This window comes from Cherax quadricarinatus, chromosome 33 (assembly GCF_038502225.1).
Source record: "Cherax quadricarinatus isolate ZL_2023a chromosome 33, ASM3850222v1, whole genome shotgun sequence".
Taxonomy (NCBI): Eukaryota; Metazoa; Arthropoda; class Malacostraca; order Decapoda; family Parastacidae; genus Cherax; species Cherax quadricarinatus.
This window is the reverse complement of record NC_091324.1, coordinates 23,196,349-23,268,437: the sequence shown is the minus strand read 5'-3', so window position 1 is coordinate 23,268,437 and position 72,089 is coordinate 23,196,349. Positions and strand designations below refer to the sequence as shown.

At 40.3% G+C, this 72,089-nt stretch overlaps 4 protein-coding genes across 6 annotated transcripts in view; 2 read left to right on the top strand and 2 right to left on the bottom strand.

Annotated features, from left to right (window-relative positions):
• Positions 1–4,434, bottom strand: part of Capr (caprin family member) — a 48,422-nt gene extending 43,988 nt beyond the window's left edge. For both annotated transcript variants that reach the window (XM_070090917.1, XM_070090918.1), the window contains exon 1: positions 4,260–4,434. In XM_070090917.1, the coding sequence (XP_069947018.1) occupies positions 4,260–4,373 (114 nt within the window). In that variant the 5' untranslated portion in view covers positions 4,374–4,434. The remainder of the gene's footprint in view (positions 1–4,259) is intronic.
• A 12,248-nt stretch (positions 4,435–16,682) lies between these two features.
• Positions 16,683–38,441, top strand: LOC128693981 (ankyrin repeat, SAM and basic leucine zipper domain-containing protein 1). 2 transcript variants are annotated; one of them, XM_053783938.2, is made up of 11 exons: positions 16,683–17,133; positions 19,319–19,376; positions 20,251–20,386; positions 22,005–22,178; positions 22,371–22,493; positions 27,039–27,258; positions 33,784–33,925; positions 34,698–34,883; positions 36,443–36,606; positions 37,165–37,390; positions 37,511–38,441. In XM_053783938.2, exons 1-11 carry the CDS (start codon positions 16,994–16,996, stop codon positions 37,709–37,711), a joined length of 1,770 nt encoding a protein of 589 aa, XP_053639913.1. In that variant the 5' UTR covers positions 16,683–16,993; the 3' UTR covers positions 37,712–38,441. The 2 variants fall into 2 exon arrangements, with proteins under 2 accessions (XP_053639913.1, XP_053639915.1); XM_053783940.2 differs by lacking the exon at positions 20,251–20,386 and having other exon boundaries at positions 16,994–17,133; positions 19,319–19,465.
• Positions 38,442–42,101: 3,660 nt separating this feature from the next.
• On the bottom strand, positions 42,102–47,982 carry LOC128693982 (uncharacterized). Its single transcript, XM_053783941.2, has 3 exons — positions 47,455–47,982; positions 45,692–45,793; positions 42,102–44,219 (listed from the first exon to the last, which is right to left on the bottom strand). Exons 1-3 carry the CDS (start codon positions 47,654–47,656, stop codon positions 43,675–43,677), a joined length of 849 nt encoding a protein of 282 aa, XP_053639916.1. The 5' UTR covers positions 47,657–47,982; the 3' UTR covers positions 42,102–43,674.
• Positions 47,983–69,624: 21,642 nt separating this feature from the next.
• Brr2 (U5 small nuclear ribonucleoprotein l(3)72Ab) overlaps positions 69,625–72,089 on the top strand; it is a 9,572-nt gene continuing 7,107 nt past the window's right edge. The window contains exon 1 of the mRNA XM_053783937.2: positions 69,625–69,742. Within this exon, the coding sequence (XP_053639912.1) occupies positions 69,698–69,742 (45 nt within the window). The 5' untranslated portion in view covers positions 69,625–69,697. The remainder of the gene's footprint in view (positions 69,743–72,089) is intronic.

The following is a 72,089-nucleotide window of genomic DNA, read 5'->3' as shown; positions in this document are numbered from 1 at the left end:
AACGGATTAATCTAATTTACATTAATCCTTATGGGAACAAATTTGTTCGGTATCAGCACTCGAACAGCCTTCTGGAACGAATTAAGTTCATAACCCAAGGTACCACTGTAGTTTGAAATTTATCTCAAAAGGGAAATGTGTGATTTTTGCCGATGCTCCAAAGGACAAGTAGGGACCCCCTGCAATCCCCAGTCTATTTTGTGGCTTTTAATGGGTTGGACTCAATTACTGGGACACTGTAAACTATGAGCAATCTTTCCTGGTTATATTTCATGTGGTTATATTTTAGTTTGCGTAATTAACCTAAAAAGACTTAGGTGAATTATGTACTTTATTCCTGGGTCCTACTGCAACATGACTGAGAACTATATCATCCAAAATTGACTTTGGATGTTCATCCAAACTTAATGTAACCCAACTTTACCTAACGTAACCCATCCAAATCTAATATACAACATAATGATAATCTCATTACTTCTGGGGGGAAAAAACATGATCTGGATTGAGAAAGTGATAAAAGAGTGAATGGTAGTTACTGGGTGGTGTGTGCCAGTAAGTCATCCATGCCAAGTTGGCAGTTCACTGCATTAATTTCCACATCATCAGTGCATTTCCCAAGTTGTGGATAAGGATTTGTTGTTGCTAGCATGTACTGCTGATGGGGTTCTGTCCCAGGAATAAAGTACATAACCAAAAAAATAATTCTGAGAAATCTTGAAAACACACTTACGGGCAATACTCTATTTTCTCCAGATCATAAATATGGACAAATGTGCTGGAAAATATAGAGAAGGATGATCCCACATATCAAAAACCTTGGTTATTACTGACAAATCCCCTTGCCCTAATTCAGCACTACTTACCTTTGAAGAGTTTTGAGAGTTTAACTACTCTCAGAGCCTGGCCATGGGCCAGGCTCATCCAGTTATTGCCTGATCAACCAGACTGTTGCTGCTGGAGGCCTGCTGCCCCACATATCCATCACAGCCTGGTTGATCTGGCACCTTATGTAGATACTTGTCCAGTTTCCTCTTGAAGGCTTCTACACTTGTTGCAGCCATGTTTCTGATATTTTCTGGTAAGATGTTGAATAGTCTGGGACCCTGGATGTTGATACAGTGTTCTCTTATTGTCCCGACCGCACCCCTGCTCCTCACCGAGTTTATTTTACACTTCCTCCCATATCTCTCACTCCAGTATGTTGTTATGGTGTATATTATCATTTCTCTCTCTCTCTCCTCCGCTCCAATGAGTACGTGTTCAAGACTTGAAGGCATTCCCAGTAATTTAGGTGCTTTACTGGCTGAATGCGAGCCATAAACGATCTCTGTATTTGTTCCAGCTCTGATATTTCTCCTGCTTTGAAAGAGGCCATCAGCACTGAGCAATATTCTATACGAGGGAGCACTAGCGATTCGAAGTGTCACCATCGGCATTATTTCCCTTATTTTGATAGTTCTCAATACCCACCCTGTCATCTTCCTGGCTGTTGTGATCTTTGTCTTGCTATGTTCCTTAAAAGAAAGGTCAGATGACGTAATTATTCCCAGGTTTTTTATATGTTCCTTTCGTTCTATCTGGTGACCCTCTTGAGTTTTGTGTATAGTGTTCCTTTTGAGTTCTTCATTCTTTTCATATCTAAGCAGCTGGAATTTATCCCCACTGAATGTCCTGCTGTTCTCCACTGCCACTGGAAAACCCTGCTTATGTCTTCCTGTAATTTTTCAGTGTCCTCTACCATACTGACTTTCATGCTTATTTTAGTGTCATCTGCAAATGATGATACAAAAGTGTTATGGATGTTTAGATCTATGTCTGCCATAAGGATGAAAAACAGCAGAGGCACCAGGACAGTGCCTTGGAGCACTGAGCTTTTGACCTCGCTGATGCTGGATCTTGCTCTGTTTACTACTGGTGTTCCATGTGATGGGAACCCGAAAATCCTTCTGCCTACCTTCCCCGTAATGTCCATGGCCCTCATTTTGTGAGCTATCACTCCATGATCGCATTTGTCAAACGCCTTTATAAAATCTGTGTAAATCACATCTGCATTTTTGTCTTCTTCCAATACTTCTGTAATTCTGTCATAATGGTTCAGCAGCTGTGACAGGCATGATTGTCCTGCTCTAAAACCATGCTGGTTTGGGTTATGCTGGTTGTGCTGGTCCATGAAATTTGTAATCTGCTGTCTCATCACTCTTTCGAAGATTTTTATTATTTGAGAAGTTTGGGCTGCTGGTCTGTAATTTTTAGCTAGTGCTCTACTACCTCCCTTATGCAAAGGAGCTATGTCTGCACTCTTTAAGGCCTCTGGTATTTCACCTAATTGAAGTCACCCAAACTAATGTGGTTGTGCAGGAAACAAGCATATCTGTTATGGAAATTGTTATTTATGGGCACAAGCAATAATAAAATGAATAAATAATAATAATGTAAATTGGCAATGGTTGGTCACTGGTCACAGCCTCACCACCAGCACCCACAAGGTCCATCCCACTATCTTTCATCACAACCTAACATAGAATAAACAGTAACAGAGGAAGTGATGAAAGACACCGGTTGGTAGCATGAGCCATTGTTGGTGGCAAGGCAGTGACCAAGCTGCCCACCACCATCATGTCGTTAAAGGTATGATTATTATTGCATTATTATGGCTATGTTGATAACAACAACATCCATGACAGAAAACCATGTTGCCTGCATAATCACATCAATTTGGGATGATTTCACTGAAGAAATAGTGTTGAACTGGGACAAGAAAATTTTGTCCACATTGCCCAAAACCTTTCCTATGAAGACAGACTGAAAGCACTGAATACTCACTCTGGAAAGATGTAGAATTTGGGGATACGACAGAAGTGTATAAATGGAAAACAGGAAAAAAAAAAAAAACATAAATAAGGTGCTGAACACTAGGCAAGTTTTGACTGAGAAAGAATATTAGGGAAGTATTAGTGTGGCAAGAGTTGTAGATGAGTGGAACAAACTTCCTAATATCATCACTTATGCAAGAGCATTTTGTCATTTTAAATATAAGTTGTCCAGGCACAGGAGTGGGTGTGGTTGGGTGGGAACTGGACTTATTTAACACTGGCCACATGGCCTACTGCAGTGCTCCACTATTATATATATATATATGCGCTTACAAGAAGTGTATAATGTAGATTTAACCCTGGAAAACCCAAGCAAGCCATTGGAGTCACTTTATTATTATTACAATCATGGGGGGAGCATTAAACCCGTAGGATTATACAGCGCCTGGGGGGGATGGAAGGTATTCAGGCTCAATTCAGGGAACCAGAGCACAGATCCAATTCCCTAGATTAAGAGCCCCTCACCAACATCAAGGAACCTCCCTTGAGGGGTGGAGTCACTTAAAAGATAGGAACAAAAATTTAGCCACAACAGGCCTGTTGGCCCATTTTTCCCTAAAAGGTGGTTCCTTTATGCCAATGAAGGACTCCTGACCCAAGGAAATGAACGTGTTCCCCCATTCTTTAACTAGAATGACTCCCATTCCTCCCCAGGCAGTGTATGCCCAGTTTTATGCTCTCATGAATGTAATTATATTGGCCTATTTATGACAACTCTTGACCTAACCCGGATTATCCATTAGTAATTTAATCAATGAACTCAAATTAATATTCACGAAAAAGGCGCCAAAGCCGTATGGGTTATTCAACACTACAAAACCGATACTAAAACAAAACTCCGAGATTTTAGTTGGTAACTCCATTAAGGCAACAGTATGACACATGTCACTTAATAAAACAATATGAAATAGCTCGAGTCAGGTATTACAAGCATTACGCACAAAATGCAGTGGTTACAAAAATTGTAAAAAGTACTTTTATGAATTTTCACAAGTTATTCAATAAGTAAGGAGCATGACGAGAGAACAGAGCAGCGTGATATATGAGAGAAGCGAGACTTTATGGACATAAAGAAGAGTAGAGAGAGAGAGATAGAGATGAGCAAGTGAAGTCCCGTGACTGCACACTACCACTCCTCGCTCCATGCTGTCTCCACCCCGACCAAAATAAACACATTCCACTGTCATTGCGCAATATTTCATCACAGGGAGAGCGGTTGGGACTCGGGAAGTAAGGCCTGATATCCAGCTGCAGCCACTTGACAGGTGTTTTCGAGCGGGAAACACGCACATGGCAGCGTTTCAAGTTTTAACATGGCCGTCGCTTTGTTCCCAACACCACCCTCCAACCCACCTCCATCTTCATCCCTACGCCCTTACTACTCACCTTCCGCTTCTCTAGATTTCGAATCTTTTTCTCTACGAGGCTCATTACTTTCTGGAAGGGGTCAAGGGTCTCTTGAGACCCTTGTTTTTCCAATTTCACGGAGGCAGAAGGCATTCTTCACAGGGCAACTTTTCTGGTGATCTTTCTCTTACGCACTGCACCCCTGTGCCCTCCGCCATTACTGGAACCATGTTGCCATTCGTCTCGTTTACTTAACTCTCCGAGAAAACCCAATATCATTATCATTAGAGTTCCTCTTAATATTTGCTAAATATTTCACATTTATCCCGTTTTCGTTAAATCTCTTATTTTGATGGCATTAAGACTCATTTCTTATTTTAAAATAGTTTGGCCTTGCTTGATAAAGCTCGCTGGCGGCGGTATACTCAAAACCCGGTTTATCATTATGTCACTAGCAAACTTTAATCCTATATTTGATAAACTGGCTTTTTATTAGTACTGCTACCGTTTCCTCACAATAATCTTTCATTAAAAGTCCAAAAAATATCAAAAAAATTCGTAAATAGGATATTTACTTAGACTAACACACTGGGTCAATGAAAATGTCTAATAACCGTTCACAATGTCGTGTAGTGGAGAATAAATCATTGCAATGAGTCCCTAGAAAGTTAATAAACAACGATAAGAACATAATGATAAAGGGGTACCGCAGTAGGTACTTTATGTAACTTCTGTTGACGAGTATACACCGAGAGCAGCAGTGTATATACACCTGGAGGGCTGTATATCTCACCTAAGGTCTACTTCAAACTTCCCATATTAGGAAATAAAGTATCCTTGATTGGTAGTGTACTGATAACAGACTTAATGACACTCTTGTAGTTGATAAGGTTTAATCCTAATAAAAAGAAAGTAGGACTACTAGTCCATGTTGAGGTCTTACTGCCACCCACCCATTCCAGCTGTTCCCACTCATAAGATAAGATAAGATTTCGTTCGGATTTTTAACCCCGGAGGGTTAGCCACCCAGGATAACCCAAGAAAGTCAGTGCGTCATCGAGGACTGTCTAACTTATTTCCATTGGGGTCCTTAATCTTGTCCCCCAGGATGCGACCCACACCAGTCGACTAACACCCAGGTACCTATTTGCTGCTAGGTGAACAGGACAACAGGTGTAAGGAAACGTGTCGAAATGTTTCCACTAGCCGGGAATCGAACCCGGGCCCTCCGTGTGTGAAGCGGGAGCTTTAGCTACCAGGCCACCAGGTCCAATTCCTTAGATCAAGACCCCCCTCACCAACATCAAGGAACCTTCCTTGAGGGGAATTCATGCAATAATAATTCTAAATATTATTTTTTCCCTTTTTTTATTAACATATTAGTCCATCTTCCCCACTCATTACACTGAATGACCCAAATGAGTTTTTTGTTTCACATTAATAATAAAACTGGGTCGGATTTAGGTATGGGCCTTCACCAAAAGGGCTCGACCACTAAAGGTAAACAAAAAAAATCCCCATAAATAGGCGTAAAATGTTACCAAAATATACAATACTCATGCTGATTATATGCAGTTAAAAATATCTAAAATAATATTAGATTAATGGTCCCAACCTTTTTACAGCTGGGTCACAGTTTACAACACTTTCAGAATCATAAGTCAAAGTTCAAAGTTGCCACCTGAGAAAAGGTGATCAGAACTTTCAGAAACATCCTAGTGAGCACTGAGTTTACCTGGAGTTTACCTGGAGAGAGTTCCGGGGGTCAACGCCCCCGCGGCCCGGTCTGTGACCAGGCCTCCTGGTGGATCAGAGCCTGATCAACCAGGCTGTTGCTGCTGGCTGCACGCAAACCAACGTACGAGCCACGGCCCGGCTGGTCAGGAACCGACTTTAGGTGATTGTCCAGTGCCAGCTTGAAGACTGCCAGGGGTCTGTTGGTAATCCCCCTTATGTATGCTGGGAGGCAGTTGAACAGTCTCGGGCCCCTGACACTTATTGTATGGTCTCTTAACGTGCTAGTGACACCCCTGCTTTTCATTGGGGGGATGTTGCATCGTCTGCCAAGTCTTTTGCTTTCGTAGCGAGTGATTTTCGTGTGCAAGTTCGGTACTAGTCCCTCTAGGATTTTCCAGGTGTATATAATCATGTATCTCTCCCGCCTGCGTTACAGGGAATGCAGGTTCAGGAACCTCAAGCGCTCCCAGTAATTGAGGTGTTTTATCTCCGTTATGCGCGCCGTGAAGGTTCTCTGTACATTTTCTAGGTCAGCAATTTCACCTGCCTTGAAACGTGCTGTTAGTGTGCAGCAATATTCCAGCCTAGATAGAACAAGTGACCTGAAGAGTGTCATCATGGGCTTGGCCTCCCTAGTTTTGAAGGTTCTCATTATCCATCCTGTCATTTTTCTAGCAGATGCGATTGATACAATGTTATGGAGTCAGGAATCGCGGGAAGAACTAAAAGCCATAAATGAAATCGAAAGAAACCCAAAGTATTTCTTCTCCTATGCCAAATCAAAGTCGAGAACAACATCCAGTATTGGGCCCCTACTTAAACAAGATGGGTCCTACACAGATGACAGCAAGGAAATGAGTGAGCTACTCAAGTCCCAATATGACTCAGTTTTTAGCAAGCCGCTAACCAGACTGAGAGTCGAAGATCAAAATGAATTTTTTATGAGAGAGCCACAAAATTTGGTTAACACAAGCCTATCCGATGTTATCCTGACGCCAAATGACTTCGAACAGGCGATAACTGACATGCCCATGCACTCTGCCCCAGGGCCAGACTCATGGAACTCCGTGTTCATCAAGAACTGCAAGAAGCCCCTATCACGAGCCTTTTCCATCCTATGGAGAGGGAGCATGGACACGGGGGTCGTCCCACAGTTACTAAAAACAACAGACATAGCCCCACTCCACAAAGGGGGCAGTAAAGCAACAGCAAAGAACTACAGACCTATAGCACTAACATCCCATATCATAAAAATCTTTGAAAGGGTCCTAAGAAGCAAGATCACCACCCATCTAGAAACCCATCAGTTACACAACCCAGGGCAACATGGGTTTAGAACAGGTCGCTCCTGTCTGTCTCAACTATTGGATCACTACGACAAGGTCCTAAATGCACTAGAAGATAAAAAGAATGCAGATGTAATATATACAGACTTTGCAAAAGCCTTCGACAAGTGTGACCATGGTGTAATAGCGCACAAAATGCGTGCTAAAGGAATAACAGGAAAAGTCGGTCGATGGATCTATAATTTCCTCACTAACAGAACACAGAGAGTAGTCGTCAACAGAGTAAAGTCCGAGGCAGCTACGGTGAAAAGCTCTGTTCCACAAGGCACAGTACTCGCTCCCATCTTGTTCCTCATCCTCATATCCGACATAGACAAGGATGTCAGCCACAGCACCGTGTCTTCCTTTGCAGATGACACCCGAATCTGCATGACAGTGTCTTCCATTGCAGACACTGCAAGGCTCCAGGCGGACATCAACCGAATCTTTCAGTGGGCTGCAGAAAACAATATGAAGTTCAACGATGAGAAATTTCAATTACTCAGATATGGTAAACACGAGGAAACTAAATCTTCATCAGAGTACAAAACAAATTCTGGCCACAAAATAGAGCGAAACACCAACGTCAAAGACCTGGGAGTGATCATGTCGGAGGATCTCACCTTCAAGGACCATAACATTGTATCAATCGCATCTGCTAGAAAAATGACAGGATGGATAATGAGAACCTTCAAAATTAGGGAGGCCAAGCCCATGATGACACTCTTCAGGTCATTTGTTCTATCTAGGCTGGAATATTGCTGCACACTAACAGCACCTTTCAAGGCAGGTGAAATTGCTGACCTAGAAAATGTACAGAGAACCTTCACGGCGCGCATAACGGAGATAAAACACCTCAATTACTGGGAGCGCTTGAGGTTCCTGAACCTGTATTCCCTGGAACGCAGGCGGGAGAGATACATGATTATATACACCTGGAAAATCCTAGAGGGACTAGTACCGAACTTGCACACGAAAATCACTCACTACGAAAGCAAAAGACTTGGCAGACGATGCAACATCCCCCCAATGAAAAGCAGGGGTGTCACTAGCACGTTAAGAGACCATACAATAAGTGTCAGGGGCCCGAGACTGTTCAACTGCCTCCCAGCACACATAAGGGGGATTACCAACAGACCCCTGGCAGTCTTCAAGCTGGCACTGGACAAGCACCTAAAGTCGGTTCCTGACCAGCCAGGCTGTGGCTCGTACGTTGGTTTGCGTGCAGCCAGCAGCAACAGCCTGGTTGATCAGGCTCTGATCCACCAGGAGGCCTGGTCACAGACGGGCCGCTGGGGCGTTGACCCCCGGAACTCTCTCCAGGTAAACTCCAGGTAATGGTCCTTGAAGGTGAGATCTTCCGACATGATCACTCCCAGGTCTTTGACGTTGGTGTTTCGCTCTAGTTTGTGGCCAGAATTTGTTTTGTACTCTGATGAAGATTTAATTTCCTCGTGTTTACCATATCTGAGTAATTGAAATTTCTCATCGTTGAACTTCATATTGTTTTCTGCAGCCCACTCAAAGATTCGGTTGATGTCCGCCTGGAGCCTTGCAGTGTCTGCAATGGAAGACACTGTCATGCAGATTCGGGTGTCATCTGCAAAGGAAGACACGGTGCTGTGGCTAACATCCTTGTCTATGTCGGATATGAGGATGAGGAACAAGATGGGAGCGAGTACTGTGCCTTGTGGAACAGAGCTTTTCACCGTAGCTGCCTCGGACTTTACTCTGTTGACGACTACTCTCTGTGTTCTGTTAGTGAGGAAATTATAGATCCATCGACCGACTTTTCCTGTTATTCCTTTAGCACGCATTTTGTGCCCTATTACGCCATGGTCACACTTGTCGAAGGCTTTTGCAAAGTCTGCATATATTACATCTGCATTCTTTTTATCTTCTAGTGCATTTAGGACCTTGTCGTAGTGATCCAATAGTTGAGACAGACAGGAGCGACCTGTTCTAAACCCATGTTGCCCTGGGTTGTGTAACTGATGGGTTTCTAGATGGGTGGTGATCTTGCTTCTTAGGACCCTTTCAAAGATTTTTATGATGTGGGATGTTAGTGCTATCGGTCTGTAGTTCTTTGCTGTTGCTTTACTGCCCCCTTTGTGGAGTGGGGCTATGTCTGTTGTTTTTAGTAACTGGGACGACCCCCGTGTCCATGTTCCCTCTCCATAGGATGGAAAAGGCTCGTGATAGGGGCTTCTTGCAGTTCTTGATGAACACGGAGTTCCATGAGTCTGGCCCTGGGGCAGAGTGCATGGGCATGTCATTTATCGCTTGTTCGAAGTAATTTGGCGTCAGGATAACATCGGATAGGCTTGTGTTAACCAAATTTTGTGGCTCTCTCATAAAAAATTCATTTTGATCTTCGACTCTCAGTCTGGTTAGCGGCTTGCTAAAAACTGAATCATATTGGGGGATTACCAACAGACCCCTGGCAGTCTTCAAGCTGGCACTGGACAAGCACCTAAAGTCAGTTCCTGATCAGCCGGGCTGTGGCTCGTACGTTGGTTTGCGTGCAGCCAGCAGCAACAGCCTGGTTGATCAGGCGCTGATCCACCAGGAGGCCTGGTCACAGACCGGGCCGCGGGGGCGTTGACCCCCGAAACTCTCTCCAGGTAAACTCCAGGTATTGGGACTTGAGTAGCTCACTCATTTCCTTGCTGTCATCTGTGTAGGACCCATCTTGTTTAAGTAGGGGCCCAATACTGGATGTTGTTCTCGACTTTGATTTGGCATAGGAGAAGAAATACTTTGGGTTTCTTTCGATTTCATTTATGGCTTTTAGTTCTTCCCGCGATTCCTGACTCCTATAAGATTCCTTTATCTTGAGTTCGATGCTTGCTATTTCTCTGACCAGTGTCTCCCTACGCATTTCAGATATATTGACCTCTTTTAGCCGCTCTGTTATTCTTTTCCGTCGCCTGTAAAGGGAGTGCCTGTCTCTTTCTATTTTACATCTACTCCTCCTTTTTCTTAGAGGAATAAGCCTTGTGCATACATCGAGTGCCACCAAGTTAATCTGTTCTAGGCATACGTTGGGGTCTGTGTTGCTTAGTATATCTTCCCAGCTTATATCGGTTAGGACTTGGTTTACTTGGTCCCACTTTATGTTTTTGTTATTGAAGTTGAATTTGGTGAATGCTCCCTCGTGACTAGTCTCATTAAGTCGGTCTGGGGCTCCACGCATACATGTCTGAACCTCAATTATGTTGTGATCTAAGTATATTGGTTTTGATATGGTGACATTTCTTATCAGATCATCATTGTTAGTGAAGATGAGGTCTAGTGTATTCTCCAGTCTAGTAGGCTCTATTATTTGCTGGTTTAAATTGAATTTTGTGCAGAGATTTAAAAGCGCGTGTGAGTGTGAGTTTTCATCAGAGTTGCCTCTGAGTCTATCCCTTCCATCATGTCATTCACATATACCAAAAATAGCACTGGTCCTAGGACCGACCCCTGTGGGACCCCGCTCGTCACATTATTATTATTATTATTATTATTATTATTATTATTATTATTATTATAATCAAGGGCGAAGCACTAAACCCGTAGGATTATACAGCGCCTGTGGGGGATGTGGAAGGTATTCAGGTTTAATTCGGGGAACTGGAGCACAGATCCAATTCCCTAGATCAAGAGCCCTTCACCAGCATCAAGGAACATTCCTTCAGGGACCCACTCGTCACAGATGTTTACTGTGATACCTCATCCCGTACTATGACTCGTTGTTGCCTCCCTGTCAGGTATTCTCTTATCCATTGCAGTGCCCTTCCTGTTATACGCGCCTGATCCTCTAGTTTCTGCACTAGTCTCTTGTGAGGAGCTTTGTCGAAGGCTTTCTTGCAGTCCAAGAAAATGCAATCAACCCACCCCTCTCTCTCGTGTCTTACTTCTGTAACTTTGCCATAAAACTTAAGAAGGTTTGTGACACAGGATTTGCCTTCCATGAATCCGTGCTGGTTGTAGTTTACAATCTTGTTCCGTTCCAGGTGCTCTACCACTCTCCTCCTGATAATCTTCTCCATGATTTTGCATACTATACACGTCAGTGACACTGGTCTGTAATTTAGTGCCTCTTTTCTGTCTCATTTTTTTAAAATGGGAACTACATTTGCGGTCTTCCATACCTCAGGTAGTTGCCCAGTTTCAAGGGATGTGTTGATTATTATTTTATTTATTATTACACTGGCCGATTCCCACCAAGGCAGGGTGGCCCGAAAAAGAAAAACTTTCACCATCATTCACTCCATCACTGTCTTGCCAGAAGGGTGCTTTACACTACAGTTTCCAAACTGCAACATTAACACCCCTCCTTCAGAGTGCAGGCACTGTACTTCCCATCTCCAGGACTCAAGTCCGGCCTGCCGGTTTCCCTGAACCCCTTCATAAATGTTACTTTGCTCACACTCCAACAGCACGTCAAGTATTAAAAACCATTTGTCTCCATTCACTCCTATCAAACACGCTCACGCATGCCTGCTGGAAGTCCAAACCCCTCGCACACAAAACCTCCTTTACCCCCTCTCTCCAACCTTTCCTAGGCCGACCCCTACCCCGCCTTCCTTCCACTACAGACTGATACACTCTTGATGTCATTCTGTTTCGCTCCATTCTCTCTACATGTCCGAACCACCTCAACAACCCTTCCTCAGCCCTCTGGACAACAGTTTTGGTAATCCCACACCTCCTCCTAACTTCCAAACTACGAAATCTCTGCATTATATTCACACCACACATTGCCCTCAGACATGACATCTCCACTGCCTCCAGCCTTCTCGCTGCAACATTCATCACCCATGCTTCACACCCATATAAGAGCGTTGGTAAAACTATACTCTCATACATTCCCCTCTTTGCCTCCAAGGACAAAGTTCTTTGTCTCCACAGACTCCTAAGTGCACCACTCACTCTTTTCCCCTCATCAATTCTATGATTCACCTCATCTTTCATAGACCCATCCGCTGACACGTCCACTCCCAAATATCTGAATACATTCACCTCCTCCATACTCTCTCCCTCCAATCTGATATTCAATCTTTCATCACCTAATCTTTTTGTTATCCTCATAACCTTACTCTTTCCTGTATTCACCTTTAATTTTCTTCTTTTGCACACCCTACCAAATTCATCCACCAATCTCTGCAACTTCTCTTCAGAATCTCCCAAGAGCACAGTGTCATCAGCAAAGAGCAGCTGTGACAACTCCCACTTTGTGTGTGATTCTTTATCTTTTAACTCCATGCCTCTTGCCAAGACCCTCGCATTTACTTCTCTTACAACCCCATCTATAAATATATTAAACAACCACGGTGACATCACACATCCTTGTCTAAGGCCTACTTTTACTGGGAAATAATTTCCCTCTTTCCTACATACTCGAACTTGAGCCTCACTATCCTCGTAAAAACTCTTCACTGCTTTCAGTAACCTACCTCCTACACCATACACTTGCAATATCTGCCACATTGCCCCCCTATCCACCCTGTCATACGCCTTTTCCAAATCCATAAATGCCACAAAGACCTCTTTAGCCTTATCTAAATACTGTTCACTTACATGTTTCACTGTAAACACTTGGTCCACACACCCCCTACCTTTCCTAAAGCCTCCTTGTTCATCTGCTATCCTATTCTCCGTCTTACTCTTAATTCTTTCAATAATAACTCTACCATACACTTTACCAGGTATACTCAGCAGCCTTATCCCCCTATAATTTTTGCACTCTCTTTTATTACCTGGAGTTTACCTGGAGAGAGTTCCGGGGGTCAACGCCCCAGCGGCCCGGTCTGTGACCAGGCCTCCTGGTGGATCAGAGCCTGATCAACCAGACTGTTGCTGCTGGCTGCACGCAAACCAACGTACGAGCCACAGCCCGGCTGATCAGGAACCGACTTTAGGTGCTTGTCCAGTGCCAGCTTGAAGACTGCCAGGGGTCTGTTGGTAATCCCCCTTATGTGTGCTGGGAGGCAGTTGAACAGTCTCGGGCCCCTGACACTTATTGTATGGTCTCTTAACGTGCTAGTGACACCCCTGCTTTTCATTGGGAGGATGGTGCATCGTCTGCCAAGTCTTTTGCTTTCGAAGTGAGTGATTTTCGTGTGCAAGTTCGGTACTAGTCCCTCTAGGATTTTCCAGGTGTATATAATCATGTATCTCTCTCGCCTGCGTTCCAGGGAATACAGGTTTAGGAACCTCAAGCGCTCCCAGTAATTGAGGTGTTTTATCTCCGTTATGCGCGCCGTGAAAGTTCTCTGTACATTTTCTAGGTCGGCAATTTCACCTGCCTTGAAAGGTGCTGTTAGTGTGCAGCAATATTCCAGCCTAGATAGAACAAGTGACCTGAAGAGTGTCATCATGGGCTTGGCATCCCTAGTTTTGAAGGTTCTCATTATCCATCCTGTCATTTTTCTAGCAGATGCAATTGATACAATGTTATGGTCCTTGAAGGTGAGATCTTCCGACATGATCACTCCCAGGTCTTTGACGTTGGTGTTTCGCTCTATTTTGTGGCCAGAATTTGTTTTGTACTCTGATGAAGATTTAATTTCCTCATGTTTACCATATCTGAGTAATTGAAATTTCTCATCGTTGAACTTCATATTGTTTTCTGCAGCCCACTGAAAGATTTGGTTGATGTCCGCCTGGAGCCTTGCAGTGTCTGCAATGGAAGACACTGTCATGCAGATTCGGGTGTTATCTGCAAAGGAAGACACGGTGCTGTGGCTGACATCCTTGTCTATGTCGGATATGAGGATGAGGAACAAGATGGGAGCGAGTACTGTGCCTTGTGGAACAGAGCTTTTCACCGTAGCTGCCTCGGACTTTACTCTGTTGACGACTACTCTCTGTGTTCTGTTAGTGAGGAAATTATAGATCCATTGACCGACTTTTCCTGTTATTCCTTTAGCATGCATTTTGTGCGCTATTACGCCATGGTCACACTTGTCGAAGGCTTTTGCAAAGTCTGTATATATTACATCTGCATTCTTTTTGTCTTCTAGTGCATTTAGGACCTTGTCGTATTGATCCAATAGTTGAGACAGACAGGAGCGACCTGTTCTAAACCCATATTGCCCTGGGTTGTGTAACTGATGGGTTTCTAGATGGGTGGTGATCTTGCTTCTTAGGACCCTTTCAAAGATTTTTATGATATGGGATGTTAGTGCTATTGGTCTGTAGTTCTTTGCTGTTGCTTTACTGCCCCCTTTGTGGAGTGGGGCTATGTCTGTTTTTAGTAACTTTGGGACGACCCCTGTGTCCATGTTCCCTCTCCATAGGATGGAAAAGGCTCGTGATAGGGGCTTCTTGCAGTTCTTGATGAATACAGAGTTCCATGAGTCTGGCCCTGGGGCCTTTATACAAAGGAACTATGCATGCTCTCTGCCAATCCCTAGGTACCTTACCCTCTTCCATACATTTATTAAATAATTGCACCAACCACTCCAAAACTATATCCCCACCTGCTTTTAACATTTCTATCTTTATCCCATCAATCCCGGCTGCCTTACCCCCTTTCATTTTACCTACTGCCTCACGAACTTCCCCCACACTCACAACTGGCTCTTCCTCACTCCTACAAGATGTTATTCCTCCTTGTCCTATACACGAAATCACAGCTTCCCTATCTTCATCAACATTTAACAATTCCTCAAAATATTCCCTCCATCTTCCCAATTAAGTAAGTAAGTAAGTAAATTTATTCAGGTATACACAATACAGTTACATAGAATTATCATACATAGCAGCATCTTGTTCCTCATCCTCATATCCGACATAGACAAGGATGTCAGCCACAGCACCGTGTCTTCCTTTGCAGATGACACCCGAATCTGCATGACAGTGTCTTCCATTGCAGACACTGCAAGGCTCCAGGCGGACATCAACCAAATCTTTCAGTGGGCTGCAGAAAACAATATGAAGTTCAACGATGAGAAATTTCAATTACTCAGATATGGTAAACATGAGGAAATTAAATCTTCATCAGAGTACAAAACAAATTCTGGCCACAAAATAGAGCGAAACACCAACGTCAAAGACCTGGGAGTGATTATGTCGGAGGATCTCACCTTCAAGGACCATAACATTGTATCAATCGCATCTGCTAGAAAAATGACAGGATGGATAATGAGAACCTTCAAAACTAGGGAGGCCAAGCCCATGATGACACTCTTCAGGTCACTTGTTCTATCTAGGCTGGAATATTGCTGCACTCTAACAGCACCTTTCAAGGCAGGTGAAATTGCCGACCTAGGAAATGTACAGAGAACTTTCACGGCGCGCATAACGGAGATAAAACACCTCAATTACTGGGAGCGCTTGAGGTTTCTAAACCTGTATTCCCTGGAACGCAGGAGGGAGAGATACATGATTATATACACCTGGAAAATCCTAGAGGGACTAGTACCGAACTTGCACACGAAAATCACTCACTACGAAAGCAAAAGACTTGGCAGACGATGCACCATCCCCCCAATGAAAAGCAGGGGTGTCACTAGCACGTTAAGAGACCATACAATAAGTGTCAGGGGCCCGAGACTGTTCAACTGCCTCCCAGCACACATAAGGGGGATTACCAACAGACCCCTGGCAGTCTTCAAGCTGGCACTGGACAAGCACCTAAAGTCAGTTCCTGATCAGCCGGGCTGTGGCTCGTACGTTGGTTTGCGTGCAGCCAGCAGCAACAGCCTGGTTGATCAGGCGCTGATCCACCAGGAGGCCTGGTCACAGACCGGGCCGCGGGGGCATTGACCCCCGAAACTCTCTCCAGGTAAACTCCAGGTAATATGTGTAGAGAACCTAGGATAACCCAAAAAAGTCAGACAGAGTGACTTATTTCCATTGGGGTCCTTTTACCTTATTATTATAATATAAAGGTTATACCTCTAACTCTCCATTTAATAACTCTCCTCTCCTATTTTTAACTGACAAATCCATTTGTTCTCTAGGCTTTCTTAACTTGTTAATCTCACTCCAAAACTTTTTCTTATTTTCAACAAAATTTGTTGATAACATCTCACCCACTCTCTCATTTGCTCTCTTTTACATTGTGGTTAATGGCACACACAGTATATCTGCTCCCTCCCTGAGAACCCACGGGGAGATGTTGTCCGGTTCAATTGCCTTGTAGGTATCAAGGTCACTTAGCAGCTTCTTCACCTCCTCCTCAGTTGTGTGCATATCATCCAGCACTTGTTGGTCTATTCCCTGTTGGTGTACCCTTCTGTCCTTTCTTCCCAGAGTCCTTCCTGTCTCCGCTGTGAATACTTCCTTAAATCTCGTGTTGAGCTCCTCGCATACCTCTTGATCGTTTCTTGTGAGTTCCCCACTTTCTTTCCTCAGCCTGATCAACTGGTCATTGACTGTTGTCTTTCTCCTAATGTGGCTATACAGCAGTTTCGGGTCAGACTTGACTTTCGATGCTGTCATTGTCGTACTGTCGCTGGGCCTCCCTCCTTATCTGTGCGAGAGCGTTGCCAAGGACGAAATGATATGCACGATTACCCTGAATCATCTTCAGGATACATTAAGTTTGCTTAAAGGTGTCTTCTCCCGAAGACTATACCGTGTAGTGGAGATAACTGAATAACAGACTTGAAAAATTGAGAGGCAGTGTGTGACGCGAGACGTGACGTCAAGACACAAACATAGAGTGGGGCACTGGGCACGAGGACACAGTTTGGCTGAAGCCCAAGAATAATCAAGATGATGCCAGCAGGATTTAGTGACACGTCTGACGAGGATGAGGATGAGCTGGAGCTGCACAGTGCTGTGACGGGGAGGTACTTCAGGCTCAGAGGCAGGTCACTGGAGGAGAGAATCGACATGACACCCACCTTGTATAAGTAAGTGGACCATGTACTCATCCGCAGTGCCAAGTGTTAAACTTTAAACAGCGTCAAAACGAAATAGTAATATACTAATAACATTAAAGCAATATGTAAGTTACTTCGACTTTTTTGAGTTAGGATAGAAAATTTGCACTTGTGTTACTTAGCATGATAATTGTACTTTTGTACCCGTATACCAAAATAAACTTAATTTTGCATAACAGTTTAACCCAATTTAACCTAACGCAGCCGGTTAGCTTGTGGCATCACTGCCAGAGTTTGGTGCCTACTTTTTGAATTTCAAGGACGATTCCACGAGGCTGGTGAAGGGCTCTTGATCCAAGGAATAAGAGTTACTATCATTCCTCTAATGTGTGATTAACTCTCATTCCCCAAGCACTGTATGAGCCTTAGTCGTTTAGCTTCTTCATGTTCTTTTTTTAACTTTAACAAAACAGTAAAATATGTGGATGAAGACACTTGTCTCTTGTTCTGGACATATCTTAAAAGAAACTTTGGCTAGGTTTATGACTGCTACTCAGCGGAACTCGGGCATTAGTTTACATTTTACAATACATACAACCTGTATACATCATGGAATAAGTGTTTCATGTGTAACTTGTTACTTTTGTGAGATGGCACAGTATTTAGTCATGGACACTTAGTATTAAGTCATGTCGCTCGCCTGGCTGAATGTAAAGACGTGAATACGGATAGCAGAGTAAGGTTAAGTTACATTAGCTCATTTTTAAGTTGGGTTAGGTGGATTTTGTTAGGTTGCTTTTTTTACCATTTGCTCAACAAAATATCTCGACTAAAACGATATTGTATAATTCAAACTAAATTTATGGCAAAAATCCATTGAGTAGCAGTTTTCAAGTTATACCACAATTTGCCAAAAGTGACTTCTTCATTCCTAATATAGAGTAATATAAAAGTCTTGTAAAGTGGCTTGAGACAGACAACATGTATCAAGGGTAGTGGTGAGTCAGGTGGCAATAGATTAGTATCACATGACAGCCAGTACTAATTTGGGTAATAATCCGTTGGCTAAGACTCTGGAAACACTGAAACATATGGATTTTTGCAGGATTGTTACCTGGAGTTTACCTGGAGAGAGTTCCAGGGGTCAACGCCCCCGCGGCCCGGTCTGTGACCAGGCCTCCTGGTGGATCAGAGCCTGATCAACCAGGCTGTTGCTGCTGGCTGCACGCAAACCAACGTACGAGCCACAGCCCGGCTGATCAGGAACTGACTTTAGGTGCTTGTCCAGTGCCAGCTTGAAGACTGCCAGGGGTCTGTTGGTAATCCCCCTTATGTGTGCTGGGAGGCAGTTGAACAGTCTCGGGCCCCTTACACTTATTGTATGGTCTCTTAACGTGCTAGTGACACCCCTGCTTTTCATTGGGGGGATGCTGCATCGTCTGCCAAGTCTTTTGCTTTCGTAGTGAGTGATTTTCGTGTGCAAGTTCGGTACTAGTCCCTCTAGGATTTTCCAGGTGTATATAATCATGTATCTCTCCCTCCTGCGTTCCAGGGAATACAGGTTTAGGACCCTCAAGCGCTCCCAGTAATTGAGGTGTTTTATCTCCGTTATGTGCGCCGTGAAAGTTCTCTGTACATTTTCTAGGTCGGCAATTTCACCTGCCTTGAAAGGTGCTGTTAGTGTGCAGCAATATTCCAGCCTAGATAGTTAGTGGTGGCAATTGAAGCAGCTTCCATGCATTTCCTTCTTTGTTGGCCACTCACAGATGACTGGTTGGGTTCTTTCCATTTCATCAGGTGCTTATCATCATCATCAATGGTGGCTCGTCCATAGGAGCTACAGAGCTGCAGTCCCCCCAGATGCTCACTGCCAGTTGTATGACTTCAACCTTACCCTAAAATAATTTGCAACTGACAAATTATTACAGGAAAAATCTGTTGTATGTTGTTTTCAATGTATTTATAAGCGAATTTTTATTTTTTGTTGAAACGAGATAAAAAATTATTAAAAATAGAAGTTTGATGCAGTACGACAGTATCAAGGTATTACTGGTGTTACAAGCCGCCACTGATCATCATCATGTTGCATACAGGTAATACGGTGAGCTACAGCTGCTAGATTTGCTGTCTTTTACTTAATTAGGTTGGTACTGTATCATGTAAATTAGGTTTTAATTAAGTTCTTTTAGTAAAATCTGTATTCTTTAATTTGCAGGCATGGTGAATTGCCAGAGACTCCAGACTCTAGTTGCCATAATGGAGACTTATCTCAGGTGTGGTCACAGAGATTTTGCTGTTGCAGTATTGTATTATCACTATAAAAAATTTAAATTAACGAAGTGGCAACTAGGACTAAATCACGGTACAGTATAGTCAGCGTATAGTTTCAAAATCATTATTGGGTTTGACATTTTTCAGACTCCCTTTTAAATAACCTTTTTACACCTTCAACTGTTATATGTACTGATATTCCTACCCATAACCTTTAAAGGGAGTGCCTATTGATTTTTTTTTGTCTTTTTAGATATTTATATCTGTAATGCTGCATGTTCTGAAGCAGTGTATTTGGAATAATGATGCTTGACTGTGTATGTACAGTTGAGCACTGTACTGTGCTGCTGTCTCATTAGAATACACGAAATGCACCGTTACAATGCTACACTTATTCATTATATGAAGTAAAAGTTGGTTTTGACTACACCACCCTGACTTTTAGACCTCTGAATGTTCAAGTTTATTTGTTGAATGCTCATATACAGCAGTTAGTTCAATTTTGCAACTGCCAAATTTGCCATTACTATATTGCAATCATACTTTATTATGTCTCATTTAACCCTTAAACTGTCCGAACAGATCTACGTTCACATGTGTAGTGCTCCAAAAGTAGATCTATGTTTTTTAACATATTTTCAAACAGTATAACAAAAAAAATGTAGATCAAAGCTTTTTTGCACGTTTTCAAATGTAAAAAAAGAAAGAGAAGCTCTACATTTTTTTTACATACTTTCAAATGTTGAAAAAAACGTAGATCTACGTTTGGACAGTTTAAGGGTTAACAGATTAATATTGCCTGTTAGATGGCGTGTACAGAGTTCGAGAGGATGGAAAAACATGAATGAACATAACTTGTGGCTAATTTTTTTTTAGCATAATGGGTCACTTACCTTATCAAATGGAAGTGATGTCAGAAGTTTCAGTAATGGGGAATTACAAGAAAAGTCAGGGAATGCAGTGCATGCACCAGCTAACAGCCCTTCTAGATATTACGGTGGATATAAGAAATGTAAGTATCTCAGGAAAATGATAAAACATTGATAAGCACTTGGTTTTAAAATTTAGAATTGCTACTGAAATATTGTCCATAGTAAATGGTTGGAAATAAAGCAATTTGAGGATTGTTCAACACTTCTGTATACTGCAGTTATCTTAATTAAATGCACTGCAACAGTTTCATAAACTTGCATCAGATTTTACATCATAAATGATGTGACACTGGGCTACAGACTGCCATACATAATAATTTTATATACTTCAATATTTTTTCACTTTGCTTCTTACAGTACCTATTTGATTATGGGCATAAATCTCTTATGACGTAAATCTCTTTTCTTTCAGCTTAGTTTTGTCTTCACTTGTTTTAACCCTTAAATGGTCCAAACGTATATATACGTTTTTTTCAACATCTGAAAGTATGTAAAAAAATGTAGGTCTTTTTTGTTTTACATTTGAAAATGTGTAAAAAAACTTTTATCTACATTTTTTTTTTTGTTATATTTGAAAATATGTAAAAAAAAAGTAGATCTACTTTTGTAGCACTACGAATTTGAACGTCAATCTCATTGGACTGTTTAAGGGTTAATGGCTTCCTTTTTTTTATATGCATTAGTTATAATACTGTACTGTAATTATTCTTTCTTTCAACACACCGGCCGTATCCCACCGAGGCGGGGTGGCCCAAAAGAAAAAACCAAAGTTTCTCCTTTCAAATTTAGTAATATATACAGGAGAAGGGGTTACTAGCCCCTTACTCCCGGCATTTTAGTCGCCTCTTACAACACGCATGGCCTACGGAGGAAGAATTCTGTTCCACTTCCCCATGGAGATAAGAGGAAATAAACAAGAACAGGAACTAGAAAGAAAATAGAAGAAAACCCAGAGGGGTATGTATATATACGCTTGTACATGTATGTGTAGTGTGACCTGAGTGTAAGTAGAAGTAGCAAGACGTACCTGAAATTTTGCATGTTCATGAGACAGAAAAAAGGACACCAGCAATCCTACCATCATGTAAAACAATTACAGGCTTTCGTTTTACACTCACTTGGCAGGACGGTAGCACCTCCCTGGGCGGTTGCTGTCTACCAACCTACTACCTATAACTGTAATTCTTATGCCCACAATAATTTATTTAATAATTTTTTGCTCATAGTCAATATATTAAACATATACACAACACACTGTCATTGGACTTATAGTGTGAGTAATGTTCAAGTTAATCACCCAAGTTAAATACTGGATTTGTGACCCTGTGGACATGGCCTGTTTGTATCTCTCTATTTGCAATCTTTTATATTCAGTGTATAGGAAAACCATAATCAGTTCAGTCTGTTGTGTAAATTTTCAGCAGACTGCTGGGTACAGTTATTCCCTGGAACTTATATAATTTATTTTTTAAGACACTGGCCATCTCCCACCGAGATAGTAACCTGAAGAAAGAAGAAACATTATAATTTTTTTTTTTTTACATTCAGTAATTAATCCAGGAGAAGAGGTTACTAGCCCCTTGCATAATATTTATGTATAATACGGTATTTCGATGAGGCCAATTGTGGAAATATTTCAGAAAGTTTTAACTACAAAATGAGCATTCATTAGCAATTTGTGTATTTTATTCTGAACAGCATCCAGTTCAACACTGTTGTGCAGCTCTCATAAAAATTATAGTCCAGCATCTTGCGGGGGAAGATCATGGAGGCAAGTGCAAATGTACGAGGGTTACTCACTCCCCTTTGATGAATTCCGTATGGCGGCAATGCATGGGAATTTACCTGTGGTAAAATCTTTAGTTAAACAAGGTAATACACTGTAGCATGCCAATATATCAATATACAGTACATACACTGTACATGTACTGTACTGTATGCTTTAAATTCTTGTGTGAAACTTCACCCTCAGAATTTGAAATAAAGAATTCTTAAGTCATATCTGTTAATACTACTATATTAAATTTTATATCCAGTACTGCTATCATTTTTCTACGTTTTCAGGCATTGCTATTGATCAGATTCTAAAGTCTGGCTGGACTTGCTTGATGTATGTTTGCTCTTGTGGCAAACCTAAGGTGGCTGAGTTTCTGCTGCAACAAAATGCAGACCCTAATCTCCATAAAGGTAAGTTGTTACATTAGTATTCTCAGTTACATGATGGGTATTTGTATTTCACAATTGAGGTGGTTAGCAAAAAAACTGAATACAATATGTAATGAGGTAATGAACCACTAAGCTGTATTACTTGAGACTGGTGGGTATATCCATCCACTTTTCTAGCAAAAGTTGATGGATATACCCCACTTAATTGGAAAGAGTTTATCAAATTATGCAATGAAAGTGGGTTCATCTCTTAACAAAGTACAGTGGACCCCCGGTTCGCAATATTAATCCGTTCCTGAGAGCTCATCGTAAACCAAAATTATCGGAAAGCGAATCAATTTTCCCCATAAGAAATAATGGAAATCAAATTAATCCGTGCAAGACACCCAAAAGTATGAAAAAAAAACTTTTACCACATGAAATATTAAGTTTAATGCAATAGAATAATTACAATAACAACAATGACAGAATAATAACAATAGAATAATTGACACTTACCTTTAACCCTTTGAGGGTCCGTCCCGTAGATCTATGGCTTTACGTTCAGGGTCCAAACTGTAGATCTACGTTATGAGCTCAGCTCACTCTGATAAACTGTGAGTGGTACATTTGGGCCTAGATATGAGAGAATACATCTATGTGGTATGTGTGCACCACATAAAACAGATCCTGCAGCACGCTGTGTATAATGAGAGAAAAAAAATGAAATCATGATTTTTCGATTAAAACAGCGACTTTGCAGTGTTTTTTCGTAGGTTTTTTTATAGTTCTATTTGCGATTTCTTGGTCTCATTTGATAGAATGGAAGACATATTACAGAAATAGAGATGATTTTGATTGGTTTTCGCACTGGAAATGGCTTGAAACTGAGCTCAAAGTAGCAGAAATGTTCAATTTTTGCCGATATTCAAGAGTAAACAAATGACCTCACACGTCTAATACACGCCAGCTGGTGGGTCTAATATGCATTCACAAATATGGTGATGATATTTATACAATTATTACAGTATTGCATAACAGTAAATCTTCTATTTTTTGGTGTGAATAAAAATTCATTATGTGAATAAAAAATCAAAATGGAATTTATTTGTAAAGCCTCAAAACGTAACTAATGAACAGAGGAAATGTTAGTTTAGTTCCAGGAATACCTACATTGTTTATTCTGGACCCTATTTTGAAATTGGAATATTTTGAACTTTGTGTTAAATTGGCCAAATTAACAATTTCTGATCACTTTAATTTGTAGTTGAAACAGTTGACTTGGCGATTTCTTGTGCTCAATCGATAGAATAGAAGTAATACTAGTGAAATAGCTATGAATTTGGTTGACTGGAATAATGTAATTGGCCTAAAATGGGAGTCAAAGTCGGCAAAATCGCCGATTCGTAAATATCGCTGACACATCAAAATTCGCGAGAGCATAATTTCGTCAATTTTCCATCAAATTTCGTACTTTTTGTTTTATTACCTTCACAAAAAGATTCTCTACCATTTCATAAGAAAAAATAACAAAATTTTTTTTTTTAAATTCTTGGACACTGGGGCACCACTTCAGATTTGGGCCTTGGACCCTGAAGGGGTTAATGAAGATCTGGTGATGATTGATGAGATGGGAGGAGGGGAGTGTGTTGAACCTATTGTTTAGAAGGGGAATCCCCCTCCATTAGGACTTGAGGTAGCTTTTCCTCCTGAGTAATGTAGGTCCTGCTTGGCAATTTCTTCCAAAACAGGCCTGTTTTGTCACAATTAAACACTTGTTCAGGTTTCAATCCTTCAGCCTCTATGTACTCCTTGAATTCATGCACATATTTTTCAGCAACTTTTTGGTCTGAACTGGCAGCTATCTGTTTTTCGTTTATCCACACCAATAACAGTCTCTCAACATCTTTGAGTACTTGTGATCTCAGTTTCGAAAACATAGTTGCACCTTTGGCAAGAGCAGCTTCCTTGATTGCCGTTTTCTTGCCCACAATAGTAGCGATGGTTGATTGGGATTTTGTGTACAACCTGGCCAGCTCGGAGACATGCACTCCACTTTCATACTTAGCAATGATCTCTTTCTTCATATCCATAGTAATTCTCACCCTTTTTGCTGTAGGGTTGGCACTAGAAGCTTTCTTGGGGCCCATGGTGACTTATTTTGCAGGTGCAATCACTAAAAAGGCTGTGATAATATGAAATGTTCCGATTGTATGCTTGGAAGCGACCGTGGTGGCTGGCTGGCTTGTAAACACTGGCCAGAAGTGGACGCATCTCAGACGGAATGAATAGTGTTGGTCAAGTTTTTTAGCGCTAGCCGAGGCAAAATTTTTGCGTTAAAATGTATCGCTAATCTGATTTATCGTTAATCGATGCCATCGTTGGTCGAGGGTCCACTGTAGTAGAGATGGTTGATTGGGGTTTACTATACAACCTGACCAGCTCTGATACACACACTAACCTTTCATACTTTGCAATTATCTCTTTCTTCATTTCAATAGTCATTAGCACCCTTGGTCTTGAAGGGTTGGCACTAGAAGCTTTCTTGGGGCCCATGGTGACTTATTTTGCAGAAACAAGCACCAAAAACAGTGATAATGTGGATAATATGGAATGTACCGAATGTATCCTTAGATGCGCGCACACTGGCTGGCTTGTAAACACTGGACACGTCTCGTACGAATCGTATCGCATACCGGGTTTTGTAACGGGAACCGAGGCAAATTTTTGGCGATATAATGCATCGGTTACCAGATTTATCAGATACCGATAGCATCGCGAACCGGGGGTCCACTGTAATAGCCAACCTCTGTAAGGAGCATCTCGAAAGTGAGCTTTTTCTCAAACAAGTCCCGGAACATCAACTATATGCAATACATTGACAACATCCTTATTACACCACGGCATCCTTATTGAATGCACCACTAATTTTACACCTGCATAATTCTGTAAGTTTTCAATAAAATTTTGTTTTTTTGGCATCATTATTTTCAGAAAAAGATTCTCTACCATTTCAAAAGATTTTTTTTTAATGTGAACACTTAGAGCAATATTAATTTTTGGGGTCTGGACAGTGAAAGGCTTAATATGGATAGAAAGCATTCTAATAAATAACTATTGACAGTTTAAATTTTAATTATTTAGGAATAGACATTCAGTGGTGAGAATAAGTGCATGAGTATGAAAACTGATTGTAATCTTTGTAAATTTACATCAAATTGAGACATTTTTAACTATTTTTGAAATGGTTGGCAGATTGGGGACTCTGAATTTTCTGGCACTTGTATTTTTTTTTCTCTTGTCTCTTTTATTTGCTTAGATTCTTCTCAGGTTGAGGTGAACACATGGGATATCAAAAATTTTTTTTTTTTTTTTTTTTTTTGCATTGTCTATGCATTCTGTTGCAGCTGGCCAAGAAAAGCTTTAGGATGCATTAATATATGTACTAATTTTTTTTTTTTTAACACTTCGACCATTTCCCACCGAGGCAAGGTGACCCAAAAAGAAAGAAAAAACCCCAAAAGACAGAAAAAACTTTCATCATTCAACACTTTCACCATCACTCATACATAATCACTGTCTTTTGCAGAGGCACTCAGATACAACAGTTTAGATGTCCCTCCAAACTGCCAATATCCCAAACCCCTCCTTTAAAGTGCAGGCATTGTACTTCCCATTTCCAGGACTCAAGTCCGGCTAACCAGTTTCCCTGAATCCCTTCACAAAATATTACCCTGCTCACACTTCAACAGCTCGTCAGGTCCCAAAAACTATTCGTCTCCATTCACTCCTATGTAACACGCTCATGCACACTTGCTGGAAGTCCAAGCCCCTCGCCCACAAAGCTTCCTTTAACCCCCTCCCTCCCAACCTTTTCGGGGACAACCCCTACCCCACCTTCCTTCCCCTATAGATTTATACACTCTCCATGTCACTCTACTTTGATCCATTGTCTCTAAATGACCAAATTACCTCAACAGCCCCTCTTCAGCCCTCTAACTAATACTTTTAGTAACTGCACACCTCCTCCTAATTTCCACACTACAAATTCTCTGCATAATAGTTACACCTGTATATATGTATAGTATGCACAGAAATAAACATAGAAGATTTGTATGTGGAGTAAATTAAAATTAATGTTTGAATGATGTAGTCTTGTATATGTTCAGCATGTTCTTTACATATTATGGTCAGACCTCCAGATTTACATAATTCACCTAGCTAATGTTTGTACTGAAAGGTCTCCCATGAAGAATTTAGAATACTGTATTTGCATTTTTTTTTTTGTGCCCATTGTGTTCTGGGTTGGTGCCTGACCCTTCAGTTGAAAGCTTAGTATAGATTTTATTTCAAAATGTGCTCACTGAGTTTTCTCGCATCCAAATCTGTCATTCATATGAATATCTCTATTAATGAGCATAAACCAGTAAGACCTTAAATCAATAATAAGTTCTAACCAGTAAGAGTCTAAATTTAAAAAGAAAAAAAATTCTAAGAATAGAATTCACTGGTAAACTTTATTGATATTCCCATTTTTTTTTTTTTTTTTTTTTTTTTAAGTTTCTTAAACTACTGTTTCTTTCTCAGAGTTGTTCACTGCTCTCATGGCAGCATGTGCTTCAAGTCGTGAATCTGAACCAGACCTTCTGGACTGTGTGAAATTATTGCTCAGTTATGGTGCTAAAGTGGATGCAGCAGAGCGGCATCGCATGACTGCCCTCATGTTTGCCAGTAAAGAAGGGCGTGCAACAATTGTTGAGGCACTCATTGATGCAAAAGCTGATATCAACAAGCAAGATAACAAAGGGTATGCTGCTCAGTGCACTCGAGTAATTATGTATTTCTTCTTTCTTTCTTTCAGCACACCGGCCATATCCCACCAAGGCAGGGTGGCCCAAAAAGAAAAACGAAAGTTTCTCTTTTAAATTTAGTAATTTATACGGGAGAAGGGGTTTACTAGTCCCTTGCTCCCGGCATTTTAGTCACCTCTTACAACACGCATGGCTTATGGAGGAAGAACTCTGTTCCACTTCCCCATGGAGATAAGAGAAAATAAACAAGAACAAGAACTAGAAAGAGAATAGAAGAATACCCAGAGGGGTGTGTATATACATGCTTGTACATGTATGTGTAGTGTGACCTAAGTGCAAGTAGAAGTAGCAAGACATACCTGAAATCTTGCATGTTTATGAGACAGACAAAAGACACCAGCAATCCTACCATCATGTAAAACAATTACAGGTTTTCGTTGTACACTCACTTGGCAGGACGGTAGTACCTCCCTGGGCGGTTGCTGTTTACCAACCTACTACCTAGGAATTATGTATTTGTTCAACATTATTCTTAGTTGAAAATAGAGGTGAGAGAGTCTGCTATTCCTCAGTTTCCTATTTATCACTTTTGTTCCGAAAAGAATCCTGTAGATTCCTCCATTTATTTATATTTTTTTGACCCAGATTTCTCAAATAAGGCATCTTTTGTGACTCCTTGCTCTTAATCATTTTTCTCATTATTACATAATCCCACTTTTCATAAATGTAGACAATGCAGTAAATGAGAAGCATCATGTGTGGTACTGTACACAATCTCAGTGGTTCTGAAGCTTCTCATTGCTAATGTTCAGCATTACAATGAGCAAGATTGCAGTAATTTAGGGGAGTACAATCTAGTTCTTATTTAACATTCGGTTTATAGTTTGCCACTTCTCTTTTCAAGGCCCTAATAACAGAACATAACCCCAGCAGATTGTACGAGAACAGTGTACACTATGTAGAGCAGCAATTATTTGGTTTGGTTAAACATGTAACTATGAGAGACTTAGCTTTCTTGAAGAGAGAACTTGATAAGGTCCTCAAGTCAGTTTCTGCTCACCCAGGCTGTAGCACATATATGGACTATGTGCAGTAGCACTGACAGCCTGGTTGATCAGGCCATTCATTGTGAGGCCTAGTCTAGGACAGTTTCATGGGGGGTGTTGGCCCCAGAAAGCTTACCCAGGCAATGATACATGGCAGTAATACAGATTAAATTTCAAGACTTGAAGTTGTGAATTATTTCAACAAATTTATTGTCTCTCTCTTCTTATCTGTTTACAGAAAACTACTGTACAGCACTCAGAATACAGGATTCATATATGCTAAGTTTTTCTTTTTTTTTTCCTCAACAAGTCAGCCGTCTCCCACCGAGGCAGGGTGACCCAAAAAGAAAGAAAATCCCGAAAAGAAAATGCTTTCATCATCATTCAACACTTTCACCTCGCTCATACATAATCACTGTTTTTGCAGAGGCGTCCAGATACAAGAGTTTAGAAGCATATATAAAGATATATAACATATCCCTCCAAACTACCAATATCCCAAACCCTTCACACCCCAAGAGCTCGTCAGGTCCCAATAACCATTCATCTCCATTCACTCTTATCTAACACGCTCACACATGCTTGCTGGAAGTCCAAGCCCCTCACCCACAAACCTCCTTTACCCCCTCCCTCCGTTACCTCCCCCCCTCCCCGGCCTTCCTTCCCCTACAGATTTATACGCTCTCCATGTCATTCTACTTTGATCCATTCTCTCTAAATGACCAAACCACCTCAACAACGACCAAATCTACTCAACAAACCCTCTTCAGCCCTCTGACTAATACTTTTATTAGCTCCACACTTTCTCCTAATTTCCACACTCCAAATTTTCTGCATAATATTTACACCACACATTGCCCCTAAGCAAAACATCTCCACTGCCTCTAACCACTTCCTTGCTGCAGCATTTACAACCCAAGCTTCATGCCCATATAAGAGTGTTGGTACCACTATACTTTCATACATTCCCTTCTTTGCCTTCATAGATAACATTTTTTGTCTCCACATATACCACATATACATATACTTCTGTCTCATAAACACGCTAGATAACAGGGATATCTTGTTACTCCTACTTACACTTTGGTCACACTTCACAGACACGCACATGCATATATATATACATACGTCTAGGTTTTTTCTCTTTTTTCTAAATAGCTCTTGTTCTTCTTTATTTCTTCTATTGTCCATGGGGAAGTGGAAAAGAATCTTGCCTCCGTAAGCCATGCGTGTCGTATGAGGCGACTAAAATGCCGGGAGCAATGGGCTAGTAACCCCTTCTCCTGTAGACATTTACTAAAAAAGAGAAGAAGAAAAACTTTATAAAACTGGGATGCTTGAAGGTGCATGGATGTAGTGTGGATGACAAGAAACAGATGATTGCTGATGTTATGAATGAAAAGAAGTTGGATGTCCTGGCCCTAAGCGAAACAAAGCTGAAGGGGGTAGGGGAGTTTCGGTGGGGGGAAATAAATGGGATTAAATCTGGAGTATCTGAGAGAGTTAGAGCAAAGGAAGGGGTAGCAGTAATGTTGAAGGATCAGTTATGGAAGGAGAAAAGAGAATATGAATGTGTAAATTCAAGAATTATGTGGATTAAAGTAAAGGTTGGATTCGAAAAGTGGGTCATAATAAGCGTGTATGCACCTGGAGAAGAGAGGAATGTAGAGGAGAGAGAGAGATTTTGGGAGAAGTTAAGTGAATGTATAGGAGCCTTTGAACCAAGTGAGAGAGTAATTGTGGTAGGGGACCTGAATGCTAAAGTAGGATAAACTTTTAGAGAGGGTGTGGTAGGTAAGTCTGGAGTGCCAGGTGTAAATGATAATGGGAGCCCTTTGATTGAACTTTGTATAGAAAAGGGTTTAGTTATAGGTAATACATATTTTAAGAAAAAGAGGATAAATAAGTATACAAGATATGATGTAGGGCAAAATGACAGTAGTCTGTTGGATTATGTATTGGTAGATAAAAGACTGTTGAGTAGACTTCAGGATGTACATGTTTATAGAGGGGCCACAGATATATCAGATCACTTTCTAGTTGTAGCTACACTGAGAATAAAAGGTAGATGGGATACAAGGAGAAGAGAAGCATCAGGGAAGAGAGAGGTGAAGGTTTATAAACTAAAAGAGGAGGCAGTTAGGGTAAGATATAAACAGCTATTGGAGGTTTGATGGACTAATGAGAGCATAGGCAATGGGGTCGAAGAGGTATGGGGTAGGTTTAAAAATGTAGTGTTAGAGTGTTCAGCAGAAGTTTGTGGTTACAGGAAAGTGGGTGCGGGAGGGAAGAGGAGCGATTGGTGGAATGATAATGTAAAGAGAGTAGTAAGGGAGAAAAAGTTAGCATATGAGAAGTTTTTACAAAGTAGAAGTGATGCAAGGAGGGAAGAGTATATGGAGAAAAAGAGAGAGGTTAAGAGAGTGGTGAAGCAATGTAAAAAGAGAGCAAATGAGAGAGTGGGTGAGATGTTATCAACAAATTTTGTTGAAAATAAGAAAGTTTTGGAGCGAGATTAACAAGTTAAGGAAGCCTAGAGAACAAATGGATTTGTCAGTTAAAAATAGGAGAGGAGAGTTATTAAATGGAGAGTTAGAGGTATTGGGAAGATGGAGGGAATATTTTGAGGAATTGTTAAATGTTGATGAAGATAGGGAAGCTGTGATTTCGTGTATAGGGCAAGGAGGAATATCATCTTGTGGGAGTGAGGAAGAGCCAGTTGTGAGTGTGGGGGAAGTTCGTGAGGCAGTAGGTAAAATGAAAGGGGGTAAGGCAGCCGGGATTGATGGGATAAAGATAGAAATGTTAAAAGCAGGTGGGGATATAGTTTTGGAGTGGTTGGTGCAATTATTTAATAAATGTATGGAAGAGGGTAAGGTACCTAGGGATTGGCAGAGAGCATGCATAGTTCCTTTGTATAAAGGCAAAGGGGACAAAAGAGAGTGCAAAAACTATAGGGGGATAAGTCTGTTGAGTATACCTGGTAAAGTGTATGGTAGAGTTATTATTGAAAGGATTAAGAGTAAGACGGAGAATAGGATAGCAGATGAACAAGGAGGCTTTAGGAAAGGTAGGGGGTGTGTGGACCAGGTGTTTACAGTGAAACATATAAGTGAACAGTATTTAGATAAGGCTAAAGAGGTCTTTGTGGCATTTATGGATTTGGAAAAGGCGTATGACAGGGTGGATAGGGGGGCAATGTGGCAGATGTTGCAGGTGTATGGTGTAGGAGGTAGGTTACTGAAAGCAGTGAAGAGTTTTTACGAGGATAGTGAGGCTCAAGTTAGAGTATGTAGGAAAGAGGGAAATTATTTCCCAGTAAAAGTAGGCCTTAGACAAGGATGTGTGATGTCACCGTGGTTGTTTAATATATTTATAGATGGGGTTGTAAGAGAAGTAAATGCGAGGGTCTTGGCAAGAGGCGTGGAGTTAAAAGATAAAGAATCACACATAAAGTGGGAGTTGTCACAGTTGCTCTTTGCTGATGACACTGTGCTCTTGGGAGATTCTGAAGAGAAGTTGCAGAGATTGGTGGATGAATTTGGTAGGGTATGCAAAAGAAGAAAATTAAAAGTGAATACAGGAAAGAGTAAGGTTATGAGGATAACAAAAAGATTAGGTGATGAAAGATTGGATATCAGATTGGAGGGAGAGAGTATGGAGGAGGTGAATGTACGTATTCAGATATTTGGGAGTGGATGTGTCAGCGGATGGGTCAAGATGAGGTGAATAATAGAATTGATGAGGGGAAAAGGGTGAGTGGTGCACTTAGGAGTCTGTGGAGACAAAGAACTTTGTCCTTGGAGGCAGAGAGGGGAATGTATGAGAGTATAGTTTTACCAACGCTCTTATATGGGTGTGAAGCGTGGGTGATGAATGTTGCAGCGAGGAGAAGGCTGGAGGCAGTGGAGATGTCATGTCTGAGGGCAATGTGTGGTGTGAATATAATGCAGAGAATTCATAGTTTGGAAGTTAGGAGGAGGTGCGGGATTACCAAAACTGTTGTCCAGAGGGCTGAGGAAGGGTTGTTGAGGTGGTTCGGACATGTAGAGAGAATGGAGCGAAACAGAATGACTTCAAGAGTGTATCAGTCTGTAGTGGAAGGAAGGCGGGGTAGGGGTCAGCCTAGGAAAGGTTGGTGGGAGGGGGTAAAGGAGGTTTTGTGTGTGAGGGGCTTTGACTTCCTGCGGGCATGCGTGAGCGTGTTTGATAGGAATGAATGGAGACAAATGGTTTTTAATATTTGACGTGCTGTTGGAGTGTGAGCAAAGTAACATTTATGAAGGGATTCAGAGAAACCGGCAGGCCGGACTGGAGTCCTGGAGATGGGAAGTACAGTGCCTGCACTCTGAAGGAGGGGTGTTAATGTTGCAGTTTAAAAACTGTAGTGTAAAGCACCCTTCTGGCAAGACAGTGATGGAGTGAATGATGGTGAAAGTTTTTCTTTTTCGGGCCACCCTGCCTTGGTGGGAATCGGCCAGTGTGATAATAAAAAAAAATAATAATAAAATATACCTCAACGCACCATTCGCCTTTTTTCCTTCATCAATTTTATGGTTAACCTCATCCTTCATAAACCCATCTGCTGACACATCAACTCCCAACTTCTAAAAACATTCACTTCTTCCATACTCCCTCTCTCCAATGTGATATCCAATTTTTCTTTATCCAAATCATTTGATACCCTCATCACCTTACTCTTATCTATGTTCACTTTCAACTTTCTACCTTTACATACCCTCCCAAACTCGTCCACTAACCTTTGTAACTTTTCTTTAGAATCTCCCATAAGCACAGTATCATTAGCAAAAAGTAACTGTCAACTCCCATTTTGTATTTGATTCCCCATAATTTAATCCCACCCCTCTCCCCAACACCCTAGCATTTACTTCTTTTACAATCCCATCTATAAATATATTAAACAACCATGGTGACATTACACATCCCTGTCTAAGACCTACTTTTACCAGGAAGTAATCTCCCTCTCTTCTACATACCCTAACCTGAGCCTCACTATCCTCATAAAAACTCTTTACAGCATTTAGTAACTTACTACCTATTCCATATATGTACTTGCAACATCTGCCACATTGCTCCTCTATCCACTCTATCATATGCCTTTTCTAAATCCATAAATGCAATAAAAACTTCCCTACCTTTATCTAAATACTGTTCGCATATATGCTTCAATGTAAACACTTGATCTCCACATCCCCTACCCACTGTAAAGCCTCCTTGCTCATCTGCAATCCTACTCTCTCTTACCTCTAATTCAGATACAGTATTAAAATATTCTCTATCCTGTATGTGGAAAACAAAGTTATCACTGTACTGTATAACTTTCCCTTTACTACATTACACTTTCTTATAGTTTAGCAAAGTTCCAGGTGGGTATAGAAAATGACTGTGTAAATCTATTCATTTCACCAAATAAATAAAAATATTGAACACTTAGATTTAAATCTTCTACATTAGGTGGACTGCTCTCTGCTGGGCAGCAACAAGAGGTCATGGGAAAGTTGTACGGATCTTGCTGCAGCACTCGGCTGATCCATTAAAAATGAACACTCATGGCCAAAGAGCAGCAGATATTGCACTTACAGCAGGCTACCCTGAGGTGAGAATTTGTTCAGGTAGGATTATAGATCAGGAAATGTGTTGCTTATCATTGCTGACATCGCAGAGTTCTTAAATTAATTTTTTGTTCAATATACTCTACTATAGGACTTTAATGGCAAATATAATACTCTACTTCTTACTTTTTGTCTGGAGATGGAGATGGTTTAGATTACTATACATACGTTCCGCTTTTCATATTTAATAAAAGGGAATAATTACTGTATAAATATGCTGGAGCTCCTGGCTGTTGGCTTGTCTAGGTCTCAGACTATGATGTTACTGTGTCAGACATCCCTACATAATTTCAGCATTTTTAACAACTACCTGTACATGTAATCTCTCAATAGAATACTAGTTTTCTCGCCTTTAACATTACTTGATAGTACCTTCCATTTTCTATTCTACATTATCGTTCTTTCTTCATAAGCTGGAACATATACTTTACTGAAAATGGCCAGCTTAATTGCATTCCTGTCCTTTCAGCTTAAAAGCAAATTGTTTGTATAGGAAACACTAGTAAAAAAAAAAAAAAAAAGACAGTTGCTGCACAAATGTTTGCACTTCAAATTAGCTGATGTGAAACTAATTGGTTCCTTAGTGTCCCTTTTGAAGGCGCAGATGTTTATATCTTAGGGTGTATGTAAGATGGTGACTTGTATTATTTTTAATGACTCATTGCGTTTCACTCCTTTAATAGATCTTGTCTCAAGAGTGACAACTTTCACCATTAGTCTCGTATTTTTTTTATTATTTGTCTTGTTGCTTTCTAGATTGCAGACATTCTGGACCGTGTGGCTGCTGGAGGTGCCAATGTACCACTCATGGAAAATGATGCTGAAAAACTTTTGGTTAAGCACTCCTTAGATAACAAGACAGCCCATGAATTTGGAGAGCTCGAGATGGTGTTGACAGGGCTGTATTTATCACACTTGATCCCTGTGTTTAAGCAGCACCAAGTAAGCACTTCAAGGATTTTTTCTACTGCTTGACTTCTATTTATCATGTACTAAAAACTTTTATTGCAAGAGGGAGCATGTGGGATAAGAATATAATGTTTAAATGTCAAATAAAACCTACATGTATATGAAAAGGGTTTGTTTAGTTTTTTCTTTTAACACGTTGGCTGTCTCCCACCAAGATATGGTGACCCGAAAAATAAACACTTTCTCCATCATTCACACTATTACTGTCTTGCCAGAGGCATGCAGATGTGACAGTTCAGATGTCCCTCCAAACAGCAAATATCCCAAACCCCCTCCTTGAGAGTGCAGGAACTGTACTTCCCACCTCCAGGACTCGAGACCAGCTAACCAGTTTCCCTGAATCCCTTCACAAAATATTACCTTCTTTACACTCCAACAGCTCATCAGGTTGAAAAAAACATTTGTCTTCACTCCTGTCTAACACTCTTGTACATGCCTGCTGTAGGCCCCTTGCACACAAAACCTCGCTTGCCTCCTCCATCCTTTCCTGTGACAACCCCCCTACCCTGCCTTCCCTCCATCCCCTCCACTACAGATTTATACACCCTCCAAGTCATCCTATTTTGCTCCACCCTATCTAAATAACCACACCACCTCAACAACCCCTTCTAAGTCTTCTGGATAATACCTTTAGTAACTCCACACCTCCTAGTCTCCAAACTACAAATTATCTGCATAATATTTGCACCACAAATTTCCCTCAGACACAACATCTCTACAGCCTCCAACCTCCTCCTCAATGCAACATTCACAACCCATGCTTCACACCCATATAAGAGTGTTGATGCCACTGTACACTCATTCCTCTCCTTGCCTTCCTGGATAACATTCTTTGTCTCCACAAATCCTACCTAGTTTTTCATATACCCATCTGACAATGCATCCAATCCCAAATACCTGAACACATTCACTTCCTTTATATTCCCCCCCTCCAGTCTGATATCCAATTTTTCATTACCTGACTCATTTGATACTCTCATCACCTTACTCTTATCTATGTTCACTTTCAACTTTGTTCCTTTACACACCCTCCCAAACTCATTCACTAACCTTTGCATCTTATCTTCAGAATCTCTCAAAAGCAAAGTGTCATCAGCAAAAAGTAACTGCCAACTCCCATTTTGTATTGGAATCTACATATTTTAATCCCACCCCTCTCCCCAACACCCTAGCATTTACTATTTTTTACAACCTCATCTATAAATATGTTAAAGAATGATGGTGACATCATTAGTCCCTGTCTAAGGCTTGCTTTTACTGGAAAGTAATCACCCTCTCTCCTACACACCCCTAATTGGAACCTCATTATCCTCATAAAAACTCTTAATAGCACTATGCTTTCTATCAAATCATCTGGAGCTAATTTTCTGGACTAATTAAAGTTTGACTGTCATGCTTTTTTCTTAGTTCTTTATTAAAATACCCATTTATATATATAACAATTTTTTCTATATAACTGGCATTTCATATACTAAGAAATTAACAAATTCTGCTCTTAAGTTTCTGCTTCATATTATTTCTTATATTTAAAGGTGTCATTTGAGTTGTTTCTACGCTTATCAGAGAAAGACCTTGAAAACATGAATGTAACTGCTGTAGGAGAGCGAAAGAAGATTTTACTTTCAATTAAAGAAATACACAAAAAAGAGTGGCAAACTTCAAGTCTGCCAAATGTGGCAGCGAATGCAAATATTACGTAAGTTAAATCAGTTACATCTACATAAGATTGGTGTTTTCGAGTCTACTTTGTAACTACATGTATCTTTATTTTATTTTTTTCAGCACAGTGTGTTAGTCTGTTTTTTATATTGGCATTTTAAAATTATAGAATAACTTGACAGTTGCACCATGTTTCCAAGACTAATTTAGCTGTGATATCTGTGTGCACACTACAGATTCAACAACAATGTTTACATGTTAGATACCAAAAGCTAATTTTCCTGGCTGCATGTGGCTAAGACAGGCACACAAAGTACGAGTTGTGACAGAGAAATACATATATATATACCACAAGGAATAAATATGAAAATTTTTCAAAGTACATATTACATGGATAATTAATTCTTAGCAAGGAAAATGCAATTTACAAAGATTTATTTGGTTTTTATGAAGTTGTCTGGGGGTATATAAGGATGTCATATATGGACCTAATATAGTACAAGTATAACAGCGGGTTACCATCACCTTCGTTAATTATGTGTAGCGTTTTCTAGAGACTTCAGTAAATTGAATAATATGTAGTTTTATGTTATAGGGTTCCAGAGGCTGCTGCTTTAATAGCCAATATCAACAAGCATATTCGCTACATCCATGCATCAGTAGGGTATCTGCGAGACCAAATTCAGGGTAATCCTAGGCTTTTGCAGTTAGGCCTGGATGTTCATTCTGTTTCCTCTCTGTCATCACAGTGTGGGGACTCAATGAAATTTATACAGGGTCTTCAAGAGGAACTAAGGTTCTTTAAAAGTCACCTTGATAAGGTAAGATCTTTGAGAATGTTACAACTTCTGTGTTTGCTGTATTTACTTGCCAAGAATAATGTTGCAGCAGATACAATAAGAGTAGTGTTTACTTATAACACCAAATGTGTGATTTTACAGGTAAGTGGAAATGCCGAGTACAGCACAGCAGATCTCATTACAGATTGCAGAGATAATGGTAGAATGTGGCAGCGACGAATTTTGGCCTCCTTAGTGACCACAACAGCAGTTGCCACCATCCTGTGGTACTCCAGACCCCAGATATTTGCAAGTATATTCAGCATCAAGGCACCACAGAATACAGTCATACTTGATATATAATGTTTTTAATAGAGCGTGTAGTAATTTTTCCAAGTCTCGGAAAATTAACTACTGGCTAGTGTGGGGGCAGTGGTCTTTTTGAAGGTAATAGTGCATACACATTCACTGAAAGGTATGAATCTGATACGAAGTAGTAGTTGTCACAGCTGCTTTTCGTTGATGACATTTCTCTGGTAAATTTTGGTGAGAATTTGCAAGGTTTGGTGAATGAGTTTGGGGAGTGTGTGTATAAGTATGGTGTTTACAGTAAAAATGGAATGAACTTCAAAATATCTATATTAATAATGAAAAATATTCAATGTAATAAAGGTTGTATAAGATTTAAAGAACAAAGTCATACTCAGTACTGTATGGGAAATATCTATAATTTTAATCTAAAATATGCCTTCATGTAATGATAAAGTTGGCTAACTGTACTTTGTCTTGATGGAAAAAGACTAGTGCCAAAAAAGTTTTGCCTGCACATGTAACTTCAATAGAATACAGGCAAATAAAATACATTACAATAGTAGTACTGTAGTACTAGTATTTTTTTTTTTTGTTTTTGTTTTTTGTTGTTTGTCATTTGTTACCTTTGCAATCATTCTGTCCACCTTCAGCAAAGGTTGATGGATTGATCATGTCAAAACTGTTATTAATGTCTGCAGTGTTTCATTTGCCTATATTGGACTGATGAAGACTGTTGTGCAAACAAATCATTTTAGCGATAAAGATATCCAAGTGTTGCTCATACACGTGTCTTATTCATCAACCTGTTGGTATTGTATTTCATCAATAATATGGTGCTTTGTCTTGTATAATAATTGAACATTTTTGGTGCACTTCATTTTTTTTTTTTTTGTTGCAGTGTACTCTAGCATTTAAATGAACAAGAAAATAAAACTTAAATTCAATCCTTAAACATGGAATGAAATTTTGTGATAACTTTTAAGTTATCTCATCCTCTCAGTGCAGTAATACCTACTAGAAACATTTAATGCTGTATAGATTCTATAGTATTTTTAAAGTATTTTTTCTTTATTACTATTATTTTTGGGCTAAATTATTTAAAAAAAAATTGTGTAGGCATATTTAAAAAACTGCATATCCAGTTTAATATTTCTTTATAGTATGTACTTGGAATTGAGTGTGATACAAGTTATACAGTAGGTGCCATAAATATGCAGGCAAATAAGTACGTCTGTAACAGACTATTTGCCTGACATTCAAGAAGTGCCAGGGCAACCTTTGCATGGAAAATAATGCCAAAGATATAAAGAATTTACTAATTGTAGTTTTCCACACATTAATGACTAGCCCAGAAATTTGCAGGACTCTAATCCAATGGTGAACATTTGCAAACTTATTAAGCATACGCTTCATGGTATGGATGTGTCCTCTAACCCTAAAATTTTGAGTGCAGTTAATTAAGTATAAGAGGGTATTTACTTTTCTATCCTCCATACATTAGCCTTATCAGTGCCTAGGAGATTTAAGGAGTGCATCCAGAAGGGTAATTCTATGAAATACTAGTTTAGGTGAGGAACATGTGCATATCTTTTTTTTTTTTTTTCAACAAACTGGCTGTATCCCACCAAGGCAGGGTGGCCCAAAAAGAAAAGCGAAAGTTTCTCTTTTTAAATTTAGTAATTTATACAGGAGAAGAGGTTACTAGCCCCTTGCTCCCCATGTGCATATACAGTGGACCCTCGACTAACGCTATTAATCCGTTCCTGAGAACTCATCGTTAGTCAAAATAATCGTTAGTCAAGTTAATTTTCCCCATAAGAAATAATGGAAATCAAATTAATCCGTGCAAGACACCCAAAAGTATTGAAAAAAAAATTTTAACACATGAAATATTAATTTTAATACACACAAACTGAAGAAGACATGCACAGTTACATGACACTTACCTTTATTGAAGATCTGGTGGTGATTGATGGGATGGGAAGAGGGGAGTGTGTTGATGGTCTTAGTGTTAGAAGGGGAATCCCCTTCCATTAGGACTTGAGGTGGCAAGTCCTTTTTCGGGGTTACTTCCCTTCTTTTAATGCCACTAGGACCAGCTTGAGAGTCACTGGACCTCTGTCGCACAACATATCTGCCCATAGAGGCCTGTACCTCCCGTTCCTTTATGACATTCCTAACGTGTTTCACAACATTGTCAGTGTCACCATTAAACACTTGTTCAGGTTTCAGTCCTTCACTGTCTATGTACTCCTTGAATTCCTGCACATATTTTTCAGCTGCTCTTTGGTCCAAACTGGCAGCCTCACCATGCCTTATCACACTATGTATGCCACTACGATTCTTAAATCTCTCAAACCAACCTTTGCTGGCCTTAAATTCATTCACATCACCATTAGTTGCTGGCATTTTTCTAATTAAATTGTCATGCAACTTCCTAGCCTTTTCACATATGATCGCTTGAGAGATGCTATCTCCTGCTATCTGTTTTTCGTTTATCCATACCAATAACAGTCTCTCAACATCTTCTATCACTTGTGATCTCAGTTTCGAAAACATAGTTGCACCTTTGGCAAGAACAGCTTCCTTGATTGCCGTTTTCTTGGCCACAATAGTAGCGATGGTTGATTGGGGTTTTGTGTACAGCCTGGCCAGCTCAGAGACATGCACTCCACTTTCATACTTAGCAATGATCTCTTTCTTCATATCCATAGTAATTCTCACCCTTTTTGCTGTAGGGTTGGCACTAGAAGCTTTCTTGGGGCCCATGGTGACTTATTTTGCAGGTGCAATCACTAAAAAGGCTGTGATAATATGAAATGTTCCGATTGTATGCTTGGAAGCGACCGCGGTGGCTGGCTGGCTTGTAAACACTGGCCAGAAGTGGACGCGTCTCAGACGGAAGGAATAGTGTTGGTCGAGTTTTTTAGCGCTAATCGAGGCAAAATTTTTGCGATAAAATGTATCGCTAGTCAGATTTATCGTTAATCGATGCCATCGCTGGTCGAGGGTCCACTGTATTAGTATTATATACTGTACAGTATTTCAAGTAATAGTTTATGGTGAGCAGTCTTGTTTTCTGTGTGATCTGTTTGTGTATGTGCATTTATGACATTACTGTAGATCAGGTAAGCTAAACTTCTTATTACATAGATTTTGTATATATAGACTATGAAGCTTTAAATGATATAAAAAAGCTGGGTTAGTTTTATTTTGACAATATATCAAAACTGCTGTATAAAGAAGTTTATAAAGAAAACCTTCCTATTTTTATTTGTCAAAGATATTCTAAATGTTTTCATATGTTGACTGTAAGAGGCCTTTAGGTATGAGGTGCTTTCCAAAGGTTCCTAGACTGCTGCAAAAAAAATATATGTAGGCTTGCCTAATTACCTACTTGAAGTTGTCTCCCTTGAAGTACTCCCCTTTGGAGTACACTGATCCCAGTGCCTCTGCCACTTCTTGAACTTTTCTTTCATAGAGGCAAATCCTGCGATTCTGCTTGAATTTCCTCCATGTCATGAAAATATTGAGCCTTTTGAGTGCCATTTCTATTTTTGGGAAGGGAGAGAGTCGCAGGGGGCTAGATCTGGGGAGTAGGAAGGATGGTGGATCACTGCCATGTTTTTGGCCTGAAAACGATGATCTTTTTGATTGCGAGTCAGTAAGGCTTAAATTTTGCAGGCACTCGCCTTATGTTCAGATTTTCAGTCATGTTCAAATTTTCACTTGCAATGTCCTGGATACTTTGATGATGATCTTCATGAATAGCCTTCCTCACTTTTTCAGTGTTGGTGTTTGCTTTTTATGTTGATGGATGACCAGAGCACTCATCATTCTTGGCTGAAGTTTGCCCTGCTTTGAACCGAGAAAAACCATTCAAAACATTGTGTCTAACCCATTGCTTTGTTGTCAAATGCTTGGTGAAGCATTTTGAGAGTTTCATGCACACATTCTTTTTTTTAAAGATTCCATACTGTTTTACAAAATATTGCAGTAACACAATGACATAAAAAATTCCCGTCAAATCTCAACAGAATGACTGATTGCACTGAAACCTGCCATGCTACTTCTCAAACAAGTGTACGGCACATCATGATCTACACTGCTGCCATATTTCACCCAGGAAATGTGGAAATTTGAGTTCAGGAACTTTTTGACAGCACCTTGTACTGTGTGTGAACATGAGTTTGAGGAGTGAAGTTATGGCAGGTTCACGTATTACAAGGTGAAATGGTGTATGATAGTTACTAGAAGGGCGAGTATTAGGTGTAGCTACTGCTATGTCACGAGTCACATGGTAATAGTTACCAGGTATTCCATAAGGCCTCTGAGACATTTGGTTTTCATACTTAAAGTTTGTATGGTATTGCCATGGTTACAGAGAGGCCTGCTGAAAGAAAGAAACATTTTTCAAGTGGAAATCAGAAACAAAAATCAGTGAAGCTTGAATCACTGATAATTTACTGAAGATGGTGTGATTTTATTGCAATACAGGAAGAATTTCAAAAGTCAGCCTCAGTAATCATAAGAATATACAGCTAATACTAGGTTAAATGATGCACATGTGAATATTATTGCAGTAATGTGCTTGATCAAAGAAAGTTATAGACTGTAAGTAACAATTACAAATTATAAAGACTAGTGATATTGGTCTCTGTTAATGTCATTCAAGATGACCTTTCATGTTGGATTTGGAAATGTCCTCGCTGCACCAAATTAAATATTGTTTAGCCCTTAAACTGACCAAACAAATTTACGTTCACATGTGTAATGCTCCAAAAGTAGATCTACGTTTTTTACATATTTTCAAATATAACAAAAAAAAAAAAAGAGTTTTTTACACGTTTTCAAATGTAAAAAAAAAAAAAAAATCTACGTTTTTTACATACTTTCAAATGTTGAAAAAATGTAGATCTATGTTTGGACAGTTTAAAGGTTAAAGGGTTTTTCATTCAGCATAAGTTTGGAATAGCTCCTACTCTACAAGAGCTAGTTGTATTTACTGCTTTGCCTAGAAAGTTTGCCAGAAACTTTTAATGTTCTCAGAAATGTTGTAGTCAAAAATGTTTCCAACATAAACATATTAAGATAATGAGTGTCTATGAAGCTTTACAGGCACTTGCCAATATTGGTATGTGCCATCTTTCCCCAGGTGCTGCATGACTCCTACAGGTTTAGTACTTTCCCATGACTAATGGACTGGCTTGTTTTAGCTCTTTCTTGACTGCAAAGGTGCATACCATATATACAGTGGTTGCCCTGATATCTGGTAAGATACTGAGGTATGGCATAACTCTTTTCTTTTGTTATACAAAAATTTGTGAACATGGAATAGGGAAAGTTGTACCCTAGATCTCCAAAAATAGTTCCCCTATACCCTCCTCATCCCTTCTGCCCTCTTTCACTTTTTTTTTTTTTTTTTTTTTTTTTTTTTTTACTGCCCACTCTTTTGAACAGACCTTTTGTTTTTGGTACTGGTGTTTAAAATTATTTTTAATCAGTACACCATTTCTTTTCTCTTCCTTTAATATTTTTGTTTCTGCTCTTGAAGCACTTACGGTTTCCCTTATTTTTTGGCACATTTCCTCACCAGCACTGATGTATAGCTTACAAGATAAATTGCAAAAGTAGTTTTACAGCATTTTGTCAAGAAATACAAACTAAGTGATCTTTAACTAAAGAAGCGGAGGTAGGTAAGCTCAATGTATCCCATCTTCATAATTCAGTCTATCATAATTTTTAAAGCTTCAAATAGTGGCAGCACTTACTACCCTCTTTTAAGACATTTTATTGATCAACTTCTGCAAAGAAGCAAAAAAATATAATAGTATTTTGGTAGATATTTTTTCAGTTATGGACTTTTATGCTAGTTGGAGTTAGGTAGCAGGAAATGGTTCATCAATTATTGATGCTTATGCAGTATGCATTAGTGAATAGACTTAGCCAAACATTAGACTATCAAGTTTAACTTCAAATTATAGACTTCAGCATCCTGATTCTGCTTATTCTTATTACTGGACCAGACAGCATGTTACTGCAGAGTATCTATAGTCAGTAATTCTGTTTAAAGAACTATTATCAAATGTCCAGTTTAATTTGGTTATTATGTATTGATTTTGACAAGCCAACCAGTTGTACCAGCTTGTGGTGTTTGTGCCTGTGAGAGTTAAGTTTGGGCGTGGTGCTTGACCAAGAGGTACAGATACACAAGTACTTGTGATGTTTTTAGGGCTCAGCATATTTGCACAGTACATCCTCTGGTCAGTCTTTTCAGGGTCACTTGTGTGGAGAGAACCTATACCCACCATGGCTTGGCCAGTCCCACATGTCTCGCCACCACTCACGATAGTGCTTTTCACTGCTGCTGGTGGATTGGAGACAGGCATTGAGTACATAGTAAAGGACAAAAAGTTGATGAAGGTATTATTATCTTCAGTGAAGCCCAGAATATTTGCTCCACTCACTCCCAGACTCATAGACACCATCACAGGACCTTGTGTTACTGGTGGTTTGGTGGTAGTAGTTGCAGTGCTTGTCAAATTCTTGTACAGTGATTCTAGATAAGGAAAGAAACAACATTATGTCTATAAGCATATTGTTGAATAACCCATATGGGTTTAGCACTTTTCTATACATAATAATAATAATAATGATGTGGCTCTTTTGTGTATAGACAATAATACATAACTGATAATATTACTGCCACCAGTACTACTACTACTACTACTAATAATAATATCATCAAGGCAAATGGCCCAGCTATAAATTACATAAAAATTTAACTGCATAATCAAGATGTAGAATTAATAGCTACAGTATATGATAGACTAAGTCTCTGCAAGGGGAGAGAGAGCCTTGATAAATATTATACACAAATGTTGTATTATTTTTTTATTAACACATCGGCCATTTCCCACCAAGGCAGGGTGGCCCAAAAAAGAAAAATTTTCATCATTCACTCCATCGCTGTCATGCCAGAGGCAGGCTTACACTACAGTTATAAAATTGCAACATTAGCACCCCTCCTTCAGAGTGCAGACACTGTACTTCCCATCTCCCAGAATCAAGTCCGGCCTGTTGGTTTCCCTGAATCCCTTCATAAATGTTACCCTGTTCACACTCCAACAGCACGTCAAGTCCTAAAAACTATTCGTCTCCAGTTGCTTCTATCTAACACACACTTGCTGGAAGTCCAAGCCCCTCCCACACAAAACCTCCTTTACCCCCGCCCTCCAACCTTTCCTAGGCCGACCCCTACCCTGCCTTTCCTCCACTACAGATTTATACACTCTCAGAGTCATCCTATTTTTGTTCCATCCTCTCTGCATGTCCAAACCATCTCAATAACCCCTCCTCAGCCCTCTGGATAATAGTTTTGGTAATCCCGCACCTCCCCCTAATCTCCAAACTATGGATTTTCTGCAGTATATGCACACCACACATTGCCCTCAGACATGACATCTACACTACCTCCAGCCTTCTCCTTGTTGCAACATTTACCACCCATGACTCACACCCATACAATGCTTGCATTCCAAGAGGATAAATTTGAGTTAGACCTTGGTTTACGTAAGTGGTTTCTTACATGGAAAAGCCCATAGTTATACAAAACATTTTTGGCACAAAACTTGACATTAAATAATAGTTAGAGTATATGAATGCTAAGTTTAACCCTTAGGCTGTGGATGATAAAATTTATTGCCAATTGGGAAAATGACATAAATTTATGCCAAAATTCTAGGGCTTCCAGAATGGTTTCGCTTCCTGGTTAGGACTACACCGGAGAAAACATGTCTGCATCATAGTAGACAGTAACACTCATGGTGTGAAAAAGGAATTGTTACACAATTTAGGGAAGGGGAGTTACAAAATAAACATTAGCAGTTATAAATGATTTCCATAATATCTGTCCACATGCAGTAGACGGACAGGCATTGTTATGGAGAACATCGGCACTCGCAACAAGAACAGCCAAATGACCAATAAGTACTCAGTGCAAGCATATGTCAAAGACAATTAAAGGCTCACGTGTGATGTAACAGGAGTAGTTTGGGTTCATGTCGGGTTCTGACACAATGTTTACTGACTCGCAGCTGTTTGCAGAGGATGAGAACCCATTACATAATGGATCTGTTGGGGTAAATGGCAGTTATAATAGAAATGTATAATGGCATCAGCGGTGAAGGTGCAAGTGATTGAGGTTACAATGGTGGGTGGTGGGTAAGGATATGATGGTTATTTATGGTGGTGGGTGATGCAAGTAGCTGTGTTAAGTTATGGGAGTGACTATGGTAATGGTGAATAATGGTGTCTGCTATGAGAGGTGACTGAAAGTAGCGGCAGCTGAGACGATGGATAGTGTTAATGGTGTGAGTGAAGACGAGTGGTGGACTTTAATATGCAACACTTAACCTTTCACTGACTCCCACATATTACTGATGGAGGTGTTGCTCTTGTAGATCTCTTTTAAACACAGCACCATCAAATATGCTGTGAACAGTAAATTTTGGCCAGACAATAAAATGGGTCTGCAGTGAGTGTGCACAGTATAAAAATGTTCCTCCCATGCAGTGCATAATGGGAAGAGCAAACTGACTTGTTTGTTTTTTATAGCAACTTTGAGTTTTTTTTATTAGTTAACAGAATGGAAGACACACAAGTGAAACAGAAATGAGTTTGGTCAGTTTCAGGACTGGAAGTAGCTTGAAATAGGGTTCAAAGTAGCAGAAATATTTAATTTTTGGCAATTTTTCTGAGAAGTAGTAGGTCCCCTCTACTACCCTGGTCTGTTTTATGGGTTTTTACTAGTCTGCTTCAATTATTGGGACAACCTAAATCATGACCAATCATTCTTTGTTATATTTTATTGTCTGAGAACTAGCGTAAAACTAATGTTTTTGTGTGTGATGATGGATTCAAATTTTTTTTATATACATGTACATATAATAGAGGACTAGAGACATGATTAAGGAATAGCGGATATACCTGGAGGGTATTCTGAGAGTAAATGCCCCTGTGGTCCAGTTCATGATCAGGTTGCTTTTCTGCCTGAAATGCCTACAGTGTTATTTTGGACTGTTTTTTTTTTTAATTAGAATTTGTTGAATTTTGTGTAAAATGGGTTAAATTACCAACCTCTGGGCAAGTTATTGCGTAGTTAGGGCAGTTTGAATGGACACTTTATAGGATAGCTCTGAGAGTTGAATGGATAGTTTCTTGTGCCCAGTCAACAGAATGGAGGGCTTACTAGCAAAATAACTAGGAATTTGGTTAAATTGAACAAAGAAGAAAGCTCGTAATAAAATTCAATAGACAAAATTCCCATTGCATAACATTTCAGATTCCCTCAGTACTGTACAAGCCATTAAACAATTTGATTCCCCTCATCCATTGGTTCTTCATATTCAACCATGGTTGTGCCGTGCCTAAACAGACATCGTTTTCTGTTGGGTCCCTGGACATGTTGATATGCAGGGCAATGCACAGGCAGATGCTGCTGCACAGTCAGTGGCACATGATCTTCTGGTTGCCTATAGAGGTATTCTGTTCAGGGATTATTTGATTATATTATTATTATTATTACCTACCCTCTGTGGAAAATGACACCTATGTACAGTTGAAGACATAAGTATCTTTTCCCACATCTTTCTATCTACCTCTGATTATAATTGACTTTCTTGAGTTTCCTCAGACTTTTTTCCCATGAATGTACATATTACCGAATCACGATTAGGCATAAATAGTAACTGTACAACACCCATCCACTACCAACCCACCTGGGTGGTACTAACCTGATAGACAGATGGCAGCACAGCCGATGAAGGAGAATACAGGAAGTTCCTGGATGGCAGTGCCACACCTCCCAACGCCCAGAAGTTGGTACACCATTGCTTCACCAACCCCTCCCCATGTCAAAGCCACCCATGTCACTGCCCACACAGCTGCCCATGCTGTCATTGGTGCCCTTCTTTCCAGACTTCTGCATGGATTCATATTCTGCTAGTTCTCTGCAACCAAATATTAATTTCTGGTGACTGTCTAAAAAATTAAACCTGCACAGATGCACGCACAGCAAATGTATCAACCTGACGACACTGGAGGACAGGAGAGATAGGGGGGACATGATAACGACATACAAAATACTGAGAGGAATTGACAAGGTAGACAAAGACAGGATGTTCCAGAGATGGGACACAGCAACAAAGGGACACAGTTGGAAGTTGAAGACACAGATGAATCACAAGGATGTTAGGAAGTATTTCTTCAGCCACAGAGTAGTCAGGAAGTGGAATAGTTTGGGGAGCGATGTAGTGGAGGCAGGATCCATACATAGCTTTAAGCAGAGTATGATAAAGCTTACGGTTCAGGGAGAGTGACCTAGTAGCAACCAGTGAAGAGGCGGGGTCAGGAGCTTAGATTCGACCCCTGCAACCTCAACTAGGTGAGTACATTACATTATAGTGTTTACAAAATAGATGACTTCTTTTTTTATGTTAGTTGATCAAAAGCTCAGTTCACAGGCAAGACATACGGGCAAATCTTGGACCTGCTGACAGTTGATTTAGCAGTAAATACCCTTCACTGGAGGTGGCTTGATGCTGAAGGGCTCTTAATCCAAAGAATTGAAGCTACCCATCCTTTCCTTGGATCAGCTCAGATCTATCCCATTTTACAAGATGCTTTATGACCCTTACAGCTTTAGTGCTCCCACAGTTAATATATACAGTATCACCTGGAGAGAGTTCCGGGGGTCAACGCCCCCACGGCCCGGTCTGTGACCAGACCTCCTTGTGGATCAGAGCCTGATCAACCAGGCTGTTGCTGCTGGCTGCACGCAAACCAACGTACGAGTCACAGCCCGGCTGGTCAGGAACCGACTTTAGGTGCTTGTCCAGTGCCAGCTTGAAGACTGCCAGGGGTCTGTTGGTAATCCCCCTTATGTATGCTGGGAGGCAGTTGAACAGTCTCGGGCCCCTGACACTTATTGTATGGTCTCTTAACAGCAAATAGTTTCTGGATGCTAATTTACTGTTATGGGTCACATCCTAGAAGGTAGTATAATATAGCCAGAATTAGGCTTTGTAACTAGCTGAGGTAGGCTAATGGCTCTTGGCCTGAAATCTCAACTGTAAAATAATAGAGACTTGGTTTGGTTCATTTTAAATTCATCTAGCAAGACTGCCTGACATGAGCCTTGACCATATGATGGCCCACTCTCATCTGTCTTGGTACCATAGCATACAGGTTTTATAAATTTTATTTAAAATGAATTCATTCAACTTCATGAATTCCTTGATGTTGGTGAGGGGCTCTTGATTTAGGGAATTGGATCTGTGCTCCAGTTCCCCGAATTAAGCCTGAATGCCTTCCACATATCCCCCCCCCAGGCGCTGTATAATCCTCCGGGTTTAGCGCTTCCCCCTTGATTATAATAATAATAATCAACTTCATGAAATCCTGGACTGCTATATTACTCTTATGAGTAGTGCTTAAATTGATTATCTTATTTTATTAACATATTGGCCGTTGCCTACCGAGGCAGGGTGACATTTGTCAGATAAGGCCTGTAGCCTGTCCAGATACCTTTGTAGTCTTTTCTGATCCTCGTCTGTTTGTATTTTCATTAGTTTCACCTCATCTGTGAATAGGGATACCTGGAGTTTACCTGGAGAGAGTTCCGGGGGTCAACGCCCCCGCGGCCCGGTCTGAGACCAGGCCTCCTGGTGGATCAGAGCCTGATCAACCAGGCTGTTGCTGCTGGCTGCACGCAAACCAACATACGAGCCACAGCCCGGCTGATCCGGAACTGACTTTAGGTGCTTGTCCAGTGCCAGCTTGAAGACTGCCAGGGGTCTGTTGGTAATCCCCTCTAACTCGCTCCCTTCTGTCATGTCATTCAAGTATACAAGAGATAGCACCAGCCCTAGGACTGATCCTTGTGGAATCTCACTCATCACATGCACCCATTCTGACACTCGTCATGGACCATCACTCGTTTCCTTCCTGTCAGGTATTCCCCGATCTATTGTGGTGCTTTTCCTTTTATTCCAATCCCTGTTGCTCTTGCTTTTATACAAGACTCATGTTACCCTGTCGTAGAACTCCAGTAGGTTTGTGACAGGATATTTCATCCTTGAAGCTGTGCTGGTTGTCAGATATGTACTCACTTAATTGTAGTTGCAGGGGTCGAGACTCAGCTCCTGGCCCACCTCTTCACTGAACGCTACTAGGTCCTCTCTCTCCCTGCTCCATGAGCCTTATCATACCTCGTCTTAAAGCTATGTATGATTCCTGCCTCCACTACATCGCTTGCCAGACTGTTCCACTTCCTGACCACTCTATGACTGAAGAAATGCTTCCTAACATCCCTGTGGCTCATCCGAGTCTTCAACTTCCAAGAGTGACCCCTTGTTTCTGTGTCCGTGTGTGTGTGTGTGTGTGTGTGTATGTATGTGCTCACCTATTTTTACTCGCCTATTGTGGTTGCAAGGGTCGAAGCACAGCTCTTGGCCCCGCCTCTTTGCTGGTCGCTACTAGGTCCACTCCCTGTTCCATGAGCTGCACTGTACCTCTTAAAGCTATGTATGGATTCTGCCTAATGCTGCATGACCCTTATGGGTTTAGTGCTTGGTTATGATTACATATGATTATATAATAGATCCTGCCTCCATTACATCACTCTCCAGATTGTTCCACTTTCTGACAATTCTATGACTGAAGATTTTCTTCCTAACATCTCTGTGACTCTTCTAAGTTTTCAGTTTCCAGTTGTGACCCCTTGTTGCTGTGTTCCATCTCTGAAACATTCTGTCCCTATCCACCTTCTCAGTTCCTCTCGGTATTTTATATGTCGTTATCATGCCCCCACCCTCCCTCTCCCTCCTGTTCTCCAGTGTCGTCAGGTTTGATTTTAACCTCTCCTCGTAGGGCCTACCCCCTTAGCTTCAGGACTCATCTTGTTGCAAGCCTTTGCACCGTCTCTAATTTCTTGACATGCTTGACCAGGTGTAGGTTCCAGATCAGTGGTGCATACTCCCAGGGCCGGATTAAGGCATTGGCTTTAGGGGCTGGAGCTCAGGGGCCTCAACCAGCTGGAGGCCTCCAGAGACTGAGTGAATAGTGTTCACAGTTATTGCTGTAAGTTTATAATTGTAGTATGTTATTATATCACGTATATGATGAAGTGTTGACTGTTGTGATTATTGTTTTACCTTTTGAAAATATCACTGGGGGGCTCTCCCAGTACCTGTTGCTCAGAGGCCTACAAAATATTAATCCGCCTCTGCATACTCCATTATGGGCCTGACGTACACTGTGTACTGTGTATGCTCACCTATTTGTGGTAGCAGGGGGTTGATTCACAGTTCCTGGCCACTACTAGGTCTCTGCTCGTGTGTACTCACCTATTTGTGGTTGCAGGGGTCGAGTCTTAGCTCCTGGCCCCGCCTCTTCACCGGTTGCTACTGGGTGTGTGTGAGTGAGAAAAAAGAAAGAAAGAAACTCACCCGAATAGCAAATGGATATTAGTGTTGCTTGGAAGATGAACCGAAAATGAAGCTACTCCAAATGTAACTGGCTTAATATACCTCTCTAACGTTCACCACCACCACCCGCCTTTCTCCACCCCTTGTCCATCGTTCCCACACCCGCCTTTCTCCACCTTCTCTCCATCATTCCCTACACATGCCTTTCTCCACTCTCTCTCCATCGTTCCCACACCCGTTTTTCTCCACCCTCTCTCCATCATTCCCACACCCGCCTGTCTCCACCACCCGCCTTTCTCCACCCTCTCTCCATCGTTCCCACACCCGCCTTTCTTCACCCTCTCTCCGTCGTTCCCACACCCGCCTTTCTCCACCCTCTTCATCGTTCCCACACCCTCCTTTCTCCACCCTTTCTCTCCATCACCTCGCTTTCTCCCTCTCCATTACCTCTCTCCTGCTGCATCTGCTCTTATTGCCACCTCCCTTTTAAAAACGATAATAAACTTGTTGAACTAGGCATAAGAATTAACAACTGGCCGTCTACACTGCAAACTGAATTGTTTGTAGTCCTAATGGCGCTAAAGCTAACTTATGACACAGCTTGACTCTATCATCATTACTGATTCTTTGTCATCATTGAAGGCTCTTGACTCATATAATGACTCCAACAACATGCTCATTGGAGACGCCAGGTATAGTTACTCAAAAATCTGGGACCAAGGAATTAATGACTCACGAAATCGTAATGACACGATTGCAAACAAACCATACCCCGGCCGGGATTGAACCCGCGGTCAGAGAGTCTCTGACCGCGGGTTCAATCCCGGCCGGGGTATGGTTTGTTTTTTTCAAGGAATTAATGTACAATTGCTATGGATCCCATCACACATTGGATTACTCCTTCATGATAGAGTTGATATGTTAGTCAAGAAGAGTACCCAGGAGAATGTAGAATATAACTTTGGTATATCTGTGTCTAGCATTAGGAATAATATTGGAGAAGTAAATAATGAAAATGATTACTATAGGAATGCAATTAGAAGCCTGAGTAGATCTATAACCCACGTAGATAAGTATGTTTATGGAGCAACTTGCAATGTGAACAGATTGATGTTGTAGTGGTCAGGCTTAGGCTTGTTTACAAGTACTTCTGGCAGTTTGGGAGATACACAGATGATGATCAAACTAAATTCAAATTATGTAATCAGGTATACCTGGAGAGAGTTCCAGGGGTCAACGCCCCCGTGGCCCGGTCTGTGACCAGGCCTCATGGTGGATCAGAGCCTGATCAACCAGGCTGTTACTGCTGGCTGCACGCAATCCAACGTACGAGCCACAGCCCGGCTGTCAAGGTACCGACTTTAGGTGCTTGTCCAGTGCCAGTATACAGTGAGGCATACAGAGAGAGACAGTATAGTAACATATGTAACATGTCAAGATATCTTATTAATGAAAATAAGATACCAGATTATATGCCATCAAGTCAAGTTTAGGTTTCTGGCCTTATCATCGATGCCGAGGCTGGGAGACCTTGACATCGGACATACAATTCTTACTCACTGGTATCTCGTGGAAAGGCGCCCTGTTCCACTCTCAGAGAATTGCCAGGTTCCAATTTCAGTTTGCCATATTCTATCGGACTGTCCTGTCTTTCCTGTATAATCCTCCGGGTTTAGCGCTTCCCCCTTGATTATAATAATAATGTCCTGTCTTTCAAGGAACACTCCTCACAGCCCTTTCTATCTCTACCTCTGTTATCCTCTTCACCCTTGGCTACGCTCTGCTTCGCTGTATAGCCCTTGTGGTTTAGCGCTTCTTTTTTATTATAATAATATGCTCTGCTCCAGCAATGCTCCCTGCCTAGCAGTGCTGTATGACCCTAGTGGGTTTAGCACTTGGTTTTAATTTTAATAATATTAGGTGTGTGCTTTATGACAATTTTGGGTTTAATTCTTAATTTTATTGTTAGGAGTCCGCTGAAAGTGAAGACCTGTAGCAGTTGTCGAATTTTATTTTATTTTCAAAACTGAAGGCCCCTCAAGAGGCGCCTTGACGCCGTTGAGAGGCTCTTGACGCATGGAAGTGAAATTATCCTTCTCCTCTTAGATCGAACTTACATGCCTCCCATTTCCTAGGTGCTATATGACCCCTGCGGATTTAGCGCTTTCCTAATTAAAATAAAATAAAATAACTCAAGAAAGCCAATCCATGTAGATGCTGGGGAGATGATTCCCTCAAAGAAAGGTCCCTTGATGCTGATGAGGGGCTTTTGATTTAGGGAATTAGATCTTTGCTCAGGTTCCCTGAATGCCTTCCATCCCTTCCTCCCACAGACACTATAATCTTTATGGGTTTAGCGCTCCCCCATAATGGGGAGCTGCTTTGATCCAAGGAATTACTTTTTTCCTTGGATCAAAACTGATTGCCTCCCATTTTCCCAGTGCTATACGACCCCTTGTGAAAATTATTATTATTATTATTATTATTATTATTATTATTAATTGAGGAAATCACCTGCAGGAGGCTTACAGGGCATCACCTGAGTTATTATCTGCAAGTAATTTGGGTGAGGTAAGTGGGACTTATTCAGTTTGTCGCTGAACTTCAATTCCTTCAACACTATGTATTGTGCCAAAACAAAAGCATTCACATTGCTAAACTCACAAACTGTAATGTAGTAACTTAGCCTTAATACCATAATCTGTAATAAATTAAAGTTTAGAATTAATCTAAGTCTGCCCGAAATGCCTAGCCATGCTAGGTGTCCTAGTGGCCCCCTCAGTAATTAGTATTTTAAAACATGTAAACCCCACAATATCCAAAATTTGTAAACTCAGCATTGTAATCCTTATAGAGAATAAACTTGATTGATTGATTGATTGATCCCTAGCTAAAACCAAGCATCCTCAAAGCCATTAAAGGACCCCAATGGAAATAAGTCACTCTGTCTGACTTTTTTGGGTTATCCTAGGTTCTCTACACATATGCTGCTATGTATGATAATTCTATGTAACTGTATTTGTGTATACCTGAATAAACTTACTTACTTACTTACTTATTAACACAAAGCACAAATATGAAAAACAGTATAGAATGGGTCAAATAACTAGAGAACAGTCTAAACGTTACGCGTCAGCACTTACCAGCCTGATAAGATCTAAAAAATTGTATTTTTTCAATTCAATTCAATTCAATTCAAAGTTTATTCTCTATAAGGATTACAATGCTGAGTTTACAGAAATTTGGTTATTGTTTGGTTTACATGTAGTAAAATTGTGATTACAGAGTGTACCACTAGAACGCTTAGCATGGCTAGGCATTTCGGGCATACTTAGTTTTATTCTTAATTGTAAAATATTACAAATTATGAGGTAAGTTGGTATTATGGCTAAGTGACTAAATACTAGTTTGTGAGTTTAGCAATGTGAATGCTTTTGTTTTGGCACAGTATATAGTTTCAGTATTGGAGTATCACAGGATTCATTATTTTAAGACTGAGATTAATATTCCTGTTTATGGTCAAATGAGTGAGCGAGTGTAAGTGTGAACCACCAGGTGGTATTCGTGTAGTTAGTTGACGGGGTGTATCAGGGAGATAAGATGTTTTCTAATGGTAGTTTTGAAGGTGATGAATGTGTCTGCAGTTCTAGAGTTCTCAGGTAGGGTATTCCAGATTTTAGGGCCTTTGACATACATTGAATTTTTGTAAAGGTTTAATCGGACACGGGGAATGTCGTAGAGATGTTTGTTTCTGGTGTTATGCCTGTGGGTTCTGTCACAACTATCAAGAAAGCGTTTTAGGTCAAGGTTGATATTAGAGTTTAAGGCCCTGTAGATATAGATTGCACAGTAGTAAGTGTGGATGTACTGAACTGGGAGTAAGTTTAGATCTTTGAAGAGTGGGGGGGGGTGTGCTGCCAGGGATGGGATTTAGTGATTATTCTTACTGCAGCTTTTTGTTGGGTTATTATTGGCTTTAGGTGTGTTGCTGCAGTTGATCCCCAAGCACAAATAGCATAGGTGAGGTATGGATAAATAAGTGAGTGGTATAGTGTGAGAAGGGCATTTTGCGGCACGTAGTATCGTATCTTGGAGAGGATCCCAACCGTTTTGGATACTTTTTTGGCTATATGCTGGATATGGGTGCTGAAATTCAGGTTGTTGTCAAGGTATAAGCCTAGGAATTTTCCCCCATTATTTCTGGTAATTAGACTACATAACATCAAAGGTGATATGAAAAAAACCTGGAAAACTCTATCTGAAATTCTTGGGAATAAAAAGTTATCCAAAAACAAAACAATCAAACTAACGAAATCAGATGAACCCCTACTCACACCTACTGAAACAGCTCTTCTCCACCGTAGGTAAAAATCTAGCGAACAAAATACCAAGCGTAAACACCCGTCCATCAGACTATCTCAGAGGTACCTACCCAAATACGCTATTCCTAGCTCCAACCAATCCCATAGAAGTTAGGCAGGAGACATAAACAGCTTACCTGCTTTTATGTACAAAAAAGCTTCTCAAGTATTGCCACCAATTATTGCAACGCTCTTTAACAAATCCATTGAATCAGCTACCTTCCCAACAATCCTACCCCTCAAGGAAGGTTCCTTGATGTTGGTGAGGGGCTCTTGATTTAGGAAATTGGATCTGTGCTCCAGTTCCCCGAATTAAGCCTGAATGCCTTCCACATCCCCCCCACGCGCTGTATAATCCTCCGGGTTTAGCGCTTCCCCTTGATCATAATAATAATAATAATAATAATCCCAACAATCCTCAAAATAGCGAGGGTCACTCCGATCCACAAAGGAGGTGACCAAGCTGACTTGAATAACTGTAGACCAATATCTAACTTACCATTGATCTCAAAAATATTTGAAAAATTAATGCATAGACGGAACTATTCCTACCTCGTCTCACACAACATATTAAACCCTTGTCAGTTTGGATTCAGGAATAATAAAAGCACGAATGATGCTATCATACACATGCTAGAACTAATATATACCGCACTCGAAAAGAAAGAAGTCCCACTGAGCATTTTCATTGATTTACGTAAAGCTTTCGATACAGTCGACCATGAACTTCTGTACTCAAAATTAACACACTATGGTATCAGAGCCCACTCCCTCAACTACCTAAAATCATACCTTAGTAACAGAACTCAATATGTGTATGCAAATGATGCAAACTCTTCCACCCAACCAATCACGGTAGGAGTCCCACAAGGAAGCGTCGACCACTCCTCTTTCTCATCTACGTCAATGATCTACCGAATGCATCACAGCTACTCAAACCCATATTATTTGCAGATGACACTACATATGTCTTTTCCCACCCAAACACGGTCATACTAGCAAACACAGTCAATGCCGAATTGCAGAAAATATCTGCCTGGATGATGACCAATAAACTTACCCTGAATACTGATAAAACCTATTTCATTCAGTTTGGAAATAAAGCTGCAAATGATCCGATTAACATAACGCTAAATGGATCATCAGTCACAAGACTCACAGAGGGAAAATTCCTAGGTATCCATCTTGACAGTAGCCTTAAGTTCCGGACACATACAACAAATCACCAAGAAAATCTCCAAGACTGTAGGCATACTATCAAAGATAAGGTACTACGTTCCACAATCAGCTCTCCTGGCACTGTACCATACACTCATATACCCTTATCTTACATATGGAATTTGTGCATGGGGATCAACAACATCCAATCACCTAAAACCCCTCATAACCCAGCAAAAGGCAACAGTAAGAATGATAACGAATTCCCACTCCCGCCAACACACTCCACCAATTTTCAAGTCTGAATCTGCTCACCATTAAGAACATCTATACTTATTCATGTGCCTACTACATACACAGAACAATACACGCAAATATAAACCCTCCACTCAAACTTCTCCTCACCAACTTAAATAGGACACATGACCACAACATAAGACACAGATCTCTTTTTGATATACCTCGCGTCCTTACCACACTGTGTAAAAACTCTATGCACATAAAGGGCCCTAAAATATGGAATTCATTACCAGAAAATATTAAAGTAACCCAGTCTGAAAACCAGTTTAAGACTCTTCTCAAAAGCCACTTACTCACCCTAGACTAAACGCTAAATACTCAGTACACACATACTCACCTATGTACTCCCACATCATAACTTCAACAATCTCTTTGAACCTTTTATCCATTGTTGACAGGAATATAATTGAATCATTGTTTTCCACAAAAAGCATTTTAGACTATAAGAACATATCCTTTTTCTTATACAAATTTAATTCACTTATAATTAATAATCTACTGTTCGACTATGAAATAATTACTGTCCTCCTGTACAACTATGATAAAATACTTAGTGTTAAGTAGTCTGTAAGCCAATAATGTTAAGTTGGCCCATAATGCCTAGGCATAATAGAGGCTCTCTTTGCATTGCAACCCACTATTGTAAATATAAAATCTCAATGTACTGTTTGCAAAGACATAAAATAAATAGATAATAAATAAATAAATAAATAACTGCCCACTTCTTCACCATTCTCATAAAAAGCTAGACGTGACATTAAATTAACAAGTATAATATTAAAATCAGCTACTCTGGCAATTAAAGTTATGTGGGTTTTTATGTATATGTTTTTGGTTTATGTATAGGTTTTTGGTTTACTTGTTGGGTACACAAAAGTATAACTATTAGTACAATACATATACTACTATAGTGTTAATAGAAAGAACTTTGTAGCACCATTTACCATTTAATTACTGTATAATGATCACACCACAACACCTGCCTAACACCTAGACCCTACACTGGCCAACTAGTGATCTAAATTCAAGGACTAATGGTGTACTTCCCTGTGAATGATGTTCCCTTGTCTTGTGCCATCCACTCGTAATTCTTGAGGTTCCGCAAATTTCCTGTCCCAATTCTTCAGCAAGGGACATTAACATGGGTTCCTATTACAAATTCAGGCCGAAACACCCCAAATTGGCCTCGGAAAACACCGATTTACATTTCACCATGCAGTCCAGTGTTCACCTATTGATTTCAATATGGCGTCCCCCCCCCCCGGCGTCACTTAGTAGCTCTTCTACACCCCCTTAACTCTAAATTTCTCAAAGGGTCCAAATAGCATTACATTTTAATACCCAAGTATTATATTATTCATTTTGTTCTACATTAAGGAAACTATGTAAAAAATTTCCACACCTCTGCTGCTTTAGAGCTTCCCCATGAATGTAATAATATTCTTAATGTTTCCATTTATCTGGGTTCGACTCTGGATCCAATTGTGATCCGAACGCGATACCATATGAGCCACAAGCCCTGGTGTCCATTTTGTAAAAGTTAGGAAGCAGGCAAGAGTTATTCTTGGCACTTTATACAACATGTGATTCCCATCTTGGAGTTTACAGCACCAGCATGAAACCCACATTTGAAAATACATGGTAAAAAAAAAAAAAAGCAAAGGGCAGAGGTATGTAACGAGACTAATACCAGAGCTAAGAGGCATGAACTAAAAGAAAAGGCTGATGGAATTTAAACTAACAACATTGGCAGACAAAAACATACACAATACTCATAAGAATTGGTGGACTGGGTTTGGTGATACCGACAAGTTGCAGCTAGGGAACAAGCTTGCACTCTTCAACACATTAGCACGAAGAGTAACTGAATTTTATTTACCAACGTTCTCCCAAAACCTGTAGCGCTATATGACTCATACGAGTTTAGAGCGCAATTTGATTATATTATTATAATTATTATCATTATTATTATTATTATTATTATTATTATTATTATTATTATTATTATTATTATTATTATTATTATTATTATTATTATTATTATTATTATTACTATTATTATTATTATTATTATTCAGCGCTGTATGGCCCTTGTGGGTCTAGCACTTAGTTATGATTGTAATATTATCGTTATTAGTATTATATTCACAAAACGTTTATGCATACATATGTGCATATATATGTCGTACCTAATAAGCCGAACTTGACGAACACGGCGAATTCCCTTAAAAATTTAACAAAAAAAAAATTACAGACTGATAGCTAATATTTTTCATTAATAATGATATAATGATTATTATTTATGTACGAAAACTAACTTAGAAACCTCACATAACCTCCCTAAAACTAACAATTTTTTTGAGCTAAATTCTGCTATGTATATCATTGGGAAACTTAAATATATTTAATATTACTTTAAACAATTTTTTATTCGGCAGAGTGAACCCTTGCCAAATATACCATACGGATTTAGCACTTCCTTTCAACTATATTAATGAAGATGAAGATAATAAATAATCAAATATACCTCATGTTATCACCCAAAATACAATCATATCTCATTAGTTCAGTAGGCGCTATGTGATCCCTACAGGTTTAACGCTTCTGAGATGTATAAATATTAAATGACATAGCGTTCACCCCAACGAATAGGACTCGGGTTAAATTCCCAGGTGAGGTGCGGCGCTTAAGCAAGTCTTTATAACACCTGATGTTCACTTAAGACATCAGTGGGTCGTGATCTTATTCATCTTTGTGTAGACTAACTCCCTTTCTCGTTCCTCTGGCAATAAATAGGTACCCAGGAGTTAGTCGGCAATTGTGGGTCGCATCCTGGGTGAGGACCTAAGTACCCCAAGGAAAATATGCAACACTCCTAGTATCCTTAGTTAATGACCCTTAGACAGTCTTTTATACAAGAAAAAGGCTTGTAGATTTTTTTATAGTGTTAAATTGTAGGTTCGCGCTTATGGACTCTTCAAAAAAGTAATTACTCATTTCAGTTTTGAAAATAAGTGAATAAATTTTCTTTGTTCAATAATCAACTTCTATCAATCTTTATTTGTGTCATCTTTCTTTACTACATGTGGACGATAGCGTGACTGGCTCAACATCTCGTATTCATTATCATCAAAGAAAAAAAAAAAACTATTTATTTACAAAGAGAACACTTGAAATAGTCTGGTCTCCTATTGAGCTCAATGTACAAGTGTACCAGACATGTCGAAGGTCTTGGCTTGTACGTTTGTATTATACGCTGTGGTGTTTAATGCCACCTTTGTCATTTTTATGGTAGCTGTTCAGCACCTCTTTACGGACACGTACAAAGCGCTTTTCAGGAATGTACCAAAAGGCCAAAGCACTAAACATGACGCAGACACACACACACACACACACACACACACACACACACACACACACACACACACACACACACACACACACACACACACACACACACACACACACACACACACACACACACACACACACACACACACACGTGTATAGTATGCAAAGTCATGGAGAAGATTATCAGGAGGAGAGTGGTGGAGCAACTGGAACGGAACAAGATTATAAACGACAACCAGCACGGATTCATGGAAGGCAAGTCCTGTGTCACAAACCTTCTGGAGTTTTATGACAAAGTTACAGAAGTAAGACACGAGAGAGAGGGATGGGTTGACTGCATTTTCTTGGACTGCAAGAAGGCCTTCGACACAGTTCCTCACAAGCGACTAGAGCAGAAACTAGAAGATCAGGCGCGTATAACAGGAAGGGCACTGCAATGGATCAAAGAATACCTAACAGGGAGGCAACAACGTGTCATGGTACGGGATGAGGTATCACAGTGGGCACCTGTGACGAGCTGGGTCCCACAGGGGTCGGTCCTAGGACCAGTGCTATTTTTGGTATATGTGAATGTCATGATGGAAGGGATAGACTCAGAGGTGTCCCTGTTCGCAGATGATGTGAAGTTAATGAGGAAAATTAAATCAGATGAGGATCAGGAAGGACTTCAAAGGAGCCTGGACAGGCTGGACACATGGTCCAGCAACTGGCTTCTTGAATTCAACCCTGCCAAATGCAAAGTCATGAAGATCGGAGAAGGGCTAAGAAGACCGCAGACAGAGGACAGGCTAGGTGGCCAAAGACTGCAAACCTTGCTCAAGGAGAAAGATCTTGGGGTGACCATTACACCGAGCATGTCTCCGGAGGCACACATCAACCAGATAACTGCTGCAGCATATGGGCGCCTGGCAAACCTGAGAATAGCGTTCCGCTACCTAAGTAAGGAATTGTTCAAGTCACTGTACACTGTGTACATCAGGCCCATACTGGAGTATGCAGCACCAGTTTGGAACCCACACCTGATCAAGCACGTCAAGAAATTAGAGAAAGTGCAAAGGTTTGCAACAAGGCCAGTTCCGGAGTTCAGGGGTATGTCCTACGAAGAAAGGTTGAGGGAAATCGGACTGACGACAATGGAGGACAGGAGGGTCAGGGAAGACATGATAACGACATATAAAATACTGCGTGGAATAGATAAGTTGGACAGAAACAGGTTTTCCAGAGAGGGGACACAGAAACAAGGGGTCACAATTGAAAGCTGAAGACTCAGACGAGTCAGAGGGATTTTAGGAAGTATTTCTTCAGTCATAGAGTCGTCAGGAAGTGGAACAGCCTAACAAGTGATGTAGTGGAGGCAGGAACCATACATAGCTTTAATTAAGACGAGGTATGACAAAGCTCAGGAAGCAGAGAGAGAGAGGACCTAGTAGCGATCAGTGAAGAGGCGGGGGCAGGAGCTGAGTCTCGACCCCTGCAACCACAATTAGGTGAGTACAATTAGGTGAGTAAGTACACACACACACACGCACAAACACACACATACACACAAGACTCTGTACCCAGTACTGTGTACGTCAGTCCCATATTGGAGTATGCAGCACCAGTCTGGAACCTACACCACGTCAAGAAATTAGAGAAAGTGCAAAGGTTTCCAACAATAAATAACAAAAAAGGCACACTACCGTGACTGGAACGGTACACAAATAACCCGTACATAAAAGAGAGAAGACTAGTCCCAGAGCTAAGGGGAATGTTCTACGAAGAAAGGTTAAGGGAAATCGGCCTCACGACACTGGAGGACAGGATGGTTAGGGGAGACATGACAGCGACATATAAAATACTAGGAGGATTTGACAAGATGGACAGAGACAGGATGTTCCCGAGATGGGACACAGAAACAAGGGGTCACAATTGAAAGTTGAAGACTTAGATGAGTCAAAAGGATGTTAGGAAGTATTTCTTTAGTCACTGAGTTGTCAGGAAGTGGAATAGTCTGGAAAGTGGCGTAGTGGTTTGATAAAGCTCATGGAGCAGGGAGAGAGAGGGCCTAGTAGCGATCAGTGAAGAAGCGGAGCCAGGAGCTATGTATCGACCCCTGCAACCTCAACTAGGTGAGTACACACAGACGGAGTACAGTCTAGGATCTTGGGGTGAGTATAACACCAGGCACATCTCCTGAGGCGCACATCAACCAAATAACTGCTGCAGCATACGGGCGCCTGGCAAATCTCAGAACAGCATTCCGACATCTTATGTAAGGAGTCATTCAGGACCCTGTACACTGTGTACGTTAGGCCCATATTGGAGTATGCAGCGCCAGTTTGGAGCCCTCACCTAGCCAAGCATGTAAGGAAACTAGAGAAAGTGCATAGGTTTTCAACAAGACTAGTCCCGGAGCTAAGAGGTATGTCCTACGAGGAGAGGTTAAGGGAAATCTACCTGACGACACTGAAAGACAGAGAGATAGGGGGGATATGATAACGACATGTAAAATACTGAGAGGAATTGACAAGGTGGACAGAGACAGAAAATTCCAGAGATGGGACACAGCAACAAGGGGTCACAGTTGGAAGTTGAAGACTCAGATGAACCACAGGGATGTTAGGAAGTATTTCTTCAGAGTTGTCAGGAAGTGGAACAGTCTGGGAAGTGATGTAGTGGAGGCAGGATCCATACATAGCTTTAAGAAGTATGATAAAGCTCGTGGAGCGGGAAAAATGACCGAGTAGCGGCCAGTGAAGAGGCGGAGCCAGGAGGTGTGAATCGACCCCTGCAACCACAACTAGGTGAGTATACACACACATACACACGGACACTCGCACAAGATGATAAGATAAGATATCGTTCGGATTTTTAACCCCGGAGGGTTAGCCACCCAGGATAACCCAAGAAGGTCAGTGCGTCATCGAGGACTGTCTAACTTATTTCCATTGGGGTCCTTAATCTTGTCCCCCAGGATGCGACCCACACCAGTCGACTAACACCCAGGTACCTATTTGCTGCTAGGTGAACAGAACAACAGGTGTAAGGAAACGTGTCGAAATGTTTCCACCGGGAATCGAACCCGGGCCATCCGTGTGTGAAGCGGGAGCTTTAGCCACCAGGCCACCGGGCCACCCGAAGCCTGTTTGTACTGTCTATTTGTAAATGAGGCGCAAGCTCTTGAATCCAAGACTTGGAGCTATCCTCCCTCTCCTTGGATGGAATCAGACTGCCTAATATTCACAGGCACTATATCACCCCTATGAGTTTTATCGCTCTCCCTGTTGTTATCATTTTCAGCGCTTAGTCATGATAATAATAATAATAATAATAATAATAATAATAATAATAATAATAATAATAATAATAATAATAATAATAATAATGTTCTTATCATTCAATAGTGCTATTTCGTGTCCGTTTTCTGCCCCTCAAAGTTTTTTCCTTTCCGTACTGTTATATCATATCTAAACTTAGTTTCACCAAATGTGTTTCAGCAGTTATTCAGTTGATAAATGAATTTGTTGAGGGGTTCTATGAAAAAGATTTTACTCACATTATTAACCATGGAGGGAAAGTAGCTCAATATAATCCAAGAATGCTAACCACTGTTGCTGCTATTTTATTAGGGTCCCTCGGTCCTCTTTCCCAGGGCAAAAGTCTTCTAAGGTTCACGTACCTATTTCTTGAACAGTGAACCTGAGTCTTTCAGTTGTAAGGCCAATCCACTACTAAGATCAACCCCCATCCCAAGGTCCTTCCTAAGTCAGGGTTGTTGCTTCGGTCATATCGTTTTAATTTTTTTTTATATTCTTTATTCTTCCCCAATATCTAATATCATTTAATTTAGCTGACAGAATTCTAATAACCACTCTAGTTCACCTTGAAGTTTGTCCCGGTCATAGTGTAGCATTTTCCTGTTTTCCTCATTTTTACTCTCCTCAATAATTCCTCATCAACTATGAACAAGGATGTATATACTCTATGCATTCCAGCATGTTTTTTCCACACATATACCAAAATTTTTACACAGGAAGAGCTTAAAACAATAAATAAAATCGAAAGAGACCCAAAATATTTTTTTCTTATGCCAAATCTAGGGCAAAAACCACATCCAGTATTGGGCCCTTGCTAAGACGAGATGTAACTTAAGCAGATGACAGCAAAGAAATGAGTGATACTGAAAAACTAATGTGAAAGACCAGTTTGGAGAAACTGGCCGTTCTCTTTCTGACAGACTCAGGGAGCACAAAAGCAGTCTTAGGCTTGCCGACACCAACAATGCTCTTTTCTGTCATGTCAGAGATCAGTCATCCTATTGACTGGTCTTCTGCTAAAACTGTCTACCCTACTTCTAACTTTCACAGTCGCCGTCTGGTTGAATCCTCCCTTATACACAACTTTCCTTGTATGAATCTTAGTGCTGGCTTTGTCTCTGTAGATGCCGTCTTTTCCCATTACATTGTAAAATGCTCCAACCTTCACAAAACTCGTGACTTACCCTGATTCTTTTTTCCCCTTCTCCCTCTTCCCCTTTCCTCTTTCCTCTTTCTCCTTTGGGTTTTCTTTCTTCTGCCTTGGGTATTTGGTCCATTATTATTATTATTATTTCCCCTGTGTTCTTGTTCCTATCCTCTGTGGGCCCCTAGCTCCCTTGCAGTGCTCCTCTTTCTTAGTATTTGACTGACTCCACTACTACTACTTCTACTACTACCTCTCTTGTCCCATCCCTGTCTGCTGGCCTATATATACTCCCTCCTTCTTTCCTTTTTGTTAGTGTGACTTTCTGAATGGTCCAAGTCGGATTGAAACGTCGTCAGAAGATCGTCTCTCCTATGTGCGCGTTATTTGTGTAGTGATAATGTCAGAGGATCTCACTTTCAAGGATTACAATAGTGTTTCTATCACATCTGCTATGAAAATGATAGGATGGATAATGAGAACCTTCAAAACTAGGGATGTCAAGCCCATGATGGATTTCTTCAAATCGATTGTTCTTTCTAGGTTGGAATATTGCTGAACACTAACGGCCCCTTTCAAGGCAGGTGAAATTGCAGATCTAGAGAATGTACAGAGAACTTTCACTGCATGCATAAATACGATAAAGCGCAATATGTAAATACTTATTTTTTCAATGGCTAATTTTCACTGTATTACATTACACAGACACTACGAAAGCAAGATAGTTTAATAAATTTCACATACATACTGAAAATCATAAGTTTATGTAGGTATAGGTACACATAAGTACAGTTACACAAATTTAGGTGACTAAAATTATCGTTACCTAGGATAATCGAAAAAAAGTCAGACAAAATGACTTACTTCCATTGGGGTCCAAATGCAGGTGTTCGGTAATAAGGTATCAAAGTTTTCAAAGTTTATTCTCTATAAGGATTACAATGTTGAATTTACAGAATTTGGTTATTGTGTGGTTTACATGTAGTTAAATAATGATTACAGAGTGTACCACTAGAACGCCTAGCATGGCTAGGCATTTCGGGCAGACTTAGTTTAATTCTTTATTTTAAAATATTACAAATTATGAGGTAAGTTGGTATTATGGCTAAGTGACTAAATACTAGTTTGTGAGTTTAGCAATGTGAATGCTTTTGTTTTGGCACAGTACATAGTTTCAGTATTGGAGTATCATAGGATTCATTATTTTAAGATTGAGATTAATATTTCTGTTTATGGTCGAATGGGTGAGTGAGTGTGTGAACCACTAGGTGGTATTCGTGGAGTTAGTTGATGGGGTGTATCAGGGAGATAAGATGTTTTCTAATGGTAGTTTTAAAGGTGATGAATGTGTCTGCAGTTCTAGAGTTCTCAGGTAGGGTGTTCCAGATTTTAGGGCCTTTGACATACATTGAATTTTTGTAAAGGTTTAGTCGGACACGGGGAATGTCGTAGAGATGTTTGTGTCTGGTGTTATGCCTGTGGGTTCTGTCACAACTATCAAGAAAGCGTTTTAGGTCAAGGTTGATATTGGAGTTTAAGGTCCTGTAGATGTAGATTGCACAGTAGTAAGTGTGGATGTACTGAACAGGGAGTAAGTTTAGATCTATGAAGAGTGGGGAGGGGGTGTTGCCAGGGATGGGATTTAGTGATTATTCTTATTGCAGCTTTTTGTTGGGTTATTATTGACTTTAGGTGTGTTGCTGCAGTTGATCCCCAAGCACAAATAGCATAGGTGAGGTATGGATAAATAAGTGAGTGGTACAGTGTGAGAAGGGCATTTTGGGGCACGTAGTATCATATCTTGGAGAGGATCCCAACCGTTTTGGATACTTTTTTGGTTATGTGTTGGATATGGGTGCTGAAATTCAGGTTGTTGTCAGGGTATAGGCCTAGGAATTTGCCCTCATTATGTCTGGTAATTAGAGTGTTGTCGATCTTAATGTTAATTTGTGCATCTCCTGCTCTGCTACCAAACATAATATAGTAGGTTTTGTCAGTGTTAAGCGTAAGTTTATTGGCTGTCATCCAAGTCGATATTTTGATCAGCTCCTCGTTAACAATGGTGTTGAGGGTGGCAAGATTAGGGTGAGAGATGACATAAGTCGTGTCGTCAGCAAAGAGAATGGGTTTCAGGTGTTGGGATACGTTTGGAAGATCATTGATGTATATGAGGAAGAGCAGGGGACCAAGGACACTTCCCTGCGGAACTCCAGTATCAAGTGGCCGTGTTGTTGATGCTGTCTTTAATGGTGACGTACTGATACCTATTAGTAAGGTAAGATTTGAAATAAGCAAGCGCATGGCCTCTTATACCGTAATGGTCAAGTTTGTGGAGTAGGATGTCGTGGTCTACTGTGTCAAAAGCTTTTCTTAAGAAAGGTCAATAAAAATTCCTAGTGGATATTCCTTATTTTCCAATGCTGTGTAAAGCAGATCTAGCATTTTTATGATTGCATCATTAGTGCTTTTATTTTTCCTGAATCCAAATTGGCAGGGGTTGAGTATGTTTTGTGCTGTTATAAATGAATATAGTCTCCTGTGCACGAGTTTCTCAAAGATTTTGGATAGCAATGGTAAGTTTGATATTGGCCTATAGTTGTTTAAGTCTGTAGGGTCACCACCTTTATGTATTGGTGTAACCCTTGCCATCTTGAGTAGTTTCGGGAAGGTGCTAGTTTCTAGTGACTTGTTAAAAAGTAATGAAATAGCATGCGAAAGGATATGGGCCGCTCGCTTGTAGAGTAATGGTGGGACATGAGACAGATTCCCTGAGTTATTTTTAAGTGTTGGTGTATCTTACTGAAATTAATAAATTACAGTATCTGATTTTATTGGGTTACGCTAATTGCACATGTCCCGTAGCTCGATCACTAGCGCACTCAGCTCACACTGAGGTCCGGGGTTCGAATCTCCTCCGGTACGGCTGGAAAACATTAGGGACGTGCTTCCATAAGACACCTGCTGTCCCTGTTTACCCATCAGTTTAAAATGGGTACCTGGGTGTTAGTCGACTGGTGTGGAGAGTTTACCTGGAGTTTACCTGGAGAGAGTTCCGGGGGTCAACGCCCCCGCGGCCCGGTCTGTGACCAGGCCTCCTGGCGGATCAGAGCCTGATCAACCAGGCTGTTGCTGCTGGCTGCACGCAAACCAACGTACGAGCCACAGCCCGGCTGATCAGGAACTGACTTTAGGTGCTTGTCCAGTGCCAGCTTGAAGACTGCCAGGGGTCTGTTGGTAATCCCCCTTATGTGTGCTGGGAGGCAGTTGAACAGTCTCGGGCCCCTGACACTTATTGTATGGTCTCTTAACGTGCTAGTGACACCCCTGCTTTTCATTGGGGGGATGGTGCATCGTCTGCCAAGTCTTTTGCTTTCGTAGTGAGTGATTTTCGTGTGCAAGTTCGGTACTAGTCCCTCTAGGATTTTCCAGGTGTATATAATCATGTATCTCTCCCTCCTGCGTTCCAGGGAATACAGGTTTAGAAACCTCAAGCGCTCCCAGTAATTGAGGTGTTTTATCTCCGTTATGCGCGCCGTGAAAGTTCTCTGTACATTTTCTAGGTCGGCAATTTCACCTGCCTTGAAAGTTGCTGTTAGTGTGCAGCAATATTCCAGCCTAGATAGAACAAGTGACCTGAAGAGTGTCATCATGGGCTTGGCCTCCCTAGTTTTGAAGGTTCTCATTATCCATCCTGTCATTTTTCTAGCAGATGCGATTGATACAATGTTATGGTCCTTGAAGGTGAGATCCTCCGACATGATCACTCCCAGGTCTTTGACGTTGGTGTTTCGCTCTATTTTGTGGCCGCATTCTGGGTCGCATCCTGGGACAAAACTGACCTAATTTGCCCAAAATGCTCAGCATAACAAGCGGCTTTCTATATAGTAGTATGTCATTGATATCAGCTAGGACTGTATACCCTGTACACGTACTTGTAGTAAATAGAGATATTATTATGATTACTCTGTAAAACAATTGTAGAGAAATATGCAATTGTGTACCGAGCCTGATTATTAATACCTCGTGAAATTGTAATTTTATTCAAGTATAGGTATACATACGTATAGTTACACAAATTTAGGTTACTACGATTATCATACATAGTAACATTTGTGTAAATTACCTAGAATAACTCCTCCAAAAAAGTCAGACGAAACGGCTAGTTTAATTTAGGGTCCTTGATAGGCCAATATTTAGAAATGTCGCTGGTGTCTACCAAAAATTATCACTCAACTCTGCTGAGTAGCTTTCCTAAATAATGACAGCCCATAATAACATAATTACAAGTAACTCAAGAAAGATAAGATAAGGTAAGCAAGATAAGACAGGATAAGCACAGATTTGTAACCAGGAATCTAGCCATTCAGGATAACCCAATAAAGGCCTGCCCTTACCTGGATTATTAGATTATCCTATTTTAAATCTACATAATGTACTGTATATGTGTGCCCATAATACCTATGTACGCCCAAGGCAATTGTAAAAATCTTTGTGTGTTATGAATGTAACAATTAAATAAATTATTATTATTACAATCAAGGGGAAGCGCTAAACCCGTAGGATTATACAGCGCCTGGGGAGGATGTGGAAGGCATTCAGGCTTAATTCGGGGAACTGGAGCACAGATCCAATTCCCTAAATCAAGAGCCCCTCACCAACGTCAAGGAACCTTCCGTGAGGGGACAATTAAATAAAAAGTAACTAACTTGTCGCAGTCACAGCCTCAAACACTAAACTTGAGGGCTCATACGGTCCTAGAACCATCGTAACTCTTCATCCCAAAATACGCTATTACCTTTTTTCTTTTGCTCAGGGATGGAAAGAAAATAACTAAAATAATTTAATTATGTAAAAAAATGTAAAAGAAAAGGGCATAAATTATATTTAGAGTTATCTTGATACAATGCAATAATAACAACAACGTTAGTAAACTAAATATGGCGGACCAGACTGCCCGTCAGCTGCAGTATGAATATAAAGCGGTAAATACTTGATATATCATGCAATATTTAGAGGATTATTTGTGATATTTGATAAATTCGAACAAAATGCATTTTCCAGTATATTTTGGGCGGGTTGCACGATTTAGTTAACAAACGTTCCAGCTTTCACTTAAGGTCTGGTATAACACGAAATTATTGTAGTGTATTATAATAAAAGTAATAATATTAATTGTACATCGATATTACACCATTGGGTAGCAGTTTACATATTAAAAGAAACCCATGATTATGTACAGAATGAAGGAAACTACAGGAAGCTAATGCTGTATAGTCCTTGTGGCTTAGTGCTTCTTTTTGATTATAATAATAATAATACAGGAAGCTAAGAGAGTGATTTCCCGTAAGTTTAAAAAAAAAAAAAAGTGTTCATCAGTGTTACGATGAGATGAAGATATGTTAACATGTGCATTTTTGTATAATGGACGGCATGAATATACCTTTGATGAGTTTCTTGAGTCTTAGTACTATCAGAGCCCGGCCATGAGCCAGGCTTGTTTGGTGCTAGCCTGGTCAACCAGGCTATATGCCTAACTAGTGCCACCTAGCCTCCTAGGTTCCATTTAACATTCTAGACGCCACCTAACCTCCTAGGTCCCATCTAACTTCCTAAGTGCAGCCTATATTTTGTACTGCTTCACTTTATTAACACCAAGATGAGAACATAATCCCAATGGAAATGTCATGTCTTTAACTTAATTGGGTTATCCTACGTTAAAAATACACAGTATGCTTTTTATGTACCCAAAATACTTTTTCTCAAGATTGCCGTATAAAAATAATTTTTATGCTTCATAAATAAAGCTTAAATAAAAAAAAGTACATACAGTCTCCCCTTCAAGGGGGCTGCGTGGTTGCCAGTGAAGAGCTCTTGATCTTTGTAATTGGATCTGCTCTTCATATGGTCAGATCATTCATTCACCAGGTGCTGTATAATCCCAATTGCTTTACCTCCTTCCCATGAATATAATAATTGAAGCATCATTTGGCTAAGCTGTAAAAGTGTTATATATGATGTATATATTTTCTGATATACTAATGTAAGGGTCATGGTTGAAGAAAACCCAATAAAGCCAATTAAGGCAGCTTACTTCCTTTGGGTTTCATATTAATATACAGAGGGAGAAATGCCGAGAAAGCTGTTGACGACGTGCAGCTGCTATGTGGTGTCCACATGAAAAAAAAAAAGCAAATTATACAAAAAATGTGCAAAGAAGTGCTACAAAATAATTACAATGAAAGGCTAAAAACACTTAAAAATGCTCATGCTGTCATATAGCAGGGAAAGGAGATATGATAACATATAAGGTTATAAAAGGGTTATGAAAGAATAAAGAGAGGTTTTAATGCCATCAGCTGGGATATGAAAGAATAAAGAAAGGTTTTAGTGCCATAAGCTTGGATATACATACTAAATAATTGAAGGGATGCTAGGAAATTTTTCATTACAAATAGAGTACTGAAAGAATAAAATAAATTGAAAGATAAATTACATAGAATTAACTTAGGATAACAGTATACACAGTTATAGGATTATATGAAAGAATAGATAAAGATTATTTAGTAAAGTTCCTTCACCATTGATGAAAGGTTTCCACAGATGCACATTAAGAAAAACGAAGTCAAAAAGGTACCGGGAAATTTTTGTTCACAAATAGTGGTGGAGGAATAGAATAAATTGAAAGAGGTAGTACGTTCCACAACTATTGGAAATTTTGTAAAATTATAATGAATAATTTATAACAATAATGGGCCACCACAAGCATAGCTCTACTGCTGTAGCCACAAATATAGTAGTTAATTATACATGCACGTGTGTGTCAGACCATACTCTCACAGATTCAATTCTTACATTCCCACAGCCACACATTTTCTGTTTATATATTTGAATTCTTGTTCCCTTTCCTTTTACTGCCAGATTTTGGCATTTCATTCCAAAACCCTGGGAAGTAAATTATATAGTGTCCCTTAAAACCCAACAGGATTGACACACAAATAGGTAATGTGTTTGTATATTTCCTATTTGTAGCTACTAGAGTAGTGCTTCTATGTTTGTTGGTGTCTTATCTTCTGTGTTTAATTTCATTGGTTGTAGCACTTTCTAATTCCTTTTGTAATCTGTTCCATTGTTCTACCACTGTGAAGAAAGACTTCCTAGTATCTCTCAGAACAATTATTTTTTTCATGTTACAAGTGTGCCCTTTAGCTCTTCCTTTTAAAGGTACATGTGCATAAAATGTATGAATTATTATGAATGGGCTTGGTACAGATTTATTTCACTTTGAGATTAGAGAACTTTATACTGTAACCTGAATAAATTTTGATACTC

What these genes read in the sequence shown, in the direction of transcription:
- LOC128693981 (XM_053783938.2), top strand. Translation starts at nt 16,994, where the DNA reads ATGATGCCAGCAGGATTTAGTGACACGTCTGACGAGGATGAGGATGAG. An exon ending in TTACGGTGGATATAAGAAAT is followed by an intron (nt 20,387 to 22,004) that starts GTAAGTATCTCA and finishes TATTCTGAACAG; the next exon opens with CATCCAGTTCAACACTGTTG. An exon ending in CTGTGTTTAAGCAGCACCAA is followed by an intron (nt 34,884 to 36,442) that starts GTAAGCACTTCA and finishes TTATATTTAAAG; the next exon opens with GTGTCATTTGAGTTGTTTCT.
- LOC128693982 (XM_053783941.2), bottom strand. Translation starts at nt 47,656, where the DNA reads ATGAATCCATGCAGAAGTCTGGAAAGAAGGGCACCAATGACAGCATGG. An exon ending in TGCTGCCATCTGTCTATCAG is followed by an intron (nt 45,794 to 47,454) that starts GTTAGTACCACC and finishes TTACCCCAACAG; the next exon opens with ATCCATTATGTAATGGGTTC. An exon ending in CTACTCCTGTTACATCACAC is followed by an intron (nt 44,220 to 45,691) that starts GTGAGCCTTTAA and finishes TTCCTTATCTAG; the next exon opens with AATCACTGTACAAGAATTTG.